This window comes from Castanea sativa, chromosome 4 (assembly GCF_040712315.1).
Source record: "Castanea sativa cultivar Marrone di Chiusa Pesio chromosome 4, ASM4071231v1".
Classification (NCBI taxonomy): Eukaryota; Viridiplantae; Streptophyta; class Magnoliopsida; order Fagales; family Fagaceae; genus Castanea; species Castanea sativa.
In genome coordinates this window covers 17,534,898-17,606,986 of record NC_134016.1, presented here as the reverse complement: position 1 = coordinate 17,606,986, position 72,089 = coordinate 17,534,898, and the positions used below count along the sequence as shown (strand labels likewise).

Here is a 72,089-nt window from a genome sequence, read left to right as displayed (position 1 = left end):
GTTAACGTTCTAGACATCCAAACAGCCTCTAGCAGTTCTAGCCAAACCTCTGACCAGGAGTTTGAACAATTAGAAAACCAGTTTCAGGATTTAGAGGTAAAACGGCTTTACCATCCCGATCCAACCAGCTCAACCAAGAATTGGTACCCTAGACCATCACCCCCTGACCTCCGGTATGAGGAACGAAATGTTAGTAACCAATTCTCAGTATCATCTGGTAGACTCTATGAATGGAACATAGATGGATTATCAGAACAGGAAATCCTAAACAAAATCCAGCATATGACTATGGTAGCCAACAACTACCTGGACGAAGGCCGTCCCCATAGAGAAGTCATTGAAATGATGGCATTAGGTTTCACAGGTAAACTCCAGCAATGGTGGAACAATTGCCTTACTGAAGTGTCTAAAGAAGACATCAAGTATGACATCCAAAAAGATGAGGAAGGAAACCCCATCATCAATGAAATTGAACAAGGAATTCCTGATGGAGTCAATACCCTGATTTATACAATCATGAAACACTTCATAGGAAAACCCAGCAATATCACAGCCAGGATTTATGAGCAGCTGAGTAACCTTAGGTGTAAAACCCTAGGAGACTACAAGTGGTATGAAGATGTCTTTACCACTAGGGTCATGCACAGAAGAGATTGTAACTCTCCATTTTGGAAGGAGAAATTTATTAATGGTTTACCAACCCTCTTCAGCCAGAAGGTCAAGGAAACCCTTTGCAGCCCCTTAGGTGTCATAGACTATGATAACCTAACCTATGGAGACATCTCTAGCACCATTCGAAGTGAAGGAATGAAGATGTGCAGGGATCTCAAAATCCAAAGCCATATCAACAAGAACAAAGCCAAGTACGAAATAGGACATTTCTGTACACAGTATGGCTTACCCCCAATCAAACCTTCCAAGAGGAAATCCAAGCACAAAGGAAAGGAATCCTTTGAGAAACCCTATAGGAAGAAAGCAACCAAGTATTATAGAAAACAGAAGTACAAGACTGATGATTTCTATAAGAAAGGAAAATCCAAGGAATCCATTCCTCAAGCATCTGGCAAATGCTACAACTGTGGAAAGAAAGGTCATTTCAAGAATGAGTGAAGAGCTAAGGCCAAATCCCTTATCAATACCCTCATTAGTGACCAACCTAGCAAAAATGAGATCTTCAAGTTACTAGAACTTGACCGCTCAGACAGCGAGTCATTCAGCAGTGCTAGTGACAGTGAGCTTAGGCAGATATACAGGTCATCCTCTGATTCCTCTAGTACCAGTACCTCTAGTGGCCCGGATGAACCCACACCATGCAAAGATGGTTGTTGTAGGAACAAAACCATCAATGTGTTGAACAGGCAAGAAGAACTTCTTTTAGACCTCATAGAGGCTATAGAAGATCCTGTCATCAAAGCTCAAAAGCTTACCCTTTTCCATCAGACCTTAGTTAAGGAAACCAGCAAACCTGCCCTTAAAATCCAGCAACCTAAGGTAGACTTAGAGCAAATTTACAATAGGTTTACCCAGCCCAAGAAGAAAGTTACAGTTAACGACCTTCAGAAAGAATTAAGGAAACCAAATCAGAAGTCAAAATCCTAAAGCAAGAATTAACCATTCTTAGGGTCGATTATGATCTCCTTAATTGAAGAATCCAACTTTTGGAAAACCCTTCTCATCAAAGCAATGAGGAAAATCCCTCAGATGAAGAAGTTGATCAAACAGTTAACCCTACAGCTGACCTTATCCAGAAACCTAGCAAAGAATTGTTCTTAGATACCATCAGCAGGATTAACTTCCATAAATGGCATTCCAAAGTCAGGATTGTCATCAGCAAAGATTTTGAATTTGAGGTCATAGCCTTAATAGATTCAGGTGCTGATCTTAATTGCATTCAAGAAGGAATCATTCCCTCCAGATACTTCAAGAAGTCTAAGGAGAGATTAACATCCGCAAGTGGCGGAAGAATGCAAATTGATTTCAATATCCCACAAGCTGAGGTTTGCCAAGGCGGCATATCCTTTATGACAAAATTTGTCCTTGTCAAGAACATGACAGACAGAGTCATCCTAGGAAACCCTTTCTTGTGTTTATTGTATCCTTTCATCACAGACACCGAAGGAATCATAGCCCATCCTTTTGGTCAGTTTGTCAAATTTGAATTTATGAGAAGCCCAGAACCATGGGAGGTTTGCTCCCTCCAGAAAGCTTCTATATCAAAAACTCTCAGCGCTATCACCATCCTTCCATCTCATAATCAAGCCCAGCAACTTGATCCAACCAAAACAATTGATCATCCTTTTTACTCCAATCAATTGTCATCATACATTCATCATAAAAATATTGGCATCTCTGCATCCATCAATTTTAAAAGCAAAAAGGTTTTTAGCAATTATTTGAAAATCTCAAATGGTCCAAACCTTTCATCGCAGGATAAAGAGAAAGCAATATTTAATACCACTAGTAAGTGGACGATGACTTCTTCCGCAGTGAAGAAGGGTAAGGGGAAAGAACCCGCAAGGGACTATCCTCAAGACAAAAGACTACCAGCGGGACAGTCTTTTGTAAAGCATGAAGGCGCTTCCTCTACCAGTCATAGAGAAGCAACATCCCTTCAGGAATTTGTCCCCTCAACGATGACATATTCTAGTAGTAAAATGGCTATCACACTACAGAAAAACTTAACCAGTCAACTCTTTGGCAAAGAGGATGTCCATTCAAAGGATAAAATGACTATTATGGGTACTGATTATGCTAAGTTCAGTCTTAAGACTAGGACGACCCTAAGAAGTGCCACAGCCAACTTGCCATCAGATTTACAAAATCGTATTCTGAATAGCAAAGCAATGAACAAATCTCTGAAGCGTTGGTTCAAACATTTCCAAATGTTAGTAACATTCTCTATCCCTAATCCTGATGATTCAGATGACATTGATAATTATATCATGCAAGCCAAATGGGAAGAGTACTTTGGAACCAGCACCAGGGTATATGAAAACAAGCATCCCTTCCCGGGACTTTTGGTCAACTATGATGATGGGTCAGACGATGATGAAAGAGATCTAGAATGGCTCTCTCAAATGTTTGAATCCGGTTTTATAAGACTTATTAATCTCACAAGTCATGACCAAATTAGCCAGCTACCCGAGATCATCCAAAATGCAGTTAAGCAAGCCGACACCCCCTTTGTTTCTATCAGGTGTTGGAGTACGTTACCAGAATGGGACAAAAACAATTGGATGGAAGTACATCCCTCGAAGCATCTTGTTCTCATTAATGGTTTCACTTATCAAAGCCCTTGGTATGGAGGAGACACATATGTTTCCTATAAGTACCCTGATGCTCTAGCAGAACGCTGGAGGATTTACTTCATCAACCACATTCTAGACGTTAGCCAAGATCTATGGAAAGATTACCATCTTATGGGTTCTACAGATAGGATCTATGTTTTTGGAAAACGTCCATATGACTCTGCCATCAGGAATCTCAAGAAACTTGACCCAGATAAGCCTAGAGGATTCCTGCACAAGGAAAGTGGACCCCTCCTCTACTGTGGTCTTTGCAATCACTATGCCATTTGTCACGAGCACAATTGTGATGATTCCCCATGGGATCCTTATGATGAATATCCATCAGTTGCTCCTGACTCTGACTAAAGCATCCTGACTCAAGCAACTCAGGATAAGATAGCAATCTGGTTACTATTCAAATTCAGCACCAGCCACTGATATGAACAGTACCCGCATTATCAACAGTATCCGCACCCAGCAGATTCCCCGACAAGTTACTATTTCAACAGTGACCGAATCCGGAAAAGCAAGGGGACAAATCACTGTAGCATGAACAGTGAAAGTTTTACTGTTCACCGACACAATCATCCAGAGTTACCGTTGCTTTCGGTGGAATCAACTTTCACCTCAGTAAAAGCAATTTACCTCCGTGATTTCAGCAATCTCCAGCCAGTATCCAAGGCCTCCTCCAGCCTATTTAAGGAAGCCATTTCTCCACTTCTGAGGCAGGTCCAATTGTATCAGCAACAATTGATTAGCAACCTCAGAGGTTTAATTTTGTGAGAAAACAAGGTCCAGCCTTGAGAGCAACTCCAAAATTCCCTCCTCTTCCAGTCAAGAGTTTAATTTTCAGTTGCTGGGCTTGATTGCAGGATGGAAGAATGGTCACAGTATTGAGAGTTTTTGATATAGAAGCTTTCTGGAGGGAGCACACTTCCCAAGGTTCTAGGCTTCTCATAAACTCAAATTTGACAGACTGACCAAAAGGATGGGCTGTGATTCCTTCCGTATCTGTGATGAAAGGATACAATAAACACAAGAAAGGGTTTCCTAGGATGACTCTGTCTGTCATGTTCTTGACAAGGACAAATTTTGTCAAAAAGGATATGCCACCTTGGCAAACCTCAGCTTGTGGGATGTTGAAATCAATTTGCATTCTTCCGCCATTTGCGGATGTTAATCTCTCCTTAGACTTCTTGAAGTATCTAGAGGGAATGATTCCTTCTTGAATGCAATTAAGATCAGCACCTGAATCAATTAAGGCTATGACCTCAAATTTAAAATCTTTGCTGATGACAATCCTGACTTTGGAATGCCATTTATGGAAGTTAATCCTGCTGATGGTATGTAAGAACAATTCTTTGCTAGGTTCCTGGATAAAATCAGCTGTAGGGTTAACTGTTTGATCAACTTCTTCATCTGAGGGACTTTCCTCATTGCTTTGATGAGAAGTACTTTCCAAAAGTTGGATTCTCCGATTAAGGAGATCATAGTCGACCCTAAGAATGGTTAATTCTTGCTTTAGGATTTTGACTTCTGATTTGGTTTCCTTAATTTCTTTCTGAAGGTCGTTAACTGTAACTTCCTTCTTGGACTAGGTAAACCTATTGTAGATTTGCTCTAAATCTACCTTGGGTTGCTGGATTTTAAGGGCAGGTTTGCTGGTTTCCTTAACTAAGGTCTGATGGAAAAGGGTAAGCTTTTGAACTTTGATGACAGGATCTTCTATAGCCTCTATGAGGTCTAAAAGAAGTTCTTCTTGCCTGTTCAACACATTGATGGTTTTGTTCCTACAACAACCATCTTTGCATGGTGTGGGTTCATCCGGGCCACTAGAGGTACTGGTACTAGAGGAATCAGAGGATGACCTGTATATCTGCCTAAGCTCACTGTCACTAGCACTGCTGAATGACTCGCTGTCTGAGCGGTCAAGTTCTAGTAACTTGAAGATCTCATTTTTGCTAGGTTGGTCACTAATGAGGGTATTGATAAGGGATTTGGCCTTAGCTCTACACTCATTCTTGAAATGACCTTTCTTTCCACAGTTGTAGCATTTGCCAGATGCTTGAGGAATGGATTCCTTGGATTTTCCTTTCTTATAGAAATCATCAGTCTTGTACTTCTGTTTTCTATAATACTTGGTTGCTTTCTTCCTATAGGGTTTCTCAAAGGATTCCTTTCCTTTGTGCTTGGATTTCCTCTTGGAAGGTTTGATTGGGGGTAAGCCATACTGTGTACAGAAATGTCCTATTTCGTACTTGGCTTTGTTCTTGTTGATATGGCTTTGGATTTTGAGATCCCTGCACATCTTCATTCCTTCACTTCGAATGGTGCTAGAGATGTCTCCATAGGTTAGGTTATCATAGTCTATGACACCTAAGGGGCTGCAAAGGGTTTCCTTGACCTTCCGTCAAGAGGGTTGGTAAACCATTAATAAATTTCTCCTTCCAAAATGGAGAGTTACAATCTCTTCTGTGCATGACCCTAGTGGTAAAAACATCTTCATACCACTTGTAGTCTCCTAGGGTTTTACACCTAAGGTTACTCAACTGCTCATAAATCCTGGCTGTGATATTGCTGGGTTTTCCTATGAAGTGTTTCATGATTGTATAAATCAGGGTATTGACTCCATCGAATTCCTTGTTCAATTTCATTGATGATGGGGTTTCCTTCCTCATCTTTTTGGATGGCATACTTGATGTCTTCTTTAGACACTTCGCAAGGCAATTGTTCCACCATTGCCGGAGTTTACCCGTGAAACCTAATGCCATCATTTCAATGACTTCTCTATGGGGACGGCCTTCGTCCAGGTAGTTGTTGGCTACCATAGTCATATGCTGGATTTTGTTTAGGATTTCCTGTTCTGATAATCCATCTATGTTCCATTCATAGAGTCTACCAGATGATACTGAGAATTGGTTACTAACATTTCGTTCCTCATACCGGAGGTCAGGGGGTGATGGTCTAGGGTACCAATTCTTGGTTGAGCTGGTTGGATCGGGATGGTAAAGCCGTTTTACCTCTAAATCCTGAAACTGGTTTTCTAATTGTTCAAACTCCTGGTCAGAGGTTTGGCTAGAACTGCTAGAGGCTGTTTGGATGTCTAGAACGTTAACTGATGAAGGTTCTTTCTTCACAAGTTCATCTAGCTTCTGGGTGACAATTTCTAAGGCTGTCTTATCCTTAGGATGACTAAGGCTTGTGTGTCTAGTAGTGGGTAACTTGACTAGAGGCTTTTCTAAAGCTTGGACCGGCTTACTAGAGCTTCCTGGTTGGAGGATAACTTTGTTTTCGATCCTGTCTTCTATCCTGTCAAGCTGTTTTCCTATGACATTCAGACACTGGTTGGTATAGTTGTTCTGCTCAATAACCTTATCAACTGGTTGATGCCTATCTGTGGTGGCTTTGAAGGGAGAGGCTATTATCTCCGTTCTGCGATGGTTGAAGGATATGGCTTCTAAGGGTGGATGGCTAGACCTTACAACCTCTTTGGTTGCATTGGGTCCTTCTATGGTCCAGGCTCTGGTGAGGACACAAAACTGCTTGTGCTGGCCAAAATACCTTTCGAAATATATGAAAAAGGGGACATTACGGGATATTTCCCTCATGAATGCCGTCCATGCTTCAAATACTTTTTCTTTTTGATCTCTGGTATAATTGGCTTTGTAGGCTTCTCTTTTAGTCCTGTTTTCCTCAGAACTAAACTCCTTACCTAATTCTTCTAGGTCAGGAACGAAATCTCTGTTTAGGACCAAAATATTTAGAGATTCCTCTTGCTGATCTGGAGGCTTTTCCATATCAGTTCCAGATGGGGATGGAGGGGATTGGTCACGATTGTCTTCCTCATTGACAATCGAACCCTGTTTGGCTGTGTAGTAAGGTGTGGTGAGTTGGGAATTGGTTCTAACTCCCTGAAGCTGAACACCTAAGTCTCTTCTAGACCTTGGGAATGGTGATCCTAGAGGTCTGGTTGAGCTACACTGGGATGCAGGTCTATCTCTAAGGTAGATAGGTGACTGCTTACGAGGCTGATGTAGATCGGTTGGGGATCTAAACCGTGATGTGTCCAGAGGTTGCCTACACTCATAATCTAGAGGAGTGCTAAGCCTAGATCTGTCGAAACTCAACCTAACCGTGCCGTCGGCTAGTTGTTGGACAAATTCTAGATCTGGATTCTGGATAGCTGAGGGTGATAACAAGTAGCACGTTTCTTACTCCTTGTTGATTCCATAGACTTGTTCTATGGTCTTGACATGGTAGTCTGTTCTGAAAGCTGTTTTCAAAGACCATGAAGACTTATAGAATTGGCTGGTGGCTACTTTTGGGATATTCCAATCTCCTATGTCTAGATCTAGATCGGATAGCTCATAAGACTCCGAATTAATTGCTCCTACGTCTGCTGGGATATCTGGAATGGATGTGGTTGAGAACATCTACTACTGGTGGAAGAGTAACTTCTAAACAACCTATTCATGATTCTGGGGTTACAAGTTTAAATCAACGATTACAACCTAGTCACCTTTATCCTCCAACTTCTGGATCTAACCTTTAGATCTGAAGCACAAATATACAACTATGGGATAGACACCTGATCTGTAAACTCCTTTTCGCCGGACTCTCCTCTAATAATGGGGACCACCCTAACACGCCTTCTCTCGGCTTCAACGGGCTGACCAAACCAAACCTAGGAAGATTTTCGGCCTCTTTAAAAAACGGAGCACACCACAGACTTCGGTAACAAATCTCACAGGTATATAAATCTGCAACAAACTTTAGGGCTAAACAAAAAAATTGGAAGAATCGGGATAACAGGGAAGCAAAGGTTAATTTGAACAAATGATCACAGAATAACAAATAGAATGGTTAGAAGGAGGCTCAGCCTACCATTTGCAGATGTAATAGAAAATGATGAAATAATAGCAGACGAAGAAATAAATAAAAGGGAACGGAAGAGTTATCAGAAAATAGATGTAAAACATAATATGGGGTATGGGAGATATATCCATGAAAATAATTCAAAATAATTATAATGCCAAAATAATCTGGATAACTATGGCGGCAGTGCCGACCAACTTGATTAAATGATAAACAGTAACTTACAATCCGACCGGGCCAAACTTGGCTCTGATACCAAAAAGGGGTAAGTTACAGGCTAAGGGCCGACTGAGGCTAATGTGCGGAAGATATTACAAAAGAAAGAAAGTCGACTGAGGCTATTAGACTACAATGACTAATACCGACTAAGGTATTATGACTGAGTCACTGGATTACAACTATCTTCCGCACATTGGCCTCAGTCGGCCCTTAGCCTGTAACTTACCCCCTTTTGGTATCAGAGCCAAGTTTGGCCCGGTCGGATTGTAAGTTACTGTTTATCATTTAATCAAGTTGGTCGGCACTGCCGCCATAGTTATCCAGATTATTTTGGCATTATAATTATTTTGAATTATTTTCATGGATATATCTCCCATACCCCATATTATGTTTTACATCTATTTTCTGATAACTCTTCCGTTCCCTTTTATTTATTTCTTCGTCTGCTATTATTTCATCATTTTCTATTACATCTGCAAATGGTAGGCTGAGCCTCCTTCTAACCATTCTATTTGTTATTCTGTGATTATTTGTTCAGATTAACCTTTGCTTCCCTGTTTTCCCTATTCTTCCTATTTTTGTGTTTAGCCCAAAAATTTGTTGCAGATTTATACCTATGAGATTTGTTACCGAAATCTGTGTGGTCTTCAAGCCCTAAGACGACCAAAAATCTTCCTAGGTTTGGTTTGGTCAGCCCGTGTGAAGCCGAGAGAAGGCGTGTAAGGGTGGTCCCCATTGTTGGAGGAGAGTCCGGTAGGTAGAAGTTCACAGATCAGGTGTCTATCCCATAGTTGTATTTTTGCTTCAGATCTAAAGGTTAGATCCAGAAGTTTGAGGATAACGGTGACTAGGTTGTAATCGTTGATTTAAACTTGTAACCCCAGAATCATGAATAGGTTGTTTAGAAGTTACTCTTCCACCAGTAGTAGATGTTCTCAACCCACATCCATTCCAGACATCCCAGCAGACGTAGGAGCAATTAATTCGGAGTCTTATGAGCTATCCGATCTAGATCTAGACATAGGAGATTGGAATATCCCAAAAGTAGCCACCAGCCAATTCTATAAGTCTTCATGGTCTTTGAAAACAGCTTTCAAAACAGACTACCATGTCAAGACCATAGAACAAGTCTATGGAATCAACAAGGAGTACGAAACGTGCTACTTGTTATCCCCTTCAGCTATCCAGAAGCATAAAGACAAAGGACATAACTTCCTACACATAGGATTAGTCCAAGTTGGAGTGAAACCACTCACCAGAAGAGGTTTGAACAGCTCAATCCTCATGGCCCTTAGAGATGCTCGTCACATCAGGTTCGATGACAGCCTCCTAGGAACCATAGAAACCAGTCTTAGTAACGGACCCATCCATTTTAACTATTTTCCAGATTTTTCTATCTATCTCCATGACAAAACAGTTATCAAAGCCCTCACACTCAATATCAAGACCCATGGAACTCTTATGACACAGGGAACCAGTCAGATTGCCTTGATATATAGAGTTTACTACAAGTGCATGAGAACGAACATGAATGTTGGAGCACTTGATAGGAGACAAAAGGGCGAGACAACCCTCATCCAGACCACGGACCCTAGCGCCAAAATTAGGATTCCTAGAACCCTTAAATGGTCTAAAATCACTTTCCCAGCCAATTGGACTTTAGAGAATGAGAACCATACTCTACAGATCCAAAACCCAGCCCAGAATCCAGATCTAGAATTTGTCCAACAACTAGCCGACGGCACGGTTAGGTTAAGTTTCGACAGATCTAGGCTTAGCACTCCTCTAGACTATGAGTGTAGGCAACCTCTGGACACATCCCAGTTTAGATCTCCAATCGATCTACAGCAGCCCCATAGGCAGTCACCTATCTACCTTAGAGATAGATCTGTATCCCAGTGTAGCTCAACCAGACCTTTAGGATCACCTTTTCCTAGGTCTAGAAGAGACTTAGGTGTTCAAGTTCAGGGAGTTAGAACCAATTCCCAACTCACCACACCTTGCTACACAGCCAAACAGGATTCGATTGTCAATGAGGAAGACGATCGTGAGCAATCCCCCCCATCCCCATCTGGAACTGATATGGAACAGCCTCCAGATCAGCATGAGGAATCTTTGAATATCTTAGTGTTAAACAGAGAATTCGTTCCTGACCTAGAAGAGTTAGGTAAGGAATTTAGTTCTGAGGAAAACAGGACTAAAAGAGAAGCCTACAAAGCCAATTATACCAGAGATCAAAAAGAAAAAGTATTTGAAGCTTGGACGGCATTCATGAGGGAGATATCCCGTAATGTCCCCTTTTTCATATACTTCGAAAGGTATTTTGGCCAGCACAAGCAGTTTTGTGTCTCTACCAGAACTTGGACCATAGATGAACCCAACCCAACTAAGGAAATGGTTGGCAATCCAACTCTTAAGCAGCATCTTGTCAAATCTCCTACAACCAACCTCAGTTATCCTAAGGACAAAACAGCCTTAGAAATAGTTGCCCAGAAGCTAGAAGAACTAGCAAAGAAACCAGCCGTTCTTTCACCAAAGAATACAGGTCAGCTTAAGGTGTTAAGAATCCGTACAACCTCTAGCAGTTCCTCCTCTGAAACAGAAGATGAACCGCTAGAAGCAAAGTGGAAAAGGTTAAGAATGAAAAGGCTTGAAAATCGCGCTGACAAATCCCATCGGCCAATTTCCAAAGCCTACAAGAAAGCTAAAAAGCTTAGTAAGAACGCTCCACAGAAACCTGGAAAATGTTATGGTTGCGGCAAGCGTGACCATCTCAAGAGAAAATGTAACGCCAAAACCTCTCACCTAAGAATAGGTGACCCCATTGACAAGCCTCAGGAGCCTAGCCCAGCCCAACAGCCCTCGGTACAGGAACCAAGTAAAACTGAACCCAGTAACCTTCAACCCAAGGTAAAATTGGACCAAGCCCACAATAGATTTTTCCTGTCCAAGAAGGAAGTTAAGATCAACGACCTTCAAAAAGAAATAAAGGAAACCGGGTGTGAGATTAGGGCCTTAAAGCAGAGTCTTAAAGTCCTCCAGGAAACTCAACCCATAAAAAACGCTTCTCATCAAAGCAATAAAGAAAGTCCCTCAGATGATGAAGATGATCATACAATTAACCCTTCAGCTGATTTCATCTATAAACCCAGCAAAGAATTGGTCTTAGATGCTATCACTAGGATTAATTTCCATAAATGGCATTCCAAAGTCAGGATTGTCATCAGCAAAGATTTTGAATTCGAGGTCATAGCCTTAATTGATTCAGGTGCTGATCTCAACTGCATTCAAGAAGGAATCATTCCCTCCAAGTATTTCAAAAAGTCTAGGGAACGATTGACATCCTCAAGTGGTGGAAAAATGCAGATTGAATTCAAACTTCCTAAAGCCCATGTTTGCCAAGATAACATGTGTTTCAAAACCACATTTGTTCTTGTCAAAAATATGACAGACAAGGTCATTTTAGGAAATCCTTTCCTTTGCATCCTTTACCCTTTCACAGTGGATAGTAAAGGAATCACTACCCAACCCTTTGGCCAAACCATCAAGTTTAGGTTTATCAGTGGACCAGTGCCTAGAAACATTAGCACCATCCAAGCTAATGCAGTCTCCAAAATGTTAAACCTGATTTGTGCCAAGTCCATACATCTCAAGTACCTTCAAGAGGAAATAAGATACAAGAGAGTTGAGGACCAACTAACTTGTAAAACCCTCCAAGAAGAGATCAGAAAGTTTGAGGAAAAACTTAAGCAGGAAGTCTGCTCTGATCTACCCACAGCCTTTTGGCATAGAAAGAGACACGAGGTAGCTCTCCCTTATGTCAAAGATTTCAATGAAAGGGATATCCCTACCAAAGCTCGGCCCATCCAAATGAACCAAGAACTTATGAATACCTGTAGAGCTGAGATTGAGGACCTCCTTAAGAAAGGAATCATTAGGAAATCTAGATCACCATGGTCTTGTCCAGCCTTTTACGTGCAGAAAAATGCTGAGATAGAGAGAGGTGTCCCTAGGTTAGTTATCAACTACAAGCCCCTCAACAAAGTCTTAGAATGGGTAAGGTACCCAATTCCCAACAAAAAGGACTTAGTTAACAGGCTTAGCAAAGCAGTTGTCTTCAGCAAGTTTGATATGAAGAGTGGATTTTGGCAAATACAAATCAGAGAGCCTGATAGGTATAAAACAGCCTTCACCACACCCTTTGGTCATTACGAATGGAATGTGATGCCCTTCGGTCTCAAAAATGCACCTTCTGAGTTCCAAAATATTATGAATGAGATTTTTAATCCATTCTCCAGTCATACCATTGTTTACATTGATGATGTACTCATTTTTTCAGAATCTTTGGAACAACATCAGAAGCACTTAAGAGCATTCCTCCACACCATCAAACTCAACGGTCTTGTTGTTTCAGCCCCCAAGATCAAACTTTTCCAAACTAGAGTTCGTTTCTTAGGATTTGATATCCATCATGGTGTTATCAAACCCATAGACAGAGCCATCCAATTTGCGGATAAGTTTCCAGATGAAATCCTAGATAAAACCCAGCTTCAGAGATTTCTAGGTTCTCTCAATTACATCTCAGATTTCTATCAAAATCTCAGGCAACAATGCAAACTCCTTTTTGATAGACTTCGAACCAATCCATCCCCTTGGACTCCAGCCCATACTACAGTGGTCCAGCATATCAAGCAGTATGTCAAAATCCTTCCTTGTTTAGGAATTCCTACTGACAATTCCTTCAAAATTGTCCAAACAGATGCCTCAAACATAGGTTATGGTGGCATCCTCCTCCAGCGTACTAATCCAAATTCTCCTGAACAGATAGTTTGTTTCCATTCGGGAATATGGACTCCCACTCAGATTAATTATAGTACTATTAAGAAAGAAATACTATCCATAGTATTATGCATCTCAAAGTTTCAAAGTGATCTTTTAAATCAAAAGTTTTTAATCAGAATTGATTGTAAATCAGCAAAACATGTTTTAGAAAAAGATGTTCAAAACATTGCATCAAAACAGATTTTTGCACGATGGCAAGCCATCCTTTCAGTTTTTGACTTTGATTTAGAATTCATTGAAGGAAGCCAGAACAGCATCCCTGATTTCCTAACCCGTGAATTTTTGCAGAGTCACAGCCAAGATGTCCGGGAAGAAACCCGTACAACAACCCCAACCCCCTAAAATGTCTAGACAGCAAAACCTTATTGGTACTAGCCAAGCACAGAGCTCAGAAAAACTTGTACTAATCACCCCTAGCCAAATTGTCCCAATATCACAAGCTAAAAGCCCTAGACAGGATATCCCTGCATCACCATCAAGCATTGCCAATCGTTATTTGGTTTCATCAATCCCAAAACCAAATTATGAAAGGCCACCATATGGTCAGTCCAGCTACAGCTCAGCCCTAGCCTCCCCAGCACCTAAAGCAATCAACCCTTATCAGATAGAAGAACATTTTAGCCATATCCAAACTCAGAGGCCTTCTTCCTATCCAACCCAAAGAGGAGGACAGTCCTCTTATGTCAAAAAGACCTTTACCCAGCATATCTCTTATATTGAACCCCACCTGGTTCATATAACAGATCCCTTAGCCCTAGCCATGGAAGTTTTGCCACCAAACTGGCATTTCTTACCCAAACATCCAGAGAAAAATATCCAGTTCTATAAGAGCATCCTCACCCAGGAAAAGTCTGCTCAAATAGAAAACATTTACAGCAAAGGGGACCCCTCAATAGTCCTCTATCACAAGTTCATCATCACCGGTTTCATCAGTAGTAAAGAATGGGGACAGCATCCTTCTTTGTTAAGGATCCTCAAAAACTACAGATCTCCATCAGGCTCAGTACTCCATTACAGTTATTATGACTACATAGATGCCTTTGAAAAAGTACTCTTCTTCCAGAACCAAAAATTTAACCATTCATGGTTCTTAATGTTCAGCAAAGATTTTGACAGCCAAACCCCCTCCTGGTTCCTAAAGTGGTGGGAAATGTTTGGATCCATCCCTCAAATCTTTCCAGAACCATTACAAGATGCTTTAAGGTACTTTGACTCAAGGTGCAGCTCCTCTAAGCATAGATCCCAGTTCCCAGTAATCTTGGTCTTCTCCCAGAGGTACAAAGTCCACTGGATCAGTATGTGGAAATATACAATTAACAGCAACCTCTTGGATCGAGAATTCTCAGTTAAATGGTGGGACAGCCTCAGGATTAATCCAATCATCAATCAGGTTTATAAGGATTATCCTCCCCCAGTTCAGAAACCCATTGCCCACAGGACAAGATCTCAGTCTAGCCTAGACTCTGTCCAGATTACCGAAAAAACTAGCAAAGAGTTGAAAGAATTAGCCCAGCAGCTAATAGCTCACTCACAACAGCTAGAATCAGAAGAACAGGTCTCTCCCACTGCTTCTGAAGGATCAGTTAACCACAGTCCAATTGACCCTTTCCAGGATTCCCAAGATCCTTACAGCGGGTATAATCTGGATAGCGATTAAAAAAGCATCCTAACTCAGGATAAGATAGCAATCCGGTTACTATTCAAAATCAGCACCAGCCACTGATATGAACAGTACCCGCATCATCAACAGTATCCGCACCCAGCAGATTCCCCGACAAAGTTACTATTTCAACAGTAACCGAATCCAGAAAAGCAAGGGGACAACTCACTGTAGCATGAACAATGAAAGGTTTTACTGTTCACAGACACAATCATCCAGAGTTACTGTTGCTTTCGGTGGAATCAACTTTCACCTAAGTAAAAGCAATTTACTCTCTGTGATTTCAGCAATCTCCAGCCAGCATCCAAGGCCTCCTCCAGCCTATTTAAGGAAGCCATTTCTCCATTCTGAGGGAGGTCCAATTGTATCAGCAACAATTGATTAGCAACCTCAGAGGTCCAATTGTATCAGCAACAATTGATTAGCAACCTCAGAGGTTTAATTTTCAGTTGTAATCCAGTGACTCAGTCATAATACCTTAGTCGGTATTAGTCATTGTAGTCTAATAGCCTCAGTCGGCTTCCTTTCTTTTGTAATATCTTCCGCACATTGGCCTCAGTCGGCCCTTAGCCTGTAACTTACCCCCTTTTGGTATCAGAGCCAAGTTTGGCCCGGTCGGATTGTAAGTTACTGTTTATCATTTAATCAAGTTGGTCGGCACTGCCGCCATAGTTATCCAGATTATTTTGGCATTATAATTATTTTGAATTATTTTCATGGATATATCTCCCATACCCCATATTTTGTTTTACATCTATTTCATGATAACTCTTCCATTCCCTTTTATTTATTTCTTCGTCTGCTATTACTTCATTATTTTCTATTACATCTGCAAATGGTAGGCTGAGCCTTCTTCTAACCATTCTATTTGTTATTCTGTGATTATTTGTTCAAATTAACCTTTGCTTCCCTGTTAGGCCCTTAGAGATGCTCGTCACATCAGGTTCGATGACAGCCTCCTAGGAACCATAGAAACCAGTCTTAGTAACGGACCCATCCATTTTAACTGTTTTCCAGATTTTTCCATCTACCTCCATGACAAAACAGTTATCAAAGCCCTCACACTCAATATCAAGACCCATGGAACCCTTATGACACAGGGAACCAGTCAGATCGCCTTGATATATAGAGTTTACTACAAGTGCATGAGAACGAACATGAATGTTGGAGCACTTGATAGGAGACAAAAGGGCGAGACAACCCTTATCCAGACCACGGACCCTAGCGCTAAAATTAGGATTCCTAGAACCCTTAAATGGTCTGAAATCACTTTCCCAGCCAATTGGATGTTAGAGAATGAGAACCATACTCTACAGATCCAAAACCCAGCCCAGAATCCAGATCTAGAATTTGTCCAACAGCTAGCCGACGGCACGGTTAGGTTAAGTTTCGACAGATCTAGGCTTAGCACTCCTCTAGACTATGAGTGTAGGCAACCTCTGGACACATCTCGGTTTAGATCTCCAATCGATCTACAGCAACCCCATAGGCAGTCACCTATCTACCTTAGAGATAGATCTGCATCCCAGTGTAGCTCCACTAGACCTCTAGGATCACCTTTTCCTACATCTAGGAGAGATTTAGGTGTTCAGCTTCGGGGAGTTAGAACCAATTCCCAACTCACCACACCTTGCTACACAGCCAAACAGGATTCAATTGTCAATAAGGATGATGATCGTGAGCAATCCCCCCCATCCCCATCTGGAACTGATATGGAACAGCCTCCAGAGGAATCTCTAAACATTTTAGTCCTAAACAGAGATTTCGTTCCTGACCTAGAAGAATTAGGTAAGGAGTTTAGTTCTGAGGAAAACAGGACTAAAAGAGAAGCCTACAAAGCCAATTATACCAGAGATCAAAAAGAAAAAGTATTTGAAGCATGGACGGCATTCATGAGGGAAATATCCCGTAATGTCCCCTTTTTCATATACTTCGAAAGGTATTTTGGCCAGCACAAGCAGTTTTGTGTCCTCACCAGAGCCTGGACCATAGAAGGACCCAATGCAACCAAAGAGGTTGTAAGGTCTAGCCATCCACCCCTAGAAGCCATAACCTTCAACCATCGCAGAACGGAGATAATAGCCTCTCCCTTCAAAGCCACCACAGATAGGCATCAACCAGTTGATAAGGTTATTGAGCAGAACAACTATACCAACCAGTGTCTGAATGTCATAGGAAAACAGCTTGACAGGATAGAAGACAGGATCGAAAACAAAGTTATCCTCCAACCATGAAGCTCTAGTAAGCCGGTCCAAGCTTTAGAAAAGCCTCTAGTCAAGTTACCCACTACTAGACACACAAGCCTTAGTCATCCTAAGGATAAGACAGCCTTAGAAATTGTCACCCAGAAGCTAGATGAACTTGTGAAGAAAGAACCTTCATCAGTTAACGTTCTAGACATCCAAACAGCCTCTAGCAGTTCTAGCCAAACCTCTGACCAGGAGTTTGAACAATTAGAAAACCAGTTTCAGGATTTAGAGGTAAAACGGCTTTACCATCCCGATCCAACCAGCTCAACCAAGAATTGGTACCCTAGACCATCACCCCCTGACCTCCGGTATGAGGAACGGAATGTTAGTAACCAATTCTCAGTATCATCTGGTAGACTCTATGAATGGAACATAGATGGATTATCAGAACAGGAAATCCTAAACAAAATCCAGCATATGACTATGGTAGCCAACAACTACCTGGACGAAGGCCGTCCCCATAGAGAAGTCATTGAAATGATGGCATTAGGTTTCACAGGTAAACTCCAGCAATGGTGGAACAATTGCCTTACTGAAGTGTCTAAAGAAGACATCAAGTATGCCATCCAAAAAGATGAGGAAGGAAACCCCATCATCAATGAAATTGAACAAGGAATTCCTGATGGAGTCAATACCCTGATTTATACAATCATGAAACACTTCATAGGAAAACCCAGCAATATCACAGCCAGGATTTATGAGCAGTTGAGTAACCTTAGGTGTAAAACCCTAGGAGACTACAAGTGGTATGAAGATGTTTTTACCACTAGGGTCATGCACAGAAGAGATTGTAACTCTCCATTTTGGAAGGAGAAATTTATTAATGGTTTACCAACCCTCTTCAGCCAGAATTTAAGGTCAAGGAAACCCTTTGCAGCCCCTTAGGTGTCATAGACTATGATAACCTAACCTATGGAGACATCTCTAGCACCATTCGAAGTGAAGGAATGAAGATGTGCAGGGATCTCAAAATCCAAAGCCATATCAACAAGAACAAAGCCAAGTACGAAATAGGACATTTCTGTACACAGTATGGCTTACCCCCAGTCAAACCTTCCAAGAGGAAATCCAAGCACAAAGGAAAGGAATCCTTTGAGAAACCCTATAGGAAGAAAGCAACCAAGTATTATAGAAAACAGAAGTACAAGACTGATGATTTCTATAAGAAAGGAAAATCCAAGGAATCCATTCCTTAAGCATCTGGCAAATGCTACAACTGTGGAAAGAAAGGTCATTTCAAGAATGAGTGTAGAGCTAAGGCCAAATCCCTTATCAATACCCTCATTAGTGACCAACCCAGCAAAAATGAGATCTTCAAGTTACTAGAACTTGACCGCTCAGACAGCGAGTCATTCAGCAGTGCTAGTGACAGTGAGCTTAGGCAGATATACAGGTCATCCTCTGATTCCTCTAGTACCAGTACCTCTAGTGGCCCGGATGAACCCACACCATGCAAAGATGGTTGTTGTAGGAACAAAACCATCAATGTGTTGAACAGGCAAGAAGAACTTCTTTTAGACCTCATAGAGGCTATAGAAGATCCTGTCATCAAAGCTCAAAAGCTTACCCTTTTCCATCAGACCTTAGTTAAGGAAACCAGCAAACCTGCCCTTAAAATCCAGCAACCTAAGGTAGACTTAGAGCAAATTTACAATAGGTTTACCCAGTCCAAGAAGGAAGTTACAGTTAACGACCTTCAGAGAGAAATTAAGGAAACCAAATCAGAAGTCAAAATCCTAAAGCAAGAATTAACCATTCTTAGGGTTGACTATGATCTCCTTAATCGGAGAATCCAACTTTTGGAAAATACTTCTCATCAAAGCAATGAGGAAAGTCCCTCAGATGAAGAAGTTGATCAAACAGTTAACCCTACAGCTGATTTTATCCAGGAACCTAGCAAAGAATTGTTCTTACATACCATCAGCAGGATTAACTTCCATAAATGGCATTCCAAAGTCAGGATTGTCATCAGCAAAGATTTTGAATTTGAGGTCATAGCCTTAATTGATTCAGGTGCTGATCTTAATTGCATTCAAGAAGGAATCATTCCCTCTAGATACTTCAAGAAGTCTAAGGAGAGATTAACATCCGCAAATGGCGGAAGAATGCAAATTGATTTCAACATCCCACAAGCTGAGGTTTGCCAAGGCGGCATATCCTTTATGACAAAATTTGTCCTTGTCAAGAACATGACAGACAGAGTCATCCTAGGAAACCCTTTCTTGTGTTTATTGTATCCTTTCATCAGAGATACGGAAGGAATCACAGCCCATCCTTTTGGTCAGCCTGTCAAATTTGAGTTTATGAGAAGCCCAGAACCTTGGGAAGTGTGCTCCCTCCAGAAAGCTTCTATATCAAAAACTCTCAATACTGTGACCATTCTTCCATCCTGCAATCAAGCCCAGCAACCTGATTCAGCCAAAACAATTGATTATCCCGTTGACTCTAATCAATTGTCATCATGCATTCATCATGAAAATATTTGCATCTCCGCATCCATCAGTTTTTAAAGCAAAAAGGTTTTTAACAATTATTTGAAAATCTCAAATGATCCAAACCTTTCTTCGCAAGATAAAGAGAAAGCAATATTTAATACCACTAGTAAGTGGACGATGACTTCTTCCGCAGTGAAGAAGGGCAAGGGGAAAGAACCCGCAAGGGACTATCCTCAAGACAAAAGACTACCAGTGGGACAGTCTTTTGTAAAGCATGAAGGCGCTTCCTCTACCAGTCATAGAGAAGCAACATCCCTTCAGGAATTTGTCCCCTCAACGATGACATATTCCAGTAGTAAAATGGCTATCACACTACAGAAAAACTTAACCAGTCAACTCTTTGGCAAAGAGGATGTCCATTTAAAGGATAAAATGACTATTATGGGCACTGATTATGCTAAGTTCAGTCTTAAGACTAGGACAACCCTAAGAAGTGCCACAGCCAACTTGCCATCAGATTTACAAAATCGTATTCTGAATAGCAAAGCAATGAACAAATCTCTGAAGCGTTGGTTCAAACATTTCCAAATGTTAGTAACATTCTCTATCCCTAATCCTGATGATTCAGATGACATTGATAATTATATCATGCAAGCCAAATGGGAAGAGTACTTTGGAACCAGCACCAGGGTATATGAAAACAAGCATCCCTTCCCGGGACTTTTGGTCAACTATGATGATGGGTCAGACGATGATGAAAGATATCCAGAATGGCTCTCTCAAATGTTTGAATCCGGTTTTATCAGACTTATTAATCTCACAAGTCATGACCAAATTAGCCAGCTACCCGAGATCATCCAAAATGCAGTTAAGCAAGCCGACACCCCCTTTGTTTCTATCAGGTGTTGGAGTACGTTACCAGAATGGGACAAAAACAATTGGATGGAAGTACATCCCTCGAAGCATCTTGTTCTCATTAATGGTTTCACTTATCAAAGCCCTTGGTATGGAGGAGACACATATGTTTCCTATAAGTACCCTAATGCTCTAGCAGAACGCTGGAGGATTTACTTCATCAACCACATTCTAGACGTTAGCCAAGATCTATGGAAAGATTACCATCTTATGGGTTCTACAGATAGGATCTATGTTTTTGGAAAACGTCCATATGACTCTGCCATCAGGAATCTCAAGAAACTTGACCCAGATAAGCCTAGAGGATTCCTGCACAAGGAAAGTGGACCCCTCCTCTACTGTGGTCTTTGCAATCACTATGCCATTTGTCACGAGCACAATTGTGATGATTCCCCATGGGATCCTTATGATGAATATCCATCAGTTGCTCCTGACTCTGACTAAAGCATCCTGACTCAAGCAACTCAGGATAAGATAGCAATCCGGTTACTATTCAAATTCAGCACCAGCCACTGATATGAACAGTACCCGCATTATCAACAGTATCCGCACCCAGCAGATTCCCCGACAAGTTACTATTTCAAACAGTGACCGAATCAGGAAAAGCAAGGGGACAAATCACTGTAGCATGAACAGTGAAAGTTTTACTGTTCACCGACACAATCATCCAGAGTTACTGTTGCTTTCGGTGGAATCAACTTTCACCTCAGTAAAAGCAATTTACCTCCGTGATTTCAGCAATCTCTAGCCAGCATCCAAGGCCTCCTCCAGCCTATTTAAGGAAGCCATTTCTCCACTTCTAAGGCAGGTCCAATTGTATCAGCAACAATTGATTAGCAACCTCAGAGGTCCAATTTTGTGAGAAAACAAGGTCCAGCCTTGAGAGCAACTCCAAAATTCCCTCCTCTTCCAGTCAAGAGTTTAATTTTCAGTTGTAATCCAGTGACTCAGTCATAATACCTTAGTCGGTATTAGTCATTGTAGTCTAATAGCCTCAGTCGGCTTCCTTTCTTTTGTAATATCTTCCGCACATTGGCCTCAGTCGGCCCTTAGCCTGTAACTTACCCCCTTTTTGGCCCGGTCGGATACCAAAAGGGGGTAAGTTACAGGCTAAGGGCCGACTGAGGCCAATGTGCGGAAGATATTACAAAAGAAAGAAAGCCGACTGAGGCTATTAGACTACAATGACTAATACCGACTAAGGTATTATGACTGAGTCACTGGATTATGATTAGGTCTTGATATTGGGGGTGATTGGGACAATCTTTCCTGTGGTTTGTGATTGGCTGGAACCAACAGGGTTTTGCTGTTTAGAGGTTTTAGGGGGTTGGGGTTGTTGTACGGGTTTCTTCCCGGACATCTTGGCTGTGACTCTGCAAAAATTCACGGGTTAGGAAATCAGGGATGCTGTTCTGGCTTCCTTCAATGAATTCTATATCAAAGTCAAAAACTGAAAGGATGGCTTGCCATCGTGCAAAAATCTGTTTTGATGCAATGTTTTGAACATCTTTTTCTAAAACATGTTTTGCAGATTTACAATCAATCCTGATTAAAAACTTTTGATTTAAAAGATCACTTTGAAACTTTGAAATGCATAGTACTATAGATAGTATTTCTTTCTTAATAGTACTATAATTAATCTGAGTGGGAGTCCATATTCCTGAATGGAAACAGACTATCTGTTCAGGAGAATTTGGATTAGCACGCTGGAGGAGGATGCCACCATCCTCCTTGTGTTTATTGTATCCTTTCAAAATTTGTCAAACTTTGAAACCCAAGTGAACAAATGAGCAAAAGTAGACTAGCATATCTTCTTTTCACTTTATGGAGAAAGGGGCTGTTGCCATTTGTCTCTTGACTTCCCTAACAGTGACCCACCCACACCGCAAGATCCTTTTAATTTGTTCAGCTATGATTGTCAGTGAAACAAGTAAGCCTCTCTCTTATTGGCAAGTATGTACACACCCACCAAAACGAAACTTAAAAGAGTCGAATAAACCTCTAGGATAGTTCTCTACTTGTGGAATATGTTCATGCAGGTTTGATTCTAACTTTACTTTCCATAACATGATTGTATTTTATTTTCAAGAACACACTCTCATCTAAGCTTTATTTTTCATGAATGTGATGTTGCTCCTTGTGTTTATATAACCATAATTGTCATATGTTATTGCATGCGCTCTTCTTGCTTTCAAAAAAATTCATATAATTAGTTGATGAATAATGACATGCCTAGATCTAGGGTTGAATTTCTTTTTAAGAATCTAGATTTTCAATTTTTCTCCATGTTTTTCAAAATTAAAATCAGATCTGTAATTTTTCTTCGTGTTCTTAAAAACTAAAATTAGATCTACAATTTTTCTCCATGTTTTTCAAACCTAAAATCAAATCTTCAATTTTTCTCCACATTGTTTTCAAAAATAAATCTTATCTGAATTTTGTTTACAAAATCTAATTTGTATTTTGTTTATAAAATCTGATCTATATTTTGTTTATGAAATCTTTTTTGATTTTTTTTATACAAAATTTGATCTATATTTTGTTTACAAAAATCTGATCTGTATTTGGTTTAATAAAAAATCTTATCTGTATTTTTTTATAAAATCTGTTCTGCAATTTTTATCTGTAAAAATCTGACCTTTTTTCAAAAACAAAACCAGATATGTTTTTCTTTCATAAGAGGACTTAGGTTATGTTTGGTAACAGTTTTTGTTCTCTATTTTCAAAATCTTGTTTTTGGGAATATAAAGAAAAAACAATTTTTATATATTTTTGAAATCAAAAACATATTTGGTTTGTTGAAATTAGAAATACAATTTTTTGAAAAAAAAAAAAGAAAATACTAAAATATGTTGTTACTAGGATTTGAACTCTAATGCTAACTCATTAAATAAAATAGATTTATTATATTAAATGCGTGTTTTTATTGACTATTGAAAATTAGAAACTGAAAACAGCATTTTGCATGTTTTCAATTTCCTTCACAAATTGAGTTTTGAGAACAGTTTTTGCATTTTGTCTATTTTAGGTTGCCAAACAAGGTTTTTAGTCTTAAAAATATAAATTGTTTTTGAAAACAGAAAATAAGGGGGAAAAATAGTTACTAAACACACCCTTATATTTTCGTTAAAAAAAATATTTGTTTTTCTCCCACATTTAAAAATTCAAACCAAATCTGAATTTTTATAAAAAATTCATTCTCTTTCTTTTATGGAAACTCAAAATTAAATTTTTCATCAAGCATTCTCATCAAACCATTTTTCGCAAAATAAAGTGTAGATCTAAGGTTCTTAAATAGCATTTTAACCCTAGGTCTAGGATCTGATGTGGTATATGGGTATGTCATACCCATGACAACTTCTAACAAGTTGTCACTAACCATCAATGGCCTTACAATCGTAAACCAAGCTGGTAAACTACTCTACTCAACCCCACCATTCAAATATGAGGTTTTTTCTATGCAGCCTTTTGGTTGGTACACAAAACGCTACATTGTGGGAGAGTTTTGATTATCTGACAGATACAATTGTCATGGGACAGCGTATTCCTGTTGGAAAATCATTGGAAAGTGCTGTCACAGACAAGGGCAGGTGATTATCGGCTAGAGATTACCCAAAGGGATTTTGTAAGAAAAAAAAAATTCTAGAAGAAAGCTAGAGAGAATTTTGATTGTAAACTGAATATTTGATTAGCTTGAATGATTTACAACAAGTTCTAATACATATATAAAAAATAGAGTAACATAATTTCCTTCCTAATCTAGTTGGTTACTACATGTGTTACAACTGGGTTCACATGTGTGAAATAATAAATATCTAAAACTACTCATTAAGCTACTTGAGTTTACAACTAAACTACCATACTCTATTGTCGTTTAGCCTTACTTTCCTTCATCTTCTTGCTCGTAGCTTTAGAACCTTGACACTCCCCCTCAAGATGAGAACTAGAACTACTATGTATGTTGATGATGCTCATCTTGGAAAGTAAGCAAGTGAATTGCTGGGAACTAAATGCTTTGGTAAGAAGATCTGCCAATTGAGAATGTGTTGGTGTATGAAACAATTTGACCACATTGTCTTCAACTTTATCTCTGACCAAGTGGCAATCCACTTCTATGTGTTTTGTTCTCTCATGGAAGACTAAATTCTCTCCTATGTGAATGGTAGCTTGATTATCACAAAATAGCATAACAGGTTGTGGATGAGCTACCTCAAGAATCAAGATCTTTCAACAAGGCTAGTAGCCAAGTAACTTCACATACTGTTACAACAATTGCTTTATATTTTGCCTCAGCAGATGATCTTAAGACTATCGACTATTTCTTGGACTTCCAAGCAATAAGTGAGTTTGCTAAGAAGATTCAGTAGCCTGTTGTAGATCTTGTATCCAAACATGCTGCCCAAACAAAATCTGTGAAGGCTTTCAAGTGTAATTCTAATTTTGCTAAGAGGAATATCCCTTGTCCTAGACAACCCTTAATGTATTGCAGAATCTGGTATGCTGCATCTAAGTGTGGCTTTCTAGGCTTGGACATAAACCGACTCAGTTTATGGACTGAGTATTTCTGATATCAGGTCTAGCGGTGGTCAAGTACAAAAGCCTACCAGCTAGTCTTCTATACACCTCTGGATTTGGTAGTAGTTCACCCCTAAACTTGCTCAACTTTAAATTCTGCTCCATTGGCATTTTAGAGGGCTTACAACCTGTGAAATCTGCATCTTTAGAATCTCTAAAGCATACTTTCTCTCACATAAAGTGATGCCTTGATTTGATCTAGATACCTCAAGGCTAAGAAAATACTTGAGATTTCCAAGATCTTTGAGTTTAAATTACTGATCTAAGAATGTTTTAAGTTCTTGGACGACTTCAATGTCATTGCGAGCTATAAGAATGTCTTCCATATATACTATCAAGACTATAAAAGAATTATTGAACCTTTTAGTAAACAATGAGTAATCTGGTCTGGATTGCTTGAATCCACACTTTATAATAGCACAAGAGAATTTTGAATACCACTGCCTACTAGTTTTTTTCAAACCATGTAGAGACTTGTTTCGCTTGCATACCAACTCCCCCTTGCTGTGAAAACCCTAAAGAAGTTGCATGTATACATCCTTGTAAAGCTCACCATGAAGAAAGACGTTATTTACATCCAACTGAGTTAAAGAGCAACCCTTCATAGCAGAAATGGTAAGTAAAGTCTTAATAGTGGACATCTTAGCAACTTTAAAAAAATATCTCAGTAAAGTCTAAGCCTTCTTGTTGGGTAAAACCCTTAGCTACAAGTCTGGCTTTGTACCTCTCAATGGTACTATCAGATTTATACTTCACCTTATAAACCCATTTGCACCCTATAGCCTTTTCAAGTATGATTGGATTCTAAAGCTACAATCTCAGCTGCCATAGCTTCTTGGCATTTAGGATCTTGAATAGCCTCATGATAGAATTTAGGTACATAGGTAGTAGATGTTAGGGAACAAAAATGTTGGTGTTGGCATGACCCTGTCTGTGACTGAGAGAGTCGCTACTGGAGCCATTTCCGCAACCTCGTTTGTGGCGAGAAGAGCCACCCCCGCGATGAGAAGAGGTCCAGTTAGCGGTGAATGATGTAGTTGAGGGCGCCAGAGTCTCTCGAGATTTTTGAAAAAGCTCAAAACTCTCAGCTTTAGACACAAGGTCAGAGAAGTAGGGGAGGGGGCTTTGTGCCATTTGGGTAGTAGAGAAATTGGAGAAATTGGGCCTGAGACCACAAAGAAACCAGTGGACTTTGTCGGTTCCATCAACTAGGTGACCGATTGCATGAAGCTGATCACACAAGGCCTTGAAGTCACAGGCATAGGCAGTGACTGGACGGGTGCCGCACTTCATCAATTGGAGGTCATCTTTGAGGAAAATTTCACTGGGCTTAAGGCGGTGGCTAAAGGTGTTTTCCAGGGCGGTCCATACTTCACGGGATGTGGAGAGGAATCGGAAGAGGGATCAGAGGCCATGGAGGATCGTGGGATGCTAATCCAAGTATAGCTCTGATACCATGAGAATGTTAAGAAAAACCACCACACTTTTGAGTGGTGAGAGTTTTGCATATATATAGTCATTTACAGATTGTATAGCGTAATTACACATAAATGTTGATTACAAAATAAATGGAAAGAATTAGCTAAAAAAGCTCCTATAATTGAGGGTCAAAGGTTGCACATATGGAAAGCCTTAGATTAGGGCAGAGGATCCTCAATAGTCTATACTACTAACTGGATAAAATTGGCCTAATAGGATCTGTAAGAATTGAGATCTTGGGCTGGTCTTTGTATACTTTCTCTATTATAATTTTATCTGCAAATGCTGCTTGCAATTTTCCTCTTCCAATTGTAAAATATGCCAGTTTTTGTTCTTCTTTCTCAGATATTTAAGGCTCGTATTGTAAGAAATTTCTAGTAACGTTGTTGTTGTTTTGTAAAAATACGTGTAGATGAAAAAGTGTGTGGAAATACATGTAATATTATTTAAACACTAAAAACTATTGTTTAAACAACAGTAACAAACACTCCCTTAGAGTCCGTGTGTGACTCAAATACATTTCATGGTCAGTTTTATCCAATTTTGATATGAAAATTTGATATTATGTTAAAATGTTGAGAGTTCTGCTAGGCCTTTGTACAAGTTAACACTTGACTTGACAGTTCCGATTGCATCATATAGAGCTACATATCTAACCAAAATAAAAGATAGTGAAAATATTAACTACTGTTGCTTGCCAAATTTTGTCCTCAAATATTAATGCGCATCACTTCTGGCCCTCCATGGCTTCGAACTTTATCATAGAACTTTGGTGCCCCAGATTGAAGTGATCACCACTGTAAATACAGTGATTATCATCCACGTTTGAGACCAACAAGACCCAACTCAGTTATCATTCATGCTCCAAAACAAGATTTGTTAGAAATAAATGAACTTTTTTACCTATCAAAATCCAAACTGTTAATGAACGGATCGGTTTATTTAATAGGTGGTATTTTGTACCACGGTAGGTGGATCCTACACTCTCCACTCATAATTGTGGTCTGCCCCCTATTTGAATTTATGTTATACATCCCAGAAAAGTAGGTAAGACTGGCTGAGATACATCACATTTAATACAAAAAAATTATCTTTTGGTAACTTTTTTTTTTTCATAAAAATTTTCTTTAAATGATTTAATAATATATACCCCTAATGGTTAGTAAAACCCTTTCTCAAAACATGCTTTATTCGAGTTGCTATTATTAAGAAAATTTGGCATCTATGAACTGTAAGTTTGTATATATACATATTAGCATGGTTGTAAAAGAAAATTGCTAATAGAAAAACACATTTTAATTAAAAAAAGCATAACATAAAATGGATCAAAAAGCTAGGGTTTGAAATTTTGCAAAAAAAATGGATGAACATTATAGTGAGCAACGCTCTTGGGCATAGCCAAATTGCCATATCACCATTCTATTTCAAGCATAGAAGCCCAACCAAAGAGAAAGAGAGAGAGACATGTATGAGTGCCCAATGCCGTGCCCATGTAGAGTTGTAAATTGATTACAATGAATTAAAGACAAACAACCAAACTGATTAACCTACGTCCTGTAATTGAGAAAGACATCAAACATAGCTTTATTATTGTTGCTACTTTCTTCTTCGTAGAGTCTTTTTCTAATTAAATTTCATACTCCTGGTCTTGGGTTAATTTCCTTTTTGTTTTTGGGATTTTGGTTCTGTTAATTGTGATGGGCCGTTGCATTGAATAATTATAGGTTTTGTTCTCAAAATCTAAGAGATTTTCTTACGAACAGAAAAATAAAGTTAGAAAAACTTTCAAGTTGGCTTTGGCTTCTTGTTTGTTTGAAATTTTTATGTGTCTAAATTTGTATTTTTAAAAAATTCATGTTTAATGTTCTTAGAGTTTCAAACCATAGTTTTTTATTTTTTTATCCGTTTTATATTATGTTTTCAAAATGAAATGTGTTTTTTTAATGACAAATAGGGAGGTGTGTTATGGAAACCTAACGAGTAAAGTACCAAATTTTAAACTGAAAGCTCGGATTTGTGCTAAATGACACGAGCTTGTTTAGACCCCAATTTTAAAAATACGGCTAGATTGCTTTTAATCTAACTTATCTAAGTGCAGAACAAGATTAAATGATGCGCAATCACCGAATCTACTCTCTGTTTACTTTATGGGCCTATGACCCATTATTCCTGCCATTCGAGCTTGATGGGTTTTTCTCTCAATCCACTAACACTTTTCTGGCCTATACTATTGGGCCTCTTCCTGCTGTTGGGTTTTTCCAAAATGAGCATCTACATTTAGCCCCCTGAGCATATGAAGTGCTCCTGTGGTTCATATGCGAACAAAAGACTTCTTCCTCCTCTCTGTCTTTCCTTCTTCTTTTCCTTCGCGAGCTTTTTCGAACAGTGGGCCCCTCTTTATTATTATTATTTTTTCTTGTCATGAACAATGTTTTCTCTTCGGATTCTCCAGTTTAGTAGTTATTCTGAAACACAGCTTCCGCTTCATTAATTCCATCCCTCATCCAATGGGTGACCCATTGCATCCTCTTGTGTCAATGATGTTGGTACTTAAGAGAGATTCCTTTCTCATTCCTGACACAAATGATTTCTCCCTTTCCCTTTCTTCACGGTACCATTTCTCTCAAACACTCTCACCCACTTACTCCAATCAACCACCTTGTCATGATGCCAGCAAAAGACCAAGGTTCTTCCCACCATAAAGGGAAAGAGATTGCCTTCGATGATCTTACCACGTGAGATGTAGGCGAAGAGGCCACCCATTCTGAATCGGATCGTTTTGATGAGAAGGAGGCACGATGCAATCCTAATACTGAGTGCGCTCCTTGATAGACTCGTGGTACAATACCCATGCCTATTTTCCAAAATTTCTCAGTGAGTACGCATCGGCGCCGCCGGGCCGGGTGTGGCTTGCTCGTTGCCGTTGCAATATGGATATATCTTGGGCTCCGTTGGCCTCTTTGTTCCCCGATCTCACTATTCACCAAGGTCTTGCGCTTCCCGTGCCCATTCTCTTCGAGTTTGGATCAGGCACCGCTTTGGGTTGGAAGGAATGGGTGGACACTGAGTTGTTGGATACGGGTTTCATGGAGGCACTACAGCAGGTCGATGTATTGAAGGCCATTTTTTCATCGAGATGATTGTATAACTACAAGGACCTCTTCAACCTCCGCCAGTTGGTCCGCCAGTGATGCACTGCGACCCCCACCTTCTTTCTCTCCTACGGTGAGATGACCTTAGAGGATGTGGCAAACCTGTCGTTCTTGCCTAGTCAGGGGCGTTGCTGCCTTCCAGGCTCTCTTGGTTTCTCCTCTCAGTGCTGGTTCCTTCCTAGTCCTCCTCTTGAGTGTTAAGCGCTGCATTCTTTTGGCATAGTTGCTACTCAAGGTTGTGATTTTGCTTGGTGAGATGTTCTACGATGGCCGCGGAGTCTGAACCTATCTCTCGAAGGCGGTGGTACATGGTTCGTCCCCTTGGTTGTTGGTGGTGCTTGCCATTGAGCAAGTAAGTACCATGCAACTTTTTGTCTAGGAAGCGGTAGTATGGCTTACTTCCTACTTCTTTCCCACAAATGGCGCCAACTAATGACACCGATAATCGTCAATAAGCTACACGGTCCTCATATGCTCTAAGCAAGACTTGCACAGCACAAAGAGAAGAAGAAGAAGACCCTACGAAGAGTACTGGTGTGGTATTGGCCAAATACCCTCCGACAGTCAAGTTAGAGAATTTCTAACAACTCTAAAGTGCTAGAGCTGGGGTGAATTATGTGTACCTTGGTTTGTGAGGGCTCTGGAGTTTTTATAGTAGAGTTGACATTCATTCCTTGGCGAAAAAGATCTTTCCTTGTAGAGCAGATTCTTATTAATGTGTGTATCTCATAGGACTCTTTCCATGTGGAGATCTTCTTGATTAGGCTTGTTGGTGGAGCACAAGATGTTTCCATTTATACCAATTCATGGAGTCTAAGCAAAGCCATGTTGGGTTCGTCAAGAGCTTCTTTGTTCCCGTCAGCTTAATCCCATTAGGTCCCCATCTTGTACGGACTTTTTAGTTGTTAAGTCCAAAATGCTGTCTACCTGGAAGAAGAGTCGACAGGTCAAGGTCAGAGTCATCGGCTTTGGGTGTGTAGACATCGTCCACTTTATTAAAAGTATAGCAACTGACGAGTTTGACACCTTTTCAAAATTACCCTTAACTAGAAGTGTGATGAAAAGTTATTTCACCACACATAATACTCATCACACCCCTAGATTTGTTTTGTGATTGAAAAATGTAGTAATCTCAAATTATAATAAATATTCTAAATTAACCCTTACTCAAAAAATAGAAGAGCCTCTGAGCACGCGCTTGGCTAGTAGTTGCTTTAAAGAAGTGGGTTAGTGGGAGGGTAATCCTATTATAGGTGAAAGTTAGAGATATATTTTTACAGCGTTATCCTCAAATTTTGCCCCTACTTAATCGTACGCTATATGGTTATTTTGGAACTAAAAAAATTTCCAGTTCAAACACGAAAGGCGTCTTAAATAGTAATACAGATATCCACGTTAAAACCCACATTGTTTGCCATCCACTTTTTACTACTTACCAAATTTATGAGACAATTTTTTTCTTATCCACTTACTTTTTTAGTGTATATTTTTTAAACTACTTATCAGTTATCAAAAAATCTTTTCCACTTTAAAAAAATCTTCTCCACATAAAATAAAAAATAAAAATAAAAACTCCCACTCCCACTCCCACTCCCACTCCCACAAATTCAAACTAAATGGTTTTAGTTTCAAACACTTCCCACATCCCCCGTTCACCACTTCCAATCTCACCTTTTTTTTTATATATAAGAAAAAAAATTTCTTCTTTATCTTACTATCATTATATAAGTACACACTATCTCTGTTTATATATTTCACCTATCCCTTTTTCAATTTCTTTGCATAGACTTTTGAATTTCATAAATTTATTTCTCACTTCATTATTATTTCCAATTTCAAAAGGTTCAACACAAAAAAAAAAAAAAAAAAAAAAAAAACGTTTGTTTCCTTTGACATTGTTGAAATTATTAATTTATTAGTTTGTGTATTTTTGTTTCCAACTCTTCTCTATATATTAAAAGAAGATTTAGAAAGTTAGTTATAACTTAAAAAAATGTCAAAATTAATTAGATGATCCTTATTCTTAAAAAAAAATGTGTGGGGTTAAATTTGTAATTCTACAAAATTAAAAAAGAAAAAAGAAACTACCAGAGAAATGTTTTAACAGGTGTTATGTCCACAACATTTTTACAACAAATTATAGGTAGTTAGTTATTATTGGTTCAAATTTGAACCTAACACTAAGATTACTTTTTTGCCCCAACAATAACAACCACTAACAACCTACCACTTAGGATTTGTTGTAAAAATGTTGTGAAAATGTTGTGGATTACTAAAAATTAGAACATTCTTTATTTAAATACTAGCCTCTGAGCACGCGCGTTAGCTCTTCTATTTTTTATATAAAGATTAATAATTTAAATCCATTATAATTTGGGATTACTACATTTTTCAATCACAGGAGTGATAATGGGGAGATTTAATTTTATTGGGTAAAAGTTTGAAATTGTTTGTGTGACTAAAATGTGGATGTACGACTGGGGTTTTTTTTTTTTTTTTTATCAATACGGCAGATGTGTTTTTATAAGGAGACGTGTTGTTTGTTTTTAATTTAATTTTTTTATAAATGGATAAAGTAATTTGAAAACCTTTAGGCCTTCAAAAAAAATCTTTATGAGAGTAGTCCTATTTTGCAGGCAATTGTTTAGTGGGAGTTAAAGATATATCTATTTATATATATAAATAATTTATATATCTATTTAGTTTAGTTTTTTTTTTTAACTATTTAGTTTTTTTTATATATTTAGATTTGTTTTTGAATAAATGTGGGGTGTTTAACTTATTATTCTATTTTGATTCTTAAAAAAAAATCTATTAAAAAAAAACAATAAACGTATAGTTGCTTTGAAGAAGTGGATTACTGGAATAGTGTTCATATTTTGTAGGCAATGTTTTACTGCAAGTAAGACATGTATTTTTACCGGACTATTCTTTCATTTTGTCTCTACTTAAACCTAGGGGTGTAAAGGTATTTTGGAACCAAAAAAATCCGGTCCAAATAGGGGAAGCCCCTTAAATAGTAGTAAAGATATTTGCTACATTTATATATATATATATATATATATATATATATATTAAAACTAGCACACACTAAACCTAGTAGTTTACTTTATTTCAAATCCTAAATTTTATTTTCTTAAAATTTTCATCCGATGTAACCTCACTAAAAATAAATGAATTCAAATTGAAAAATTATATTAAACTAAAAAAAAGCGAAAATACATTTTGGTCCTTACATTTTCACGCGATTCCCACTTTGGTCCCTATTTTTTATTTTCACCACTTTTAATCCCTAAAATCAAAAAAACAGATCTCGTTTTTGTCCCTACCGTCAGAGCCCTAACGGCAAAGTCCTATGTGGCAGACGGAACACCTTACTAGCTGACGTGGCGCTAATGTGGCATTGATGTGGCGATTAAAATATTATTAAAAAAAATATTATTTGGCATATTTATATGCCACGTTAGCATTTTAATTTTTTTTAAAAGCCATGTTAGAAAATTTAAACCAAAAAAGAAAATAAATTAAAAAACAAAACTTAAATCTAATTAAAAAAAAAGTTTAAAAAAATTTAATTAAAAAACAAACCTTTAATTTCTTAATTTTAATTTAAACTAAAAATTTAAATTTGATTTAAACTGAAAATTTAATTTCTTAATTCTCATATTTTCGTGCATTTTCTTTTTTCTTAACCAAACACAAAAATAAGCTAGAGCTTCCCAAAATCTCAAATGAAAGCAAATTCTCTTCTCCTCTCTCTCTCTGAGCTATTCCATAGCTACCATGAACCACCACCAGCTATGGTTTTTCTCCGAACCTCTATCCTCGCGATCTCACTCTCTCTAATTCATCGTGCCGAATCGGTTTCTCCAACTCTCTCTCAACATCCTTCTTCGCTCCACCGCTCCGGTCACTAGAGGTCCGATCTTGCCACCTTGGTATCAGCATCACCACGCATGGAGCTCTGTCATCGGATCGAGGCATGTAGGTCATAGATCAATTGGTATTGGTCACGATCTCTCTGACCTGGGTTTGTTTTTCCATGTGGGTGTTGGTTTGTTTTAAATTTTTGGGTTTGTTTTTTTATATGGGTTTGATGATTTTTCTGGGTTTATGGGTTTGATTTGTTGGAGGTTTCAATGGAGGATGGTGTTTGGATGGAAAATGGGAACACTGTCGGTAGTGGCCGTGGCATGCATCAAGAAGAGAATCCATTGCCCATGAGTGGGTATCTGGGTTTGTTTGAAACTTTCATGAGTCGGTATCTGGGTTTGTTTGAGACTTATGTGACTAATTTTGTTTAGATTTGGGTATCCTTGCTCTTGTTCTGGGTTTGTTTGTGTTTTTGTTTTCTTGGAGAGAACGTGGAGTTGTTTGTTTTTATGGGTTTTTTTGTGTGTTTGTTTTTGAAGAAAACTTTTGGGTTTATCGGTTTGCCAGAGATTGAATTGGTTACTGGGTTTATGGGTTTATTTCTTCGATTTATTTATGGTTTGGTTTGGTTTCTTGGATTTATTTCTTGTTTTTATAGATTTGATGGAGTAGATTTGGTTGCTGGATTTGGTGTTAGAAACTGAAAAAAATATGGACAGACACCCAAATTGAGTGTGTCCCTCTATTTGCCTCAGAATGATTGTAATATCCAGGAGTTATGGAGTAATGGTATTGGACTGTTACTCTACCCACTAAGTCCACTATCTCACTTAATATTAATGGAGTGGTGTGTATATAAACACCAAGAATGGTACCCATGAACAGTGAACGAATTTTGCATTTCTCATAGTGTTTACAGAGTGTTGTGAGGCTCTTAAGTTGTAAGTTATGTCTGCATCACTCTAGTAGTGTACAACACCGTCGAAGAAACGGTTTTGGTTCGTGGGTTACACAAACTAGAATTCAAAATGTATTTGGATAGCTGGTCTGCGTGGAGGCTAGCTCTAGACAGCATAGAATAATCTCAAAGCTCCTGTGTGATCATCGGTTTAGGCCAAGAGAGGTATGCCAAAAAACCGATTACTTATATTCCGCTGCAAGTTTCTATTTCTTACATTGGTATCAGAGCATTTATAGGTTGTTCTCGATGTCATAGGCATATATGATTAGTCCTTAATGCGTTTTGTGCTTCTGAGATATGCTATGAATTTCTATGCACCTCACATGGCCTTCAATGGCAAGTTTTGATTCTGAGCATTTTGTGCCTTAAAATAAATATATTTTGTTTATATTACATGTATTAACATCTACCTTAAGTTTCATAGCAAATCTCTAAGTGTGTCATGAGATGTAGTTTAACAAAACTTAGAACACCGAAACTTTAAGGACAAAACTGCTCTTATATGATTTCTGTTTACAAAATATAATTTCATATTATGAATCTATATGTTATAAGCTTTAAATCGGTATATGGTATGTTAAAAATGGACTTAAAATGAAGAAGATATAAAACTTTGAAGTTCATGTCTGAAACTTGTTTTATTTTTTGGCTGAAAGAAATTGAGAGGAGCGGATGAAGGTAGAAGACAACCTATTTTAGGCATCACGTGTCTACCACTCGCCAAAAGGGCTAGAGTGACAGCCAATGATATAATAAAAAAAAGGGAGGTCCCACAATTGCTTACTTCTTAAACACCTTTTCTTTTTCTTTTTTTCTTTTTGCTCTATTAGTGTGCACTGTTCAATGTGCTCATGTGCTTCGTTTGGGGTCTTTGATCTTTGTGAGTTTTTTTTTTTTTTTTAATGCATATTAAGCCTATTGCATTGTTTCACCATTATTTAAAAAGGCACAAGTACATGACCAACTCTATATCATGGACAGTGATATATTTGCAATAATTCATTTAGATTAAAACTGTATTAAATCCGTTCAATTATTTCATTGTAACGTATGCTATACAAGCCTTGCATTTATTTCTCATGAAACATAAAAGGTATATGCGTAAATGATATCGAATTTATTTAATTTTGTAAATTGTTTAATTCCATTATTATTTCTTAGTGAAATATGGTATAAAAGATAAATATTATATTTAACGTGACAAAGTAATAATTATTTCTTAGTGAAATAATGAGATGCCTATATGGATTGTTTGCATGAGTTTAAATTGTGATAGCATGTTTGGCTCAATAGTTAATTGATAAAATTGGTGAATTTTTTTAATACACATTCTTTGCAAATATGAAATAGTGGGAGTATGGTTGAGTTGCGTTATCTCCCATACATAATTTTGCACGAATAGATTAAAATTAAGCTTAGTAATAAACACTAGTGGCACAAGAGATGATTAAGAAGCCTAGCGAATTTTCAATCTTGCAACGTGTGTTGATTATCTAAGTTTATTTTAGATCAAACGACAAAATTTTTGAAATGTGTGTGTAATGTCCCATTTGTGAAATTTTGTAGTGAAATGGCTTCCAAAGGTATAGTTGCTGATCTCAATAAACGAGAGAAACTGGATGGTTAAAATTACAATATTTGGCACCGCAAAATCCAATATGTGCTGAATGAGCAAGAAGTCCTAAAGACTCTAACTCATTCGTTGAGTAAACCCGATGAGGGAAGCACTAAGCAACACCAACGTGATCTTGCTGCCTATGAAAGTTGGTGCAAAAAGGATTTGTGTGCGCGCTTTAAATGCTGAGCAACATGCATAATGACTTGATTGGTGAATTTGAACAGTATACAACTGCACAAGACACGTGGAAAGCTCTAAAGCTAAGATATGGAGGGACATCAGCCACTAGACTGCATGGCTTAACAATGAAATTTGATTCATATAAGATGCGCTCTGAACATACGATTAAGCAGCATCTTAGGGCGATGTCCTCCATGATTCAAGAGCTCAAATTAGCTGGAAACAATTTTACTGACAAACAACAAGTCCAGGCAATGATTCGTTCACTACCAAGTTCATGGGAGACGATGTGTCAAAACTTGACACATAATGAGAACACTAAAACATTTGATGATGTGGCTCGTCACTTGGAACTTGAAGCTGAGCACCTTGAAGCAGCCAAGCCGATTAGTTCTATGCTCATGGCTGAGACTAGCTCGCATAAGGCATTTAGGCCTAAACGCAAGCAACCTAATTATGCTCCTAGACAAGAGAGACCTAATGGGCCACTGCCTAAGAAGGCTAAGTTTGTCAAGCGCAATACTAGAGGAAAGCGCGCAAAGAAGAACAAGTCTAAGTTGACTTGTTATAATTGCAGAAAGAAATGACATTTTGCTCGTGATTGCACTAAGCCAAAAAAGGTAACACCTAATCCTACATCTCACCATGTTTTTGTAACTAGTCATGTCCTTGTTGCTAATTCTGCTCCTATGTGGACTGTAGACTCAACAGCAACCAAACATGTAGCGAGAGATAGAGTGAGATTTGTGGAGTACTGCTGGATTCCTATTGGGAGTAGAGACATCAAGGTGGGAAACGGAGCTAGCGGGGAGGTACTTGGAATTGGTACTTACAAGCTAGAGTTGCGAGGTGGTCGCACTCTGTTACTCCATGACGTATTGTATACTCTAAAGATCCGGAGGAACTTACTTTCTGTAGTTACTTTGTTAAGACTTGGTTTCCAGTTTATTTTTTAGAATAATTATGTTTTATTGCATTTGGGAACAGTTTATTATGGTCGTGGTTTTATTTCAAATGGTTTTTTAATTTTGGCTATTGAATATTATAATAATGATAGTTCAATTTTTTTTTACTTCATCTGATAATGCTTGTGATAATTCAATTATATGGCATGCTAGGCTTGGCCATATAGGGCAAGAGAGGATGACTAGGTTAGCTAGAGAAGGCCTTATGGACAATCTCGCCAAGGTCACTTTGTCCACATGTGAACATTGTCTTGTGGGAAAGTCAAAAAGAAAACCATTTGGAAAAGCCACAAGGGCATCTTTTCCATTGCAACTAATCCACTCTGATATATGTGGTCCAATGAATGTGAGGGCAAGGCATGGAGGTTTCTACTTCACCATATTTATAGATGACTATACACGTTACGATCATGTCTATTTGATTTCTCATAAGCCTGAGGCTTTAGATTGCCTTAGATGATACATGAGATTGGTTGAAAATCAATTAGACAAGAGCATTAAGGCTCTTAGAACTAATCGTGGGCGTGAGTATCTATCTGAGCAATTTAAGGAGCTTTGTGATGAAAAGGGAATTGAAAGGCAGTTAACGATGCCTTATACACCGCAACAAAATGGTGTGGTGGAAAGTAGAAATCGAACACTACTAGAGATGGTTAGGTCAATGATGGCGCAAGCAAACTTACCGATTTCGTATTGGGGGATACACTTTTGACTGCAGCCTATATACTTAACCGAGTGCTCTCTAAATCAGTATCTTCCACGCCTTATGAACTATGGACCAACAATAATCCTAACTTGAATAACATGCGGTCATGGGGTTCAACAGGTTATGTTCACAATACTTCTCATAGATATGGGAAGTTAGGGCCTAGAGGAAAGAAGTGTATCTTTATAAAATAGTGTTCCAAAGGCTATGTGTTGATAGGTGAACAACCAGATGGAAGTGTGACTGAATTGGAGTCACGTGATGTTGATTTCATTGAAAGTGAATTCCCTAACATAGGTGAGGTTGAAAAGAACTTGACTCTTTATGAAATGATGGATCAAGAAGGAGGCGCCCCAAGTAGACTAGTAGAGGACAAGAAAGAAATTCTTGAAACTCCTAGAGACAGTGGGAGCGACTCATAACCTAGTGGGAGCACACCACTAGAAGTTGATCCACAACAACCTCAGTCACATAGAAGCAACCGTGGTAATGTTCCTCGTCGTCATTTTGAGATTGAGGGGGAAGCTTTCATGATTGATTCACAGAATGATGATGAGCCAATAACTGTGCAAGAGGCTCTCTCATCTTCTATTATTGATGAGTGGATGAAGCAATGAATAATGAAATAGAGTCTATGAGGACTAATCAGGTCTTGGATCTGGTAGAACTACTGTCGGGGCGTAAAGCAATTGGGAACAAATGGGTTCTTAAAATCAAACGCAAGGCGGATGGGTTAATAGAAAGGTATAAAGCTCGATTAGTGGCAAAAGGATACACTCAAAAGGAGGGTGTTGACTACGAGGAAACCTTTTCTCCGGTTGTGAGGTTTGCCTCTGTTCGACTCATTCTGGCCATTGTTGCATGAAGAAATCTATATGGATCAACCTATTGGCTTTGTGACCAAAGGTCAAGAGCACAAAGTGTACAAACTTAAGCGATCCATATATGGTTTAAAGCGATCTAGACAGTGGTATCTGAGAATTCATTAAGCCGTTCTATCGAATGGTTTACGATGATCAAAGAAGATCACTGTGTCTACGTAAAACGATCTAAGGGAAGTTTCATTATTTTGTCATTGTATGTCGATGACATATTATTAGCCGGTAATGACATGGAGATGATTATCACCGCAAAAGGGTGGTTATCCTCTAACTTTGAGACGAAGGACATGGGTGAGGCAGATTATATTTTGGGGGTTGAAATCCTCAAGGATCGCTCAAAGAAACTTTTAGGTTTATCACAACAAACTTACATTAAGAAAGTTCTTGAGCATTTCCTAATGCATAATTGCAAACCCATAGATACTCCAGTTACAAAAAATGAGAGCTTAAGCCTTGATATGTGTCCTAAGAATCAAGATTAAAAAGAAAAGACGGCTCGTGTTCCTTATGCTAATGTAGTTGGAAGCTTGATGTATGCAATGATGTGTACTCAGCCTGATATATATTATGTTGTTGGATTAGTCAATAGATTTCAGTCTAATCTAGGACTTGCTCATTGGAAAGCTGTCAAGAGGATATTAAGGTATCTTAAAGGGACAGTAGACTACATCCTTTGTTATCAGGGTTCAGATTTGCGTATGATTGCCTATAGTGATGCTAATTGGGGTAGTGACCTAGATGAGCACAAATCCACATCTGGGTATGCTTTCTTGCTAAATAATTGTGCCATCACTTGGAGTAGTAAGAAACAACTCTGTATAGCATTATCAACTATGAAAGCAGAGTATGTTGCATGTTCAATAGCTATTCAGGAAGCAGTTTGGTTGAGGAGGTTCTTTCAGAATCTTGAGGTTGTCAAGGATGCCTCGGATCCCGTTACGATACATTGTGATAGCATGGTAGCACTTGCCTATGCTAAAGACTCTAAGTATCATGGTAGAACCAAACATATTGATATACGATATCACTACATTCGAGACATGGTTGCTCACAATGAAGTAGTTCTAGAACACATTTCTACAAGCCTCATGATTGCCAATCCTTTTACAAAGCCTATAGGAAGGGATGCCTTTCAGGCTCATGTTAGGAGTTTAGGGCTATGTAGAATATGATGATATGTTGTTTTTAGTTACCATTTATTGTACTCTTTTGGGATTTTTTTAATGCATATGATGTTATTTAGTTAATAATATGTACGTTTACACACACATATACCATATGATGAATTCTGTGGTATGAAAGGTATGTCGGCAGGCTTAGGTCGGCTCACTCACACGAGCAATCGCCTCTAGCACTTGAGTAGTGAGCAGAGATGAGACATTGTGTCATTTAATGCTTATGTAGCATATATAGATGGTTGACACAAACAGATGTCGCCTTAGTTGGAACTAAGATGAGGTCTATAATATATTTATCTTAATTAGACCGTACATCGATAGCCCATAATCCATGTAGCCTGTGGTTAGCCAAATGTGAGACCTTATTTGATGCCTGAGTTGGCAAGCGAATAAAGGACTCGAGTTAGGCGCTTGAGTAGCGACTAGACTAAGATTTGTATGGTGTATTGAGTTAAGACATACGTTCTTACTTAAGAGAACTCCACCGTAGCATGTATTTCATACTACATGTGCTTGCTCGACCAAAAGCGGAGGTGAGAGAATAAATCCCTGCTTCTTCACCGTGTGAGTCCCATGGATCTTACATTAAGATCCTACTTATGCCCTTGTTACTTTTGACTATGTCATGAAGCTAAGGTTTTGATGTCTGCTACTTCGGCATGTTACCTATGGCCATGTTGGATTCAATCTAAAGGGACATTGCTGGGAAAGCGATTGGACCAAAGTCAAAGGGAAGACTATTTTTGTAACACATCCTTATATTTGTACTCACTGTCAACAGGTTATAGCGCTTATGGTAGCGAAATAATCGTGAGTACATCTAGATTGTTATGATGGATCAAGCATAAGTCTGAGTATTAAACTCAAGAGGGGTTAGAGATGCTTGATTCAATGTGTTAATATATGTCTAGGGCATAACAAGACACTTTAGGGATATTGCTATGCTGGTCTTGGTATAAGATTTAGTATAGTGCTCTCAAATATGTTTTTCAAGTGTGCTCGGCGGTCACACAACCTATTTGCCAATATGAACGCACTGAGAAACACATTGAGAGATGGATAATAGGGCCATGCCCACAATGGATGAGTGAGAGATGTTAAAAACTGAAAAGGATATGGACAGACACCCAAAGTGAGCATGTCCCTTTATTTGCCTCAAAATGATTGTAACATCCAGGAGTTATGGAGTAATGGTATTCAACCGTTACTCTACCCACTAAGTCCACTATCCCACTCAATATTAATAGAGTGGTTTGTATATAAACACCAAGAATGGTACCTATTGAACAGTGAACAAATTTTGTATTTCTCATAGTGTTTACAGAATATTGTAAGGCTCTTAGGTTATGAGTTATGTTTGCATCACTCTAGTAGTGTGCAACACCGTCAGAGAAATGTTTTTGGTTCATGGGTTACATAAACTGAAATTCAAAACATGTTTGGATAGCTGGTCTACGTGGAGGTTGGCTCTAGACAGCGTAGAATAATCTCAAAGCTCTTGTGTGATAATCGGTTTAGGCCAAGAGAGGTATGCTGAAAAACCGATTACTTATATTCCGCTGCAAGTTTCTATTTCTTACATTTAGATTTGGGGTTTGTTGGAAATTGGTTTATTTCATGGATTTAGGAAGAACACGAAAAACTCATTTTAAATTTTCTGACATGGCTTTTAAAAAAAAAATTTAAAATGCTGGCGTGGCATATAAAAATGCCAAATAATATTTTTTTAATAATATTTTAATCGCCACATCAGTGCCACATTAGCTAGTAGGTTGTTCCGTCTGTCACCTAGGACTTTACCATTAGGGCATTGACAGTAAGGACAAAAACGAGATCAGTTTCTTGATTTTAGGGACTAAAAACGGTGAAAATAAAATATAGGGACCAAAATAGAAATTGCGTGAAAATGTAAAAGCAAAAATGAGTTTTTAGCCAAAAAAAAGAGTTTCATTGTACATGGGAAGTGCGTCTGATGAACAGTTTTTTATAGGATTGTATTACTCCACGTCCTTTGCGTGGTGGGTAGTTCTATCAAGTGAACACTATTATTCCACGTCGTCGATTCTTTCCGTCTCTGTTTTTGGTAAAATGAATGTCTCATGACCCATATTCACGTCGTCTTTCATCTGAACTGAAGCCGCATTAATTAACCATTTCTTGTACCTCCACCTTCCACTCTTCTATACCCTCTATAAAACAAAACCAAACCAAAGTTGCGTAATATGCCAAAAGCAAAGAGAGAGAATAGCAGTGAAAGTGGGCTAAGTTGTGTGCAATGGAGGTTGAGAGAGTTCAAGCTATTGCTTCCTTGTCTCTCACCACTGATACCATCCCAGCAGAGTTCATAAGGCCCGAGAAAGAACAGCCTGCTATCACTACATTCCGGGGACCGGTCCCGGAAATCCCAACCATTGATCTTAGTGACCCAGATCAAGAAAACCTGGTCCGTTCCATTGCTAATGCTAGCAAGGAATGGGGGATATTCCAAGTTGTCAACCATGGTTTACCCACTGATGTTATAGCCAAGTTACAAGCTGTTGGGAAAGAGTTCTTCGAACTTCCACCAGAAGAGAAAGAAGTATATGCTAAGATCCCTGGCTCTCAGAGCATAGAAGGCTATGGAACCCAACTCCAGAAAGATATTGATGGAAAAAAACCTTGGGTGGATCATCTTTTCCATAAGATCTGGCCTCCTTCCGCCATCAACTACCGGTTCTGGCCCAAGAACCCACCTTCTTACAGGTTTTTATCCCTTTTTTTGACGAAAGAAGATAGGTTTTTATCCTCTAACTTTGGAACACATAATGAATTCTAAATCTGTAGCATCACTATCAGTCATGGGCTGAGTACCGAGGTCGAGGGGTACTTGCACCTGGCCCCATCTAACAAAATTTATTAATATTTCTTCTATTATATTATATAATATAATAAATGCATTCAAAAATTATATAAATAAATAGTTAATAAATAGGATGGTTTTTTAAAACCAAAACCCACATGATATAATGAATTAATTTCAAACTGTAAAAAGTCATCATATATAAACAACTCTAGATTAATCCTATCCTGATTGTGAAAACTTAAATTTTGGTAAGTGTTAAATTTGACTCATTTTGGTCTTTGTTGCTTGTGTTTAATTATTTATTGGGTGCAGAGATGCGAATGAAGTGTATGCAAAATACATACGTGAAGTGGCAAATAAGTTGTTCACAAGTCTCTCGTTAGGGTTAGGGGTTGAACGTCATGCACTAAAAGAAGGAGCGGGTGGAGAAGACATAGTGTATATGCTGAAAATAAATTATTACCCACCATGTCCTCGACCTGACCTAGCACTCGGAGTAGTGGCCCACACTGATTTTTCCTCCCTCACCATTCTTGTGCCTAATGAAGTTCCTGGACTCCAAGTTCTCAAAGATGACCATTGGATCGATGCTAAGTACATACCTAATGCATTAATTGTTCACATCGGTGACCAGATTGAGGTCTCTCTCTCTCTCTCTCTCTCAATTAATTTTAAAAATATTGATATACTTATAAGTCAGATTATTGCTTATTTTTTCTATCATTTGCTGATCCCAAATGACTCATCTATTTATTTTCTTTAACTTTTGTTTATTTTTCTTATTATTTATGGGTCTCACGTAAATCACATACGTATTTTATTTAACTTTACTTTTTATTTACAATAAAAAAGTTTTAACAAAAAACTACATAAATTGTTTTCAAATAGACACTAACTAGTCTATATCATGCATAAACACTTTCACCAAAACAATTTTAAATAGGCTTTTTCTAACATATGCCTTTAAATCATATGTTAGTAAACTATTTTAAGAAATTTTATATCAAATATTGAAAAATTTGTCAAATTTTTTGACAACTTTTTCTATTCCTAATAAAAATTTACTTAAAATGAATTGGTACATATATTAATCAGACCCCCTTTTAAATATAATGTGCTGGATGTAATTTGTAATAAGATTTTTCCTAATTCTAATTGGATGCAGTTTAACAAGTTTTATGGTTGTGTACATGCCTGAGCCCACTAAAGTACATGTCTTAAAAAGGGAATACGGCAGTGACTTCACCTTTAAAATGGGGGTCCATTGGATTCCTTAGGACCTAATAATTAACAAGAAAATAATTAACAAGAAGGTTGTTGGAGAGCATCTCCAAATGTCTCTTCAAATTTTTATATTGTTCGGAGAGTGAACAATTTATTTTATCTTTTTCTTACTTACTTTTTCAAATACACTTTTCAACAAACTCTTTATCATTTTTTCTATCTTATTTAAATATTATTTCTTCATTCTTTATTTAATATTTCTTTTTCAATCTTCTTCCATTCATCTAATTTTAATGAGAAGTACTACGTTCTTAATATTTTACAATATTTTTATAATAAATCATATGTGGTAAGTTATTACTGATTTTAATTTGAACACATCACTTAATTTTTTTTTTCATCAGTATTAGTTAATAACAACCAACTACTTAAAATTTATTGTGAAAATATTGTAGTAGCATTTCTCAATTTTAATTTCTTATTCTTTATTTTATTTTTCCATTATCTCTTTATTTCATCCACACGTTTCTTTTCCCTCTTTTTTCCTCTTTTTTTTCTCCTCCACACCTTTCCCTTATCTCTATCTTCACGTCTGGAGTTCTCTTCACTTTTTCTTTTCTTTTCTTCTCTAGCACTTGCTCTGGAGCTCTCTTCAATTGTCTTTTTTCTTTTCTTCTCTAGCACTTCGTCTACTCTAGAGCATTGAAGCTGCTCTCTCTCTCTTTCTTTCTCTCTCTCACATCGTCGGTGGATGACAAAGGCTAGAGGACAACCTTTTTTCCCCTCCCACCACCACAGGTTCTCCTCTCCACTGAGGTTCAGATGGGTCATCTTTGCTCTTTTTTTCTTTTCTTTTTTTGTTCTAATTTGATTAGTTTAAAAATTGTGATTTGAGTTTGTATTTTGATTGAGAGCTCCGTCGATTTTGTGCTTCATCGTTGTTTTCTGATGAGAAGCAAATAGAAAGTTTTTCTCTAAATAGAAGCAAGAGAGAGAGGGAGTGCAGAAGAAAGAGAAATGGAGGAAAGAGAAAAAAGTCTGTTTTTATTCAATTGGGTATTATTTTAATGGAGTATATTGTTTAGAGGAGCTACAGTAATTCTAGAGAGCTAATGTAGCAAACCTATAAATAAAAAAAAAAAGGAGATGGAGAGGCTGTTGGAGGTGTATTTTTGTGTGTTTGTGCTCCAAATTAGGCTTTAGAGAGCCTATTGGAGATGCTCTTACTCAATTTTTTTAAGTGGACAATGTTGTGGCACGAGAGTAGTCCATTCACTAAAATATTGATCATCAGGAGATAAATAATTAAAATTTTTAGAATTACATTTTTTTAAATAAAAACTAGTATGAAGGAATCTATTCCAATTCATTACATAAAAATTTATAAGACTATTTATATTTATTGTTTAAATGAGTTACATGATTCATTAAAAAAAATGATATAACTAAACCCGTATTTCTCATTCAAACTAATTTGGAAGTAAATATTTTTCAAGATGCTTTTTAGTTACTTTTTTTTGTCTTGGTATTTATATTTGAAATTTTTTTAAAAAAATAAAATAACTTTTATCTTTTTATCTCACTCTAAGCAAATAAGTTGCCAAACACTACAATATACCAAACAAACATATACGTGGAAAATGGGTCTATAAACACGAGAAAGGATATCTTGTACAAACACCATTAGAAGATAAAAAATTCAAAAATTTTAGAATGAAAACTTTTAGGTTTTTGTTTATTAAATTAATTGAGAAGGAAGTAACTAAAAAAGATTTTTATTGACTTAAATCTTTAACTCCATCTCAAAAAGAGTGAAACGAAACCCTATGTAGAGAATGGATCCATAAGATCGAAAAAATATCTTCTATGCCCATTCCTACTCACATGCTTGTGGGAATTGAGATCACGGACTTGTGAGCTAGGAGTATGTTCTATGAGATAATTTCTGCATAATTAAGCACATATGAATTAAGAATAAAGAGTGAGGAAAATAATTATATAGCTAAACAATGTTTTCTTTAAACCTTTTGTGAAAGGTCATATATAATATATTAGAGAAAGTTTATAAACAATTTTTTAACTACAAGTTTTATCTCACTTCTAACATGATTGACTGCGAGTGGTGAAGAAAAAATAGTACTACTGTTCATATGAAAGTTATTGCTTATTACTTTTAGTTGACCACGTCAACAAATTATAGCAAAAATTGTGATAAATATTAATTGTAGTCACAGAAAAATTGTATTGCTCTTGCCAACTAGCTTTTCGGTTCTTACAACCACTTTCTTTCTTCTTCTTTTTTATTTCTTATTTTTTTGATAATCTTACAGCCACATTTATGTTCACAATAATTCCTTTGTAGCCTCCCACTCTTGGTCACTGGATATGCTTATCAAGGTTTATATATATATATAGAAAATGGTTATCAAAGTTAGTAAATAAGCTATCATTTACATTAAAAAAAAAGATTTGTCCAATAAATTTAGGGATATAAATTTTTTTATTATGTTGTCTATTATAATAGGTGTATAATAAAGATATAGTGGCAATTATGGGACTATATATAAAACTATTTTTGCTCCCATAACAATTCAAAAGTTGTAAAAACATACATAATTATGTCCCTATTGCTAATGAAGTTAGTAACATTTTTATCCACAAAGATGTACAAAATTCATCACCTAAATTTCATGCATATAATTTAATAGAGATATATTGCAATATGGTGACTTTGATAATATGGATAATTGTTGAGAATTTGAGAGAGAATAGGAAATTCCTTGGAGCACCAGAATTTTGTTCAAACTTTTTTTTTTTTATATGAATTTTGTTCAACTTATTAGTTCACAATATTGGAGATTTATTCTGCTAACAAAACTATATTTTTCTTTTCCACCTATTTCAAATTTTCTTATTATGGATACTACTATGAGATTTTTGAAAAAAATCTAGGATCACATCTTTTTGTATCACATTTCATCACAATCCTAAATGATAAAGAAAAAGTTATGGATTCATGTGAAAATGACATATAGTCAATCACAGTCAGCCACATAGAATAGTTGTGTAAAATAAGTGATCCTAAAATTATTTGAGATTTTTTTTACCTAGGAGAAGCTTGTATCTAGTGTCTTTTGCACTAAATACGATACAATTTGGAAACTTGTCTAGTTTTGGACACGTGTCTGCATCGTAACGTGTTCAGTGCAAAAAAGCACTGAACACAAACCGTATCCTATTTACCTTAACTTACTCTAAGAAACCTCAAGGATGGACCTAATGGTTTTTAAGGCCTCAGAGATTCATGAGGTCTTAGATTCGAAACCTTTAACTAACATTTTGGATCTACTCTTAAGAGATTCTTCCCTTAATAATAATTTAAATAGAAACTAGAGTGAAAATAAGGATCGGACTCAATATCTCCAGATCTCATATATACCATGAAAAATAACAGATTCTTGATGAAACTTGGCAGATTCTCAGCAATGGAATATACAGGAGCGTGCTGCACAGGAGCACAGTGGATAAAGGGAAGGCTAGAATGTCGTGGCCAGTATTCTTGGAGCCACCGGGAGAGTTTGTAGTGGGACCTCTACGCCAACTTGTTAACGAAGAGAACCCACCCAAGTACAAGGCCAAGAAGTTCAAAGACTATGCTTATTGTAAACTCAACAAGCTTCCCCAGTAGTTAATTAAAGAAGCCTGGGATCATGAGAAATTAATGCATTAATAAGGCACTGTAGTGCTTACCTTAAAGCTACTCCGGGTGTATGTCAAAGGTTTGTCTGTTTTATTTTTTGTAATTGGTTCTTTGTGTTTCTTTCTAATTAATATCCTATGAATAGAGGATATATCAACATTGTTAATCTCCCCAACATTCAATTCACCACTCCTCCAGATTTTGTGTATGAACGTTGTTGGGTTAAAATAAATTGACTCATTGCAATTAATTAATTAATTACTCAAGTTTATTAATTAGATCAAATTTCATGCAATAGCATGGCAGTACAAATAAATCACCAAAATATCTAAATGCAGCGGAAAATAAATTTGACACGGTTAATTTGTTTACAAATGAGAAAAAATACCAAGACAACACTCCACTGGGTGATTTTAAGATCAGCACTCCCAAGAATCCACCATTATTAATCACAAGCAATTACAAGTATAAGTAATCTTACCAAGCCCTTTGGCTTATTCCGAAATACCAACCTACAGTTGAATCCTTACCCCAATACCCAATTGGACTTGTATTGTAGTGGTAATCTTTTCGTGCAATGCACGAATCCCAGTACGTGACTAATTAATGATGCACGGATCTTAGTACGTGACTAACTCCTTTGCATGAATCTCAGTATATAACTAACTCTACAACAACTCTTTGATTGATGTAATTGATTTGCAACAACTTCACATAGAAACACCAATAAGATCTTTAATGATGTTGTGAAAAACTTTGCTTGGTTATAGCAAGAACTATTTCTTCTGTAGGAAGAGGCTAAGGTTTCAAAAAGAAAACTTTATGAAGCTCTCTAGGGTTAGGTTTTTCTTTTTTCACCTCCTTGTTTAAATAGGAGCTCAATTGGCTCTCCTATTCCAAATAAGTATACACAAACCTTGAGCTTTCCTAATCCAATAAACATTATACAAACCCATAAACAAATAGTCTTTTAGAATAAAAATGTTGCTGGCTATAGTCTAAATCCTGTAAGCTCGATAAATTGAGACATGTGTGGAGATTTAATGAATCTCGACAGATCGAGCTTCTGTCAAGGAGGTATCAAAACCAGCAAATTGCACCTTTCTTGAGCAGTTCTTGAATAACCTTCATGTCTCCTATGTAACCACTTGTAATGATCATCTTGAACCTACTTAGATTTACCCAAATACAAGCAAAGTGCGTTTTGTCAAAGAATATGACAATTACATAAAAATATGTCCCTTACAAACATTTTGTTTTATATTCTCATATGATGTATTCATATCAAACTATTTGTTGTTTTCAATAATATTTTTGTGAAGATTGAAGAGAACTATTTGTTGTTTTTAATAATATTTCTGTGAAAATTAAAAAGAATAATGGAGAATTGTATAAGATGCATAAGAGTAAGGAGAAAAGAAGAAAGACGGTTCAGCCTAATAGCCTACCATACCACTAATCACTAAAAGACTAATCTTGATTCACTTCGCTTGATAACAGGTTACGAGAGACTCATATTTATAATGAGATTAACAAAATAGTCAAACATCATTTGAATTTGAATTGCATATTAACTGTTTCAATAATATGATTTTTTTTCCCCTTTTTAACTTGGAAAAAAGATTCTTTTATTAAGTACTTAAAAGTACAAAAGGAATGCAATAAGAGCATATACAAAAAGAACTACGAACTGAGCTCTTGTAGTATAGGTGTATGACAGCTACAAAAGCTAGCTTAAGGACATAATTTACATTACATCAAAAAGACCATACAGAATCTATATTTCAAGGACCACGCACAGATGCTCATGTGCATGCAGCTCTATCAGCTCATGTGCATAGCTTTCCGTTTAATATCTACAATCCAATCAGCAATTCTCCAAGGGACCTCACTACATCACTTTTGAAAGGCATCAAAGCAAACTTAAGAATATCCCTCACTCTTAACTTTCCCGATAGTTACATCAAAGCTCAGTTTGACAAATCGCCAAGCAGATATGGGAAAAGCTGTGGTAGTGTACCTGTAGCCCGTGTTACAAGCTCCAGTATTCTAAGATAAGATTACTCAAATGAATTAGTGTTAGATATATGTAGTTAAATAATTAAATTTACCATTGTTCATCACCTTAAACTTTTGGTAGAATCGTTAATTTAATGGTCAAGAGATATTCTCCAATGCAGCACCAGATTCCTGAGTCTCCAAAGTTGATTCAATATCAAAGCGATCATAAGTAGGAATTGATCTTATTGTTCCACATCTGTTTTTTATCAGTAAATTAAATAAATAAATAAGGTGTGGAACAATGATCTGATTGTTGCCCATCAATCTCTAGTTCTTGAGAAGTAATATTATGGAAACCTACCAATGCCAAAGGATTTTCAACATGCATCTTCATCCCCTATCATGCACTTTACTTTCTAGATTTTACTAAAAATAGCACAACCCTGTCTGGTTTCATCTGAATGAACTATAGCTTTGTAGCTAGGCTGATTTAACCATTAGAACAACAGAATTTGACTTGGTCTAGATCCATATATTGGATCCCCATGTTCATCGCCCCAAAGAGAGATGTTTTCCATTGCCCTTTCTGTCGCTTCATTGAACCACCCCGTCAGTATTCTCAAATCCTAGTCGAACTTGTCTCTATCATCACCAAAAAAATTTATCTGAAATTTATAGTTCTTATTTCAAGTGGGTTTGGATTTGTCTCACACGCTAAGGAATGAAAACATACTTGCTTCGAGCAATGCAATCTTTTGTAGTTCAATTTGCTAATGAGAATAAGTTAACTAACTCTATTCTACTTTACTCCTAACTAGGGTCATGCAAAAAATTGGCTTAACTTGCCTAATCCTCACCAATCTAACCCAATCTGTGCGGGTCTATTAGTGACGAAGGTCGGGTGAGCGGGTTAGATAGTTAAATTAGTGCATTGGGTAAACAGTGGGTTGAATATTTTTTACTCGCCACAATCCAACCCCTATTATGTCTAAAATAAATATATAAATTATATTTATATACTTTGTTATGTTGCAAAACTCTACTTCACTATCCCACCCATTTTATTTCTATCATCTCTTTTTATTCCCTTTTATTTTTTCACTTTCACCTCTCTTCTCTAATAATTTCTAGCCACACACTCTATATAAGATTTTGTTATTATTCTTACTCCGTACAAGTCTAATTTGAGATTCTGAAATATTTTTCTTTCAGTGCAATAAACTTTTTATTATTCTAATAAAAAATAAATGTAGTGTGTTGTAAATATTTTTAATAATAGTTGTTATTTTTTCTTTCCTTTTTTGATTGAGAGTGCAAACAACTATTCAATTTATTTGAAATAATTTCATTTAGACGGTTGAATTGCCAACCCACCCAACCTGCTCAACCTACCAAGTTGAAGCCGTTAAGATTTTCAACTAACATGCTAGATTTAGAGATTGGTGGGTTAATAGCAAATTAGAATACCACCTAACTCGTCATTAGAGAGTTGATTAAAAATATTATCCTCCACTCGCCCAATCCAACTTGCATGCACTCGTACTCCTAACACAGACTGTTACTACTCCTAAGATACAAGATAAAAATGTGTTAAATTGGATTTGTTTTTCTTCGCATCTTCTCCTTTTATAATGTGAAAGTTCCTATAATGTGAAAGTTCCTACCGCTATTTGAACTTTTTAAAAAAAATACTATTTGTCTTTTATCATTTTCTTCAACAAAACATTGCCACGTGTCGCATTATATTCAAAACTTCATTCCTCCACTTTCATTAGGAAATATTGGTGTTGACATGGTATCTTTACTTTTTTTTTTTAGGCATAAAATGTCAAATAAAGAACTTAATATCGAACGAGTTAAACGAATGATAAGAGGAATCATTATAAAATAAAGATAAAGTTTAAAAGCTATCGTATATAAGGGTGAAAGACTTGGATTATTGATTGGTATATATATGTATCATGCTAATAATTTTGTAAACTATTTCTTTATAAAGCTCACCGACCTGTCGTCTTGTCTCGTCGTGATACAATTACGGTCAAAGTCAAAGCTATCACCCCCGAACCCGAACCCGATCTTATTTTTAATTTCACGGGGACGGTGACGGTGACGGCCAAAGCCAGCTTGTCAGTTTCGCCACTCTGGCGGACTTTTCGGATTCACAAACAAAACCAAAATTCGTTAATACCGATTCTTCATTTATTATTCTTTTCATTTATTCCTTTTTCGAATCTCAACCAAAAAAAAAAGAAACGAACGAACGTGTATTGTATAACCGAAAATATCCACGACAAAAAAAAATCCAATCACCGTCCGATTTTCACGGCAACCGTTTCGCTCTCACTGTTCCTCAAATGATTATTTCCTGATCGATCGATTCCACAAGAATGCACCCAGTCTATTGCGTAACGCAAGTACCGGATCGCACCGCCGCCGCCGCCCCTCATTCTTTATCAGATTTACTAAACATGCCACCGCCGCATCCCAATACGCCGTCGCTTCGATCGCTGTCGACTCACAGCTTCCGCATCAGCAGCGATCACAGCCGGCTGATCAAGCGGTCGAACTCCTCGGCGCTGGAGCAGTCCACGACGCGGCAAACGGCGCCGTCGTCGCTGCGAGACATGGACGTTGTGATAAACGACATCGTAGGGAGTGGAATCTCCGGGGTTCTGTACAAGTGGGTGAACTATGGGCGTGGATGGAGGCCGCGGTGGTTCGTGTTGCAAGACGGTGTTCTCTCCTACTATAAAATCCACGGTCCCGATAAGATCGCGGTTAATCACGAAACCGAGCGCGGATCTATGGTGATCGGCGAAGAGTCGTTCCGCCGTCTCTCTAGGAATAACCGCACCCAATCCCGCCTCCGTAAACCCGTCGGCGAAATACACCTCAAGGTTTTTCTCTCTTTCCTTCTTTATGCCCTGTTTCTGTTTGGATGATATCGGTTTTTTTAAGTTAGAGGAGAATTTACTGTCTTTTGCGTTTTTTTTCTTTTTTTTAGATACCGAACAAAATGTTAATTTTTGTTAGTTAATGAAGAAATAAATGTGGTTGATTGTGGAATGAGAATTATACAGTTTTAGGCAAAGTTTGTTAGAATTTCATTTTGTTTAAAGGCCTTTTATCAATAGTGGCGAACATAGAAACAAAAAAGTACTTTTTCAATAGTTTATGGATTCAATATATATATATATATATATATAAAAGAGAGAGAGAGGGAGTAACATTTTCAAATAATTTAAAGTTGAAAATAAACTTTTAAAGTTTAGAGATGAAAAAACAATTTTTTTTTTTTTTAAGTTATAGGAATGAAAAACGAAATTTGGCTGGCTGTGAAATGAGAATTATATAGTTTTTAGTCTAAAATATTTTTTTCATCTCTAAAGTTTGCTAAATTTATTATTTTATTTTTTTTTGGAACTTTTCAAAAAGTTTTTTATCAATAGCAGCAAAAATAGGAAAATGAAAGAATTTTTCAATAGTTATCATTTTGAAGTTTAAAGACAGAAAATGTAACATTTTCAAATAACTTAGGTTTAGAAAAATAAACTTTTTAAAGTTTAAGGATGCAAAATTTATCGAAATTCATGCAAATTTTAGGGATGAAAATTGGACAAAAAATGTAACATTGTCAATAGTTTAGTACCTGAAAACAAACTTTGTAAAATTTAGGGATGAAAAATGAAATATATGTGAACTTTAGGGATGGAAACAGCATTTTAGCTAAAGTTTTAAGCGATTGTGTGTTAATATAGTGTTTGATTGTGCGATAAGCAATGTAGGGTATGTTTGATTGATTTTGAGAATAATAATAATAGTGAATGCATGAATGCTTAAGGTGTGTTCGATTAGGGAGAGTAAGTCGGACGAGAGGAGGTTTTCTGTATACACGGGGACAAAGAAGAGGCTGCATTTGAGGGCAGAGAGTAGGGAGGACAGGGCATCATGGTTGGAGGCGTTGAAGGCGGTTAAGGACATGTTCCCACGGGTGTCTAATGCAGAGCTAATGGGGCCTGCTGTCGAGAGCATGGTGATCTCCACGGAGAAGTTGAGGCAGCGTCTTTTGGACGAGGGGCTCAGTGAGGCCACCATCCAGGACAGTGAGGACATTATGAGGAGTGAGCTGTTGGAGATGCAAAGGCATCTTGTGGTCCTCAAACAGAAGCAGGTGTTGCTCATTGATGCACTGCGTCACTTAGAGGTATGTCTTAGATAAGTTCTTGACAGAGAGGGTTGGATTGGACGTTACATTTATGATCTGGTCTACACTTTTTGGACTCTTTTACCTAATCATTTGTTTTTAACCTACTCCTAAATAATTTTACGTTTTTTGACACTTCTGAAATTTGACAGTTTAACACACAATTTCAAAGCAGAGTGAGCTTACAAATTTTTTAAAAGCAATATTTACCTAAAAGACTTTTTTTTTTCTTCTTTTTGATGATGTTGTTATTATTTTCATTTTGTTTTTGTTTTTTTTTTAATTCTTTATGTGTAGTTAATTACATTAATTTGCATTTAGTGTTCAAATTTTGAAAGCCACTGGGTTAACTATTAATTTGGAATTAATATTCACCATGGGCATTTGTCTTTTCTTTCATGTAAACAAGCTTGTAATTAGAGAAATTTGAGTATTAATTTTGTGGAAGATACATTAATGGGTAAAAGTTTGATTTTAGTTGATCATTGCAAGTGGAACTCAGTTTAACTGGTAATGGAAAAGTTACTTCCTACCTATTGCTTCTTCTAGACAGAAAAGGTTGACTTGGAGAACACACTTGTTGATGAAAGCCAAAGGCAAGCAACCGAGCAAGGATCTTCCTTTAGATCAAAGCAAGACAAATATATCAGCGGTATGATTTAAAAAACTTTATTTTTGTTTAATTTTCTAAAAAAATAATTCCCAGTTAATATGTACTCATGGTGGAAGAATTTTTAGTGGGACATAGTCAAAAATATTCTTTAAAACTAGCTTTATATTATTTTTCTTTCAGTAATAAGAACAGGCCTTGCGATGGGTTAATTGAATTAGTGTAGCAGTAATTCTCTTTTTGGTATATTTGTGGTTTATCCTTTGCCTAAACTTTAGGAAGAATTTTCTTTTACAGCAGTTGCATGCAACCAATCTCTCACAGCCACTGGGAACCACTCACCTATAGACCCCACATGATATACAAGACACTACCTTGTACATTTGATTCACATTTATTTCTCTGTTCAATAACAATTTGACATGTTGTGGGCTCTTTATGCATGCTAGATTCTCTCGTACTTGATGTACTTCTGTCTTCTTCTTTTTTATTGAAAGATGTACTTGAAGACAGAAGTACATTTGAAGACAGATGTACTTCTGTCTTCAAATACTAATCGTAGCATATTTTTGTGAAATATATTACAGAGGGAAGTGGAAGTGATTCTTATGATGACATTGACAGACATGAAGTAGAGGAAGAAACTGATGATGATGACCATGCATTTTTGGATACTCGAGATTTTCTTTCATCAAGTTCTTTCAAAAGTATTGGTTCTGAATTTCAGAAATCACCACTTGATTCTGATGATGAAGAGTGTCTTGACTCTGAAGATGGTGTCTATTCTAGCCTGAGATCCGTTAGATGTCCTCATGTTAGGCGCCGTAAGAAATTGCCTGAACCAGTTGAAAAAGAGAGAGGGGTCAGTCTTTGGTCAATGATCAAAGATAATATTGGGAAGGATCTCACCAAAGTTTGTCTTCCAGTTTATTTTAATGAGCCCCTCTCTTCTCTGCAGAAATGTTTTGAAGATCTTGAATACTCATACCTTCTAGATCAAGCTTATGAATGGGGTAAAACGGTATTATTCTACTAAAAATCTGATGGTGTTTCTTGCCTTTCTGAAAGTTGGTTGGTTGCAAATAACTGCACATTTTCTATAGTTAAATTTGTTTAAGCTTGTACATTTTTTTTTTTTGTTGATACTTTAACCAGTAGCGCTAGCATGCCTATAAGAACTACCACAATCTTGTTGGCATGCTAGTTCTTTTTCCTTTTTTCCTTTTGCTGAATAATAATGCCTCTGCAATTATTTAATGTGATTTATAGAGTCATTAACAGATGCATCTTGCCTGATTTATTTACTTATGATGTTTCATTTTTCACTTACGTGTACTTCATTTGGAGCTGGTGATTCAATAGAGTGGCCAATCGCATTAGTGCTTTCTATTATTTTCTACATTTCACCAATTTCCTGAGTGGAGTGGTAACTCTCCTACCCAGCCAAAGATGAAGATAAAGATATAAATAGAGAATTTTCTTTCTTTTTTTTATTTTTTCTGTTTCCTAAAGAAATTGTTGCTTAGTAACTTTTAACCAATGCCAGTTTGCAATGTCATCTGGTATCCTTAGTTTCTGTGTACTTGTAGGTGTTTGTAATCTGAGCATTGAATTTACTATGTTGCCATTTTGTAAAAAAAGATGCTTTGTATCTGTTTAAAGATATCTTCTGCACATATCAAAACTAACTTCCCATCTCCTTTTAAATTCAGTTTAACTAGGGTTGATCAATAAGTGGAAAGGATAGTATTGTTTCTTTTAATAGTCAATGGGAGATAACTATTTTGCCTCTTAATTTTCCAAGTAACTAGCGGGCTTGTGATGGCAGTATTTTATCTCTAGCCCTGCCTTGATGCTGGCTTTACCAAATAAACCAATTGGTTGAAAATTTAATGATACTCCCTCTATTCTGTATCGCTTGTCTACCTTCAATAATAATTCCTTTATTCAATTTATGACTTCTTAAATAGATTGAAGTATAAGTTAAGAAAGTGATTAAAATTTGTTGATTGAATTTTCATAATGGACAATATTCTAGGACATCTCAAAATTGAATAGAGGACCAACAATGTTCTGGTATATTTATTTTTTAGTAAAGATGTATTAGTTGAAATGTGACTGTTTATATGATTGAATATGCATTCTTATCAGAGGAGTCACTTTGTTTTGTTCAATTGATTAAATATTACCTTTATTGTCTAATACAACCCAATGATGCCCTTTTTTTTCGGAAGAAAAAGATAGACCTTTGATGCCTTTTATTGTAGCCAGTTCATGGTATTGGGTTTGTCTTGATAAGTTTATTTGTAGTAGTCTTTTTTTTTTTTTTTTTTAAACTTCGTTTGATGTCCTTGGTGAAAATATGTAGGGTAATAGCCTTATGAGGATTCTGAATGTAGCAGCATTTGCAGTATCAGGGTATGCCTCTACAGATGGAAGAACTTGCAAGCCATTTAATCCACTATTGGGTGAGACGTATGAAGCAGATTATCCAGATAAAGGAATTCGTTTCATTTCTGAGAAGGTATTATTATCAAGTTAAATATTTTAGTAATTATGTTCCACCAACCATTGTGTTATTTGTTGATAATTAGAATCAAATTTGCTGATAATTAGAATCGAATGTTCATCTCGAGATAGGTCAGTCATCACCCAATGGTTCTTGCATGCCATTGTGAGGGGCGTGGCTGGAAATTTTGGGGAGAAAGCAATTTAAAAAGTAAATTTTGGGGTCGTTCAATTCAGCTTGATCCTGTTGGTCTGTTGACTTTGGAATTTGATGATGGAGAAGTTTTCCAGTGGAGCAAGGTATGTTTTTGACATTAAATAGCATTTTCCAACTTCTGTAAGGTGCCTGCTAATTGGCTAACACTTTACTATCAGGTAACAACATCCATTTACAACCTCATTTTAGGAAAATTGTACTGCGACCACTATGGTACAATGCGTATAGAGGGGAATTGTGACTACTCATGTAAGCTAAAATTCAAGGAGCAGTCAATCATTGATAGAAACCCTCACCAGGTGGGTCTCTCTCTCTCTCTCTCTCTCTCTCTCTCTCTCAAAACACTAACATTAGGCATCAGTAGAAACACTGAAAGGATCTTTTTATGCAAGAATTTGAGAATTGCTTAGTAACTAGCACTTCAGAACTTTTATATTAAAAGGATATAATTTGGAACTTCTTTTGATCCTTTTTCTTATGAATTGAATGAGTCTTTTCACTAAGACTTAATGTATCACATAACTACATTAATACTTTACACTTGTTCCATCTTCTTTTTTTGAGTTCATCATACATTAAAGGATCTAAAATGTTTCATCTGTACACACTCCAGGTATTTTGATTGTCTCCCTTTTCTCAATAATTTGTTTACTAATTTAAGAAAATGTATAGAGTCTTAAATATATTATCATGAACTCAATATGTACAAATGCCCTCCATATGGTATTTATTTTTTTTGCATTCAATGTGAATAAATTTCCCAGTGTCAGATTAAAAAACAAGGGAAAAATTGGGGAATAACAACCCTGTAGTGGGAAAAGTGTTTTGTTCATTAGTAAATGAAATGTTTAATTTATTGACTTTTCTCTTTGTATTTAATTCTCACTTCATTGCATCTGTATCACATGAATGTTTGCAACATTGTGGTTGATTCTAATATTTTCAACGTTAACTTTGTTTGGGTCAATGCATGTAGGTGTTGTAATAATTATTTAGCCTCTAAAATGGATATGATACTTGATGTAGCCATGGAAGATTTTTAGTATGTTGCTATTTCTCAATTTAGTCAATATAAAATTTATTTCTGTTAGGTCATTGCATGGTGTACAATTGAAACAAAGGTGTATGGTTTTAATGGTCTAATTATAGGTATTTAAGGTTGGGTGTTACGTTTTACAAGTTAGCTAGTTTTATATTTAGGGTAACTGAAACTCTTGCAAATTAAGGGTATTTTGGTAATTTAGTTGAGTCAAGAACTATCTAATAGGTTTGAAGTATCTCAAGTTTGATTCATTTAAGTCCAAGTTGTCATTTATTACCTTATTAGGTTCTTGGTTTACTTGTCTGATAGGACATGGAAAGCTCAGATGACTAGCTTTTGGCCTCTCTTAGTGGCACTCTGTTTGATTGGTCTAGGGCTTGGGGACTCACCTATAGTAATTCTCTCCCTATGTTTCTTAGTTCTGTCCTGTGTACTTAGTTTATTTTCCTCTCTTCTCTTTTTTCTCTTTCTTTTTCCCTTTGTACTTATCTCTCTGCCTTATGTTTTTTGCATAAGGTAGTGTTCTTGAATGCATATATTTTTACCTATCAAAAAAAAATTTAGAAAAAGTTAGATACAGTAGTTGATTAATAAAAATATTAAGTGTTTTGAGTATTGAGACCCGTTAGCCTTATTGTTTTATTTTTCTTTTCTTTTTTTCTTTTTTCTAACTTGTATTGTCCATATGCATTGTTCTTGTTAATATTCACACAACTGTTCACATACACTGTTGACAAAATATGGGCTGATTTAATTTCAGTTTCTTCTCACCTCTTTTTAACCCTGAAACAAATCTTTTCGATTTCCTATTAAAACACTAATCATTTTGAACCATAACCCATCTTTCTTGAAATTATAAGTCCTAAATTCACTAATTTCCTCTACTTCTTCCACAATTTTTTCCCAATTTTTTTTCTACCTGAGTGTTGCTTTAGAGAGTTGGATAGGAACTGCATTGCATAATTTTGGTATTCTATGGGCCAATATAGAGCTGTCATGATTTCTGTTTGTAATTTAAGTTGCATTGCAGGTACAAGGTATTGTCCAAGATAAGCATGGTAAAACAGTGGCAACTTTGATGGGGAAATGGGACGAGAGCATGCATTATGTAATAGGTGATTTTTCTGGGAAAGGGAAAGAATCAGATTCATTGTTAGAGACCAGGCCTTTGCTTTGGAAGCGGAGCAAACCATCCAAATATCCAACCAGATATAATCTAACACGCTTTGGCATTACACTAAATGAACTTACATCTGGACTTAAGGTGATGGTTGTTTACCTAGTCATTTTATTACTGCCTCATCATCTTATCCTTTCCCCTCTTCCCCCAATCTTTCCATTTGTTAGTGAAGAACGAAATAAGGCATCATCTCTGCTGACATCAAACTAACACACAGGAGAAGTTACCACCAACAGATTCAAGACTCAGACCTGATCAGAAGTGTTTAGAGAATGGGGAGTATGAAATGGCTAATTCAGAGAAGTTGCGGCTAGAACAGAGACAGCGGCAGGTTATAATCCATGCATGCTTTGATAGTGTTTTGTTTTTGGTCTTTTGTTCACTAGACCTGATTAAGTAAGATGGAAATAATGGAAATTGTGTCAATGTGAATTTGCAGGCACGGAAGATGCAAGAGAGGGGATGGAAGCCGAGGTGGTTTGCCAAGGACAAAATTAGCAATACGTACTGTTATATTGGTGGTTACTGGGAAGCAAGGGAAAAGCATAACTGGGAAGCATGCCCTGACATCTTTGGCCAGTTCTCAAATGATCAAAATGTTGACTAACCCCCTTCCAACCCATTTTTCCCCTCTATATAGTTCTTTACCTTTTCTTCCCTTCGTTCACTCTTCTTTCTCCACATAAGGCCCCTTACTCTCTCATCTCATTATTATTTTTTTTTTATATCATTATTTCTTTAAATACACAGAAAAGGGGCTTCCATGCTTGCCATTTCAAGCAGTTCGAGAGGCCACATGAAATACATGAGACAATGTTGAAGATGGTGTCATCACTTAATAAAAAACTTCACAAAGGCTCTGTCTTCTACTTTGCCATCTCTAAGTGAAGAATATGTAGCTGCTGGCTCATTACTTCCTGCTCTGGCTTTCAATCGATTCTAGCTTGGGTGGGTATGGGTCACAGATTGCAGATGCACTGAACTAAAATTCATGTTGTTTCTTATTAGAAATTTAGTTTTCTTTTTCTTTTTTTTTTTCTTGACAAATATCAGGCTATTATACAAAAAATTGTAAGTTTGTTGAGTTCCCTATTCGAAGCCAATTTAAGCAAGGGCCCCTCATATCACGTATGGTCGTTTATAGTGATTTTTTTTCATTTTTTTTATTTGCAAATTTTTCTCAGAAAAGATAGTGATTTAAATTCATAGAAGTTTAGCACCAATATAATTATATTAATAATGCTATAAAAATCCGTTTATACAACATAGATTGGTACATTTTGAAACTTTTTCATGCCTCTGTCTTGTGATTTCGACTTGCAATTGCAAAAATGACGTTTTGACTGCTGAAATCAAACCATCGAATTGAATTGAAATATCATGCTACTATAAGCTTCAATGAATAATACACATTCTTAAAATTTAGGTGTAAATGCATTTTTAGTTTTACATTTTGACGTTTTTTCATTTTAGTCCCTACATTTTATTTTTACCATTTTTAGTCCCTAAACCAATTAACGCGTGTTATTTTTGTCATTTCTGTCAGTCAACCGACGGAAATAACTGAGGTGGTAGCCGGAGGCATTAAAATAATATTAAAAATGTCACATCAGTATCTAATTTTTTTTTAAAAATAATTTTTCAATTTTAACTAAATAAAAAAAGAAAAAATAGAATTAAGAACAATAAGAACAAAAAAACAAACCAGAACCAACCTAGAACTAAACAAAAACTCAAATTTAAAAACACAAAAACAAAAAAAAATGAAGTATTTGCTCGTTGTTAAGGCGAACTGGCAATTTTGCCTACAAAAACCGAGGTGAGATCGACTTTCGAAAACAGGGTAAGATCGTTGTCGCATAGGGTTTCTTCGTCATGTCGTTTAGGACGGCCCAGGCGTCGGCGATGAGCTTGAAGGCTTGATCTGCGAGAGGGAACTTGTTCTTGTCTGGGTGGAGGAGTAGCGCGAGCCTGCAGTACTGTTTCTTGATGAGTTCCTGATCGTCCAATCGGCAATCGAGTACCAGTCGTGGTGGTTGTTCATGCGCTTCTCGGCGGCCAAGAGGACATTGGTGACGGCCAAGATCTGATCTAAGCCTTCCAAGAGCGGCTCGGTTTCTTGGGCTAAGATCACGAAGTCACGTGAACCGGTGAGATCTCGGGTTTGGAGGAGCTTCTCGGAGATTCTGAGTAAGCGTTCGGCTTCGACTCTGTTTGGGTCTTCCATGTTTGTTTTCTTCTTTTGATGGTGGTTTTTTTTTTTTGGGTGTTTGTGATTGGTTTTTGGTTTGTAACTGTGGAGAGTTGGGGTTGTGGGTCTTGTGTGTGTTGTGGGTTGGTGTTGGTGGGTTGTTGTTGTTGTTGTTGTTGGTGGATGTGGGGTTTCTGTTGGGGGTTGCCGTTGCTATTGGTGGATGTGGGGTTTCTGTTGGGGGTTGCCATTGCTGTTGTTGGTTGCAGGTGATGGGTATTTGGTTGTAGATTTGTTCTATGGGTTCGGATTTGGTTGGGTTTGGTTTTTGAATTTCAGTTTGGGTTTTGGGGTTTGATTTGATGTTTAAATGAAATTTCAGAGGTGGTGGTAGTGGTGGTGGTTGGGTTGCAATGGTGGGTTGGGTTTTTTCTTCTTGTTTTCATTTATCTCCTAGTGATCTGGGGGTTTGAGTTCTTGGTTTGCTGGGATTCTGTTCTTGTGGTGGGTTTGAGTTCTTGGTTGCTGGGTTTGATTTGGGAAGAATATGAAAAGCAAGTTGTAAAATGAAGAACAATCTGAAGAACATGAAGAACAATCTGAATTTTAGTTTTTAATTCTATTTTTATCTTTATTATTTAGTTAAAATTAATAAATTGATTTTTTAAATTTATATGCTAATGTGTCATGGTGATATGGCATTTTTAATGATATTTTAATGTCTCCGGCTGCCACCTCAGCAATTTCCGTCAGTTGACTGACGGAAAGGACGAAAATAACACGCGTTAATTGGTTTAGGGACTAAAAGTGGTCAAAATAAAATGTAGGGACTAAAATGAAAAAACGTCAAAATGTAGGGACTAAAAGTGTATTTACGCCTAAGATTTATGACTAGATACAAGTGATTATAACCAATTAACTATGATTTGTTTGTAAAAATTATTAATTATAATTAATTGCTTTCCAAAATCTCATTAACTCCATGAAGGTCTTTCTACTAGACAAGTTTTAGAGTTAGGATACAGGATGGAAAAACACCTGGCACCTCAAGCTTGCCTAGCCGTAGCTGGCCTTTATATATCATTACTTGACAAATAGATGGTATGTTTATCCTTGAGGCATAGAAGGTGTGCATTTGTATCTAGACCTTGGTGTAGTTTACGAGTCATATGAGACAAATATGGAAAGTGGTGTAGACATGTGATCACAGAAACATAGGCATGTAAGGGATTAGGCAGCAACATCAATCATATGAGCATAGTATAGGCCAAGAAATCTACATATAAAAATGTGAGCATACATACAGACACAGCCCGACTCTACTATAGAAGTAAATGATGTGGTAGTGTAAGGCCCCTAAGTAGAAAAACGCCCCCAAACTTTAACCAATAGAGTAATTTTTTATCGTAAAATTATTAATTAAGTTCAAATATTAGCCAACACATAAAATAATTTTTTTTATCTAATTAAAAACAAGTAAAAGAGAGAGAAAAATGTTACGTCCTCAACATTTTTCATAACAAATCACAAATGACAGGTTGTTATTAGCTATTATTGGTTGGTAAAAATGTAATTTCAGTAATGGGTTAAAATTAGAACCAGTAATAACTTAATACTTAGGATTTGTTGTGAAAATATTATAAAAAAAAAGAGCAATACACAAATAATTTTGCAACATTTTTCACAACAATTGAGTTGACAAACTTTTACTAGTTTTTATCTAGGTCTACCACAAATATCACATTTTTACTTACCACTATCAATTTGCAACATCAACAACTATGAAAAGTTTCGTCAAATTTTTTGTCTATCGATTTTCTGAAGAAAAAAAAAATCTACATGGTTAATTAGTAGTCTCGCATCTAAAACAAGATAATAGAATTTAAATAATACTAAAAAAAAATTCTCAAAAAAATTCTTAGTTAAATATATAAAAAGCTTCAAATCAGCCTTCACCTATGAGAGAGAGAGAGAGAGTGTGTGTGTGTGTGTGTGTGTGTGAATTAGGGTTAAGCAAAAAATAGGAAAGAAAATAATGTTATAGGTATTTTGCACTTAATACGAACTAGTGTGTAGTCTCGTGCATATGCACGGGTACAATTAAAAACAATTATAATTATATGATTCAAAATTTTTATTTTTTTTAGAAGATGTTCAAATTATACATGGTATTAGCTTACATTTTTTTTTTTAAACCATACATTTCTAAAATATGTAATAGTTAGATATGATTTAGAATTTAATTAGTTTTAGACTTTTCAGTTTTTGCACCCAATCATTTATTTGTCACAAAAATTAAATACTTAGGGTGCGTTTGGTTCAACGGTAAATCAGTTTCAGAAAATATTTTACACATTTGCGTGTGTTTGGCAGCAACTGAAAATTTGGTCAATTGAAAATCACTTACCCATTTACCGTAAAATACCCCTTCCCACCCGTAAAACAATTTTCGTTTCTAGTTTACCTTCAAATAGAATTTTTTAGATTGAAAACAGAAAAGGAGAGAGAGAGAGAGAGAGCTAGAGGGAGATCGCCGAATCCGGTCAGATCACGCCGGTGAAGCCTAGATCATCGTCCTCAACCCAAAGCCCTGCCGTCGAGCTCGCGCTGGGCAAGATCGAGGTGCGAGATCACGCCGTTGAGCTCACGCCGTCGAGCTTGCACCGACGAGCTCACGCCGTCGAGCTCGCACCGGCGAGCTCGCGCCGGCGAGATCGCGCCGTCGAGCTCGTGCCGGTGAGATCGAGGCGCAAGATCGCACCAGTGAAATCGGTGACCCACCGACCACCGATCTCTCTCTTCCTCCTCCCTCTCTCAATTTGACCGAATGATTTATTTGCCCAAAATGGTGTTGTTTTGATTTTTGTATGTTTAAAAGTTGATGGATTGCAATTTTCTATTATAAAATTTGTTTGGAATGTGAGAAAATGGCTGAGAAAATGTGAAAAATTAGTAGAAAATTTGCATTTTCAAAATGTTACCAAACACTTGAAATTATTTTCTAATATAATTTTTAAAATGTAACCAAACACTAGAAAATATTTTCCTTTCCTGAAAATATGTTCACCTGAAATTATTTTACACTCAAAAAATATTTTACACTCAAACAAACGCACCCTTAGATGGACACATGGCGAAAAATTGGACTTCATTTGAAATCCAATTTAGAATCTAATCGGATTTGGAATTTCAATTTTTACATTTAATAATCACTTTGCACTAAATTAAAAATTAAATGGGACACGTAGTACAAATTTGAGACTCCAATTAAAATTTAATTGGAATTTCTCTAAGTTTTGGCTATTAATATATATATATATATATATTTATATGTATATGTATATATATTATACAAAATTAAACAAATCAAGCAACAAATATACACAATTAAAGCAAATAAAATAGATAAAGCAAGAAAATAAACATGACATTAATGACAAGTAAAACTAGAAAAGGCAGGAAATCTGGTTTCTGCCCTAGATTGGTGTAAGCCGTAAGAAAGGTGTGTATGCACCTAAGCTTCAAAATAGGTTCCTAGAAGCACATACCAAAAGATGAACCCTAACCGTCTAAAGAGTGCGTACGTGTCTCAAAAAGTGCGTACGCATCTTCCTAAGTGCATATGCACCCTAAGGTAGATTAGAATTTCAACATGCTCTCAATCAAAACAACAAGGAAATGAATCAAATTACAAATACAAAACATATTATGATACACAATAAGCATGTTAAAAGACTTTTAAAAAAAAACATAAAATAATAAGAATTGAGAAGGAGAGTGTGGATCATGGGAAAGATCCACATCTCCTTCTTACAACACTTACAATGATGTTATTTTTAACCACCAGCCTCTCGGCTGAAATCGACTACCGCAATTGTGTGTGTGGAAGTATGAGTTGAACGACTTGATTAGGGTTGGCTGAATGACCCTAGTGGTGTGCCTCAGGTGCATATGCACCTTGAGGTAGATTACGGTTTCAACATGCTCTTAATCAAAACAACAAGGAAATGAATCAAATTACAGATACAAAACATAATATGATACATAATAAGCATGTTAAAAGACTAAAAAACATAAAACATAAAAAAGAAAAAAAAGAATAAGAATCAAGGAGGAGAGTGTGGATCATGGGAAAGATCCATATCTCCTCCTTATAGCACTTACAGTGATGTTATTTTTTAACCCAACCCCTCAGCTGAAATCGACTACCGTAGCTATGTGTGTGGAAGGATGAGTTGAACAACTTGATTAGGGTTGGTTGAATGACCCTAGTGGTGTGCTTGCAAGCTTGAACTTGATAGGCCAAAATGTATTGACCCCTTGTGATAAATTAATCAATTAATTAGACAAGTGAATTAATTAGGTTCAATTTCATGCAATGAGCGTGGCAGTACAAAAAAATCACCATATAACTAAATATGCAGTGAAAATTAAATTTGACACGGTGTCTACGAATGGGGAAAACTTCCGAGGCAAAAACCCCATCGGGTGATTTTAAGGTCACCACTCCCAAGAATCCACTATTATCAAAACAAGCGGTTATAACTAAATGAATCCTAGTACCTTATACTAACCTACAGTTGAATCCTTATCCCAATACCCAATTGGACTTGTTCTGTAGTGACAATCTCTCTTTGTATTGCACGACTCCTAGTACATGACTAACCAAAAGATGTGTGGATCTTAGTACGCGACTTGATCACCAACTTAAGAAGGATGTTGACTGCAAAATTCTTCTGTTCTTTAACACATGAAGATCACGAAGTTGCTTGGTCACAAGACCCTACGGTGTACAAACACAGCAGCTTCTCAAGAACTAGGGCAAACTAGGCTTCCGGTTACACTTAATGAATTATGCTCTTATGCAATTGTGCTCTTGGCTGTGCAACTTGATACAGGCTTTAAAATAATCCTTATATATGTTTAGGGTTGTGAGAAAAGAAAGCCCAAACACATAATCATGGATTGAATGAAAATCAGAACTGAAAATCTAAATTTCATAAACCTCGACAAATACCCTAACTGTCGAGCAGCTGTTAAGCCTCGGGCTGAAACAACTCTGTTAAATCTCGATAGATGCTAGCTGTTGAGCTTTAATGAACAACACTTCTTCATTTGTTTCTTGGACAGACTTGCATGGCTTTAACACTTGAACTTGAAATCTTGTTTCTTAAAGCATTAAACACATCCTAAATCTACTCAATTACAAGTAAAGTGTGTTTTGCCAAAGGATTAGCCAATACATAACATGTTGACATATGTTCCTAACATTCAATCACATATGTCCCAACAAAACCAACTAGAAGTTGTGAATCCAAGTAAGAGACTATTTTCTGACCAAATGATTGTTGAAAATCAATCCAATGATCACTGCTTTTTGCCTTTCTAGCGTAAACTCTTAGTTTGGATCTTTTGAGGGGATTTCGACGGAGTTTTTAACGTTAAAATTTTCTAACCTTTTAGATGTTTAAAATTAGGGTGTTTATAGAGAAAATGGGGGAACTAGGGTTTGATGGGATGTTTGGGCAGCCAGTTGATCAAGCTAATTGCCCTATAATCTCATCAAAATGGAAAAGAGTACGCCACAATAGGGTGCGTACACATCATATATTCAACACTTGTAGTCTTTGTCAACCTCAAGCAAATTAGGCCAAATTGGTCTTTTTGGACATTTGGCTTCTTTTCTTGTTCATAATTGGGCTTGGACTTGGACTGTATTAGGCCACTTTTAGGGTTCTCATCCTCATTGTATTCCACAAACAATACTGATCATTTTGGTAGTAATTTGATTTCTCATCATTAGGACCAGGGGCTCAGATATAAGTTGGAACGAAATGGGGTATCTACACCGACCCTCAAAATGAATACTCGTGAGACAATTGAAGTACTTATAAAAATATTCATTCCACTAAATAAAGAATGATTATTGATTTTCAATGCTACAGAACAATATACAATTTTGTATATATGAAAATGATCCATCTTTGTTTCAAAACAAATTGACAGAGCCTTTATTTTTTTTTTCCCTCCTATTGCTATCAATTGATGCTACGTCCATGTTGTGAGTAAGAAGTTGGAGACAATTTTCTATTTTTAATTTTGTTGTTTAGACCTTTTTGGTAGAGTATTTTTTTTCATTAATAACAGATAATTATTGATAGGAGTGATTAGTTGAACTCCAGACACATAAAAACATATTTAAAAAGGTAAGCATAGGCCCATAGAAATAAAAACACAAAAATATATAAGTTACATGAAATACTGAATGCCATTAGAGCAAATGTTACGATCTATTTAAAGAAAGTTTTATGGAAAAAGAAAAAGTAATTAATGTTTTGATAGTTTTTTCATTTCCCATAAAAATGGTGTCAAAACTTTCATAAAATATATTGTTAACTATTGCCCTAAGACTGTATAAAAAAAATAATAAAAATAAAAACTATTGCCCTAAGACTACTTGTTAACATGACTCTAAGTTATATACAGAAAATTGAAAATTCCCGAAGCTTTGATATATATATATAACCCAAAGCTTGATACTAGATGATATCGTCAGCAAGAATCACATATGGTAAGCAAAAACACAGGTAGGATTTTCGGAATTAAAAAATAAAAATAGAATCAAAGGGTATGTTTGTCCATGAAAGTCAAAAAAACAAAAGCAAAAAATCGCTAGTATGGAAGACTTGTTAGAGTTGAGGCCTAGGACTGGCACACACATCTCTCTCTTCTTCTAGCAATGAGAGAGAGAGAGAGAGAGAGAGAGAGAGAGAGAGAGAGAGAGAGAACGAGAGTGTAGAAAGACACAGACACCACCACCAAGTCCAACAACAACATTGAGGTTTTCTCACTTTCCCAATGCAATATGCATTAGGCAATTTTAGACAGAAAAAGCCAGCTAGCCTATAGTGCTTGTACCAAACCAAAAACCAACCAATAGTAGTAGAATTATGGATCCAGCTCCCCTCCCATTTGGAACCTCAAGTTTTCTTAAAAGAATTCTCTCCTCTTGTAGGAGCTTTCTCTCTCGTGAAAATGAGCCTTGCCTCCCTTAGTACCTCCAAGGGTTTCTTTCTACTTAATTTTTCTTCAAGCTTTCAACCCTCCTTATACCTTTCTTTCTAATTCTATACAACTCGGTGTTACCAAGTGATTGAGTTGTAACCATGGCAGAGGATGTGATTCAAAGCATGGTCAGTCTGAAGTTAACGTCAGAAGGGGAGGAAGATATACAAGTTTCCGATGAGGGAAGGATGGACAAGATTGAGGGTTGTGCACTGAGTTTGATAGGGAAGTTCTTAACGTGCAAACCTTTTAATAAGAAGGCAGCAAAAAATATGCTGCGGCGGGCATGAGGTCTTGATAAAAGTTTATAGATTTCTGAGGTGGGCATTAACCTATTCCAATTCAAGTTTCTGGCAGAGTATGATCTAGAACGGATCTTGCGGGATGGTCCGTGGACATTTGATAATCAACTGTTAATGCTCACTCGGTGGAGGTCGGGCATGAGTGCAAACAATGTAGTTTTGGAGCACGCTTCACTGTGGGTCCAAATATGGGGAGTGCCTTTTGATATGATGTCCCAAATGTGGCGACGGAAGTGGGGAATAAGATGGGGGTCGTAGAGGATGTGCAGCTCAGAAGGCGTACTGATGACCAGAATTCTGAGAGTTAGGGTAGCCCTTCCTATCTCTAAACCAATTCGAAGAGGTGGTTTCATTTTGGGGTCGGACAGCAAACGTCACTGGGTTACGTACAAGTATGAAAGGCTGCCGCTTTTTTGTCATTATTGCGGGGTCCTTGGTCATGATCTCCGCCATTGTTCGACGCACTTTGCAACATCAAAGAAAGCTTCTCCCGTTGAATACCAATACGGTGACTAGTTAAGAACAGATAATGGACGGAGCAAATTCCCACCACATTGGGGGAAGGATAGTCCAAAGAGGGCCGACTCAACAGGAAAATCTGATGGTCCAGCCACGGAGAGCGATGAAGGGCAAGTAGCGGAGGTGACGGCGGCTAGGGTACAAAACTCTAGGGAAGGCCGAAATCACCAAAATGGAAGCTACGGGCTAGGAGGGAATGGTCCAGAAACTCATAAACAAATCTCGGAAGAGAATGAAGTCCAAATTTCAAACATGGATAGACATACGCCGAAACTATCGCCAGGTGAAGATTTGCATCCATATTTGACTGACTAGTCAAAGGTTGTGTCAAATATAACCAATTAAGTTTGGGCCACACAGAGTCAAAGCCCATTAGGCTGAAAGGTACGTGGACTAGGCTGATCAGAATGGATGTTGGGTCTACGGATTCAGCTAGTTTTATTATGAAGCCCATGTTGGGAAAACGAGAACTGGAAGAAGCCATGAACGAAGAATGCAGCAGAGACACTGAACATACGTCTCAAAAACATTCTAAGGTGGAGGGGGAAGCTAACAACGTTGTTAAAATATCAGCAGGGGTGGTTGACCACCCTTGCCGAAGCAATGAAACTACTGAGTTGGAACTGCCAAGGGCTTAGGAACCCTTGGATAGTTCATAGTCTTCACAAGATAGTGAAGGACCAAGCTCCCAAAATTTGTTTCCTCATGGAAACTCGGCTCGATATCGATGGTATTAAACATTGGTGTAGTGAGCTACCTTACAAGAATAAATTTGCTATCAAAAAACCGGGGTTGGGTGGAGGTCTTGCTATGTTATGGAAGGAAGATTTGAGGTTGGAAGTGTTTAAATTTGTGGACAACCAAATCTCTGCTTGGGTGACTGAGAGTGATGGGTTTAGATGGTTACTTACCGATTTTTATGGTTGGCCAGAGACAAGAGATCGCTTCAAGTCTTGGACCCTTCTCTCCCATTTATATTCATACGTGGATGGTGCTTGGATGTGCATTGGGGACTTTAATGAGATGTTGAGTTCGACGGAAAAGCTAAGTTGCCGACCAGCTCCACCCCAACAACTTAATGCATTCTGAGAAGCTCTAGAACTATGTCATCTTGCGGACCTAAGATTTATTGGTTACCCTTACACATGGAATAATAGGAGACCCGGGGCTACCAATACTAGGGAACGCTTGGATAGGGCTGTAGCCAATGAAGCATGGAAGTTGAAGTTCCCTGGAACTACTATCACACACATAATCTCGCATGCATCAGACCATCTGCCTTTGATCCTCCAGAACCATGCAGCTCTAAGATGAATTACAAGAAGAGATCGTGGGTTCAAATTTGAAGAAGTGTGGTTGTTGTGGGATGACTACGCCAAAGTAGTTCAAGATGCATGGGAAAACATTGAGGTAGGTGAAACAGCATTGGAAACAGTAAGGTTGAAGAAAAATGGATGTAGCATGGATTTGAGGGCTTGCAGAGCTTCCAAAACTCATGCTAGCACAAAAGAGGTAAAGGTTTTACATAAGCGAATTGAATGGCTAACTAGAGCCCCGTCCACTGAATAGTACCGAAGTGAATTTATTAAAGCAAGCAAGTAAGGAGCTGGATGATTGGCTGAGAAAACAGGAGGTATATTGGGTTCAACAGTCTCGGGTAAATTGGATCAAACATGGAGATAAAAACACAAGTTTTTTTCACTTAAAAGCAACTCAAAGGAGGCAGAGGAACTATATTAAGGGAATCTTGGACCCACAAGGTGGCTGGCGTGAGGAAGTAGAAGAAGTGGCAGGAGTGGCTGTGGATTATTTTAATAATATGTTCTCCACAGAGTCATGCAACTGGATAGAGGAGTGTCTAGAAGCAGTACAAAAAAAGGTGTCCACTGAAATGCAACAAACACTATCCAGTGAATTTACTGCAGAAGAAATTAAAGCAACTTTGTTCCAAATGGGACCTACAAAGGCTCTTGGACCTGATGGTATGAATGCCCTTTTTTATCAAAAGTTTTGGCATATTGTTAGGGCTAATGTTGTGTCTGCTATTCTTGAATTTTTTTAATACTGGTTCTTTGCCTCCTACCCTTAATCATACTTATATTGTCCTCATTCCAAAAATTAAAAATCCTGTTAAGGTCTTTAATTATAGGCCTATTAGCCTTTGTAATGTTATTTACAAAATTATTGCAAAGGTGCTAGCCAACAGGTTAAAGAAAATCCTACCTCAAATTATCTCTCCAACACAGAGTGCCTTTGTGCCAGGAAGATTAATTACAGATAATGTGCTGATGGCTTATGAAACTCTATATACGTTGCATGGAAGGAAGAAAGGCAAAACTAGGACACTTGCCATGAAACTGGATATCAATAAGGCTTACGATAGGGTAGAATGAGATTTTTTGGAAAAGATCATGCTTAAATTGGGATTCCCTGG

General features: G+C 37.2%; 2 protein-coding genes across 5 annotated transcripts; both read left to right on the top strand.

The window, feature by feature from the left end:
* The first annotated feature begins 42,259 nt into the window (after positions 1–42,259).
* On the top strand, positions 42,260–48,094 carry LOC142630589 (flavonol synthase/flavanone 3-hydroxylase). The gene is made up of 3 exons (XM_075804605.1): positions 42,260–42,792; positions 43,205–43,532; positions 47,592–48,094. The coding sequence occupies exons 1-3, from the start codon at positions 42,326–42,328 to the stop codon at positions 47,802–47,804; spliced, it is 1,008 nt and encodes a 335-aa protein (XP_075660720.1). The 5' UTR covers positions 42,260–42,325; the 3' UTR covers positions 47,805–48,094.
* A 3,692-nt stretch (positions 48,095–51,786) lies between these two features.
* LOC142631736 (oxysterol-binding protein-related protein 1C-like) lies at positions 51,787–60,705 on the top strand. Of its 4 annotated transcripts, none has more exons than XR_012843653.1 (10): positions 51,787–52,714; positions 53,659–54,021; positions 54,571–54,673; positions 55,219–55,652; positions 57,000–57,155; positions 57,272–57,439; positions 57,515–57,655; positions 59,418–59,662; positions 59,796–59,909; positions 60,018–60,705. XR_012843653.1 is itself a non-coding variant. In XM_075806024.1 (10 exons), the coding sequence occupies exons 1-10, from the start codon at positions 52,205–52,207 to the stop codon at positions 60,183–60,185; spliced, it is 2,391 nt and encodes a 796-aa protein (XP_075662139.1). In that variant the 5' UTR covers positions 51,791–52,204; the 3' UTR covers positions 60,186–60,705. The 4 variants fall into 4 exon arrangements, 3 of the variants coding, with proteins under 3 accessions (XP_075662140.1, XP_075662139.1, XP_075662141.1); XM_075806024.1 differs by having other exon boundaries at positions 51,791–52,714; positions 59,429–59,662; XM_075806026.1 differs by having other exon boundaries at positions 52,575–52,714; positions 53,673–54,021; positions 59,429–59,662.
* Positions 60,706–72,089: the final 11,384 nt, after the last annotated feature.

Bases quoted from the DNA above. Each gene is read 5' to 3' on its own strand.
- LOC142630589 (XM_075804605.1), top strand. From the start codon at position 42,326: ATGGAGGTTGAGAGAGTTCAAGCTATTGCTTCCTTGTCTCTCACCACT. The intron at 42,793-43,204 runs GTTTTTATCCCT...TATTGGGTGCAG, and splicing joins AAGAACCCACCTTCTTACAG to AGATGCGAATGAAGTGTATG. The intron at 43,533-47,591 runs GTCTCTCTCTCT...GAAACTTGGCAG, and splicing joins ACATCGGTGACCAGATTGAG to ATTCTCAGCAATGGAATATA.
- LOC142631736 (XM_075806024.1), top strand. From the start codon at position 52,205: ATGCACCCAGTCTATTGCGTAACGCAAGTACCGGATCGCACCGCCGCC. The intron at 54,674-55,218 runs GTATGATTTAAA...AATATATTACAG, and splicing joins GCAAGACAAATATATCAGCG to AGGGAAGTGGAAGTGATTCT. The intron at 59,910-60,017 runs GTTATAATCCAT...GTGAATTTGCAG, and splicing joins TAGAACAGAGACAGCGGCAG to GCACGGAAGATGCAAGAGAG.